Source organism: Ranitomeya imitator, chromosome 2, assembly GCF_032444005.1.
Source record: "Ranitomeya imitator isolate aRanImi1 chromosome 2, aRanImi1.pri, whole genome shotgun sequence".
Lineage (NCBI taxonomy): Eukaryota > Metazoa > Chordata > Amphibia > Anura > Dendrobatidae > Ranitomeya > Ranitomeya imitator.
In genome coordinates this window covers 278254260-278326348 of record NC_091283.1, presented here as the reverse complement: position 1 = coordinate 278326348, position 72089 = coordinate 278254260, and the positions used below count along the sequence as shown (strand labels likewise).

General features: G+C 44.5%; 1 protein-coding gene across 2 annotated transcripts; it reads right to left on the bottom strand.

Moving 5' to 3' along the window:
* Window positions 1-15434: 15434 nt before the first annotated feature.
* On the bottom strand, window positions 15435-71455 carry LOC138666917 (zinc finger protein 665-like). 2 transcript variants are annotated; one of them, XM_069755104.1, is made up of 7 exons: window positions 71166-71455; window positions 65069-65203; window positions 64765-64941; window positions 64557-64680; window positions 64376-64473; window positions 64091-64181; window positions 15435-19800 (listed from the first exon to the last, which is right to left on the bottom strand). In XM_069755104.1, the coding sequence occupies exons 2-7, from the start codon at window positions 65144-65146 to the stop codon at window positions 18005-18007; spliced, it is 2364 nt and encodes a 787-aa protein (XP_069611205.1). In that variant the 5' UTR covers window positions 65147-65203; window positions 71166-71455; the 3' UTR covers window positions 15435-18004. The 2 variants fall into 2 exon arrangements, with proteins under 2 accessions (XP_069611205.1, XP_069611204.1); XM_069755103.1 differs by lacking the exon at window positions 71166-71455 and having other exon boundaries at window positions 65069-67665.
* Between the last annotated feature and the right edge of the window lie 634 nt (window positions 71456-72089).

The window sequence follows — 72089 nt, the reverse complement described above, 5'->3', positions numbered from 1 at the left end:
TGGTCAAGGGTACCTCTTTTCAAATTGAACTTACGTTTGATTAAGTGCGCTTGTTTATTCGCGACATAAGCGATTTACGTGAATAACTTCAGAACTACACATAGAGTTGATATTTTTTTGGTAAATATTATTCAGGACATTGATATGTTCATTTTGAGTAGTAGTGGTCAAGGGTACCTGTTTTCAAATTGAACTTACGTACGATTAAGTGCGTTTGTTTATTCGCGACATAAGCGATTTACGTGAATAACTTCTGAACTACACAGAGTTGATATTTTTTTTGGTAAATATTGTTCAGGACATTGATCTGGTCATTTTGAGTATTAGTGGTCCATGGTACCTGTTTTCAAATTGAACTTACGTACGATTAAGTGCGTTTGTTTATTCGCGACATAAGCGATTTACGTGAATAACTTCTGAACTACACATAGAGTTAATATTTTTTTTGGTAAATATTATTCAGGACATTGATATGTTCATTTTGAGTACTAGTGGTCAAGGGTACCTGTTTTCTAATTGAATTTACGTACGATTGAGTGCGTTTGATTATGTGCGACATAAGCGATTTACTTGAATAACCCAGGACCACAAGTAGTCAAAATAAATGTCTCAAAGTCCTGATCAAAATTTTACCCAAACAATATCCACTCTATGTATAATTCACCATTCATGGAAAATCGAATAGCTAACTAATAACTAATAGCTAACTGCCATACATGAAAATCGAATAACTAACTAATATCTAATAGCTAACTGCAGACTAACTTGAATCCGGTCCTCCCCTTCTGTCTCTGTGTTACCTCTCTGCACCATCTTCTTCCTCTCTATGGAGGTGGCAGTGATGTTTTACCACTACAGTGATCGTGGGCACCAGGAGAGATGATGCTGCCCGTGTGCTGGCTGCAGATGACAGGGAACGCCCGCTGACAGTGTGAGGGGAGACAGATGGAGCGGCCCCTCCTAGAACAGCGCCGCTCTCATTAAGCGGAGCGGTTATAGGGGAAAGTGGAGCTCACATATACACTGTGGGCTCCAGAACAATGGCGCCGGTCTCCTCCCTCTGCTGTGATGTGGACGGCCCGGGGGGCATGCTCGGATCACAGCAGGGAGCAGCTCAATGCTAGGTATAGGGTCGGCGGGCGACCACTGTCTCCTGCGCCCAGGGCAGCCGTATTTGCAGAGTACAAGTGTCGCGCTGGGACTCATACGCGATCGGTCACGCTCACGGGGGGAGCACGGCCGATCGCGGCCGGGTGTCAGCTGCCTATCGCGGCTGACATCCGGCACTATGTGCCAGGAGCGGTCACGGACCGCTCCCGGCACATTAACCCCCGGCACACCGCGATCAAACATGATCGCGATGTGCCGGCGGTACAGGGAAGCATCGCGCAGGGAGAGGGCTCCCTGCGGGCTTCCCTGAGACCCCCGCAGCAACGCGATGTTGCTGCGAGGGTCTCTCTACCTCCCTCCCTGCTCCAGACCCGGATCCAAGATGGCCACGGCATCCAGGTCCTGCAGGGAGGGAGGTGGCTTCACAGAGCCTGCTCAGAGCAGGTACTGTGAAGCCTGCAGTGCTGTAAGTCAGATCGGTGATCTGACAGAGTGCTGTGCAAACTGTCAGATCACCGATCTGTGATGTCCCCCCATGGGACAAAGTAAAAAAAGTAAAAAAAAATTTTTCCAAATGTGTAAAAAAAAATTAAAAAAAATATTCCTAAATAATGAAAAAAAAAAATATTATTCCCATAAATACATTTCTTTATCTAAATAAAAAAAACAAAACAATAAAAGTACACATATTTAGTATCGCCACGTCCGTAATGGCCCGACCTATAAAACTGTCCCACTAGTTAACCCCTTCAGTAAACACAGTAAGAAAAAAAAAAAAAACAAGGCAAGAAACAACGCTTTATTATCATACCGCCGAACAAAAAGTGGAATAACACGCGATCAAAAAGACAGATATAAATAACCATGGTACCGCTGAAAGCGTCATCTTGTCCCGCAAAAAACGAGCCGCCAGACACCATCATCAGCAAAAAAATTAAAAAGTTATAGTCCTGAGAATAAAGCGATGCAAAAATAATTATTTTTTCTATAAAATAGTTTTTATCGTATAAAAACGCCAAAACATAAAAAAATTATATAAATGAGGTATCACTGTAATCGTAGTGCCCCGAAGAATAAAACTGCTTTATCAATTTTACCAAACGTGGAATGGTATAAACGCCTCCCCCAAAAGAAATTCATGAATAGCTGGTTTTTGGTCATTCTGCCTCACAAAAATCGGAATAAAAAGCGATCAAAAATGTCACGTGCCCGAAAATGTTACCAATAAAAACGTCAACTCGTTCCGCAAAAAACAAGACCTCACATGACTCTGTGGACCAAAATGTGGAAAAATTATAGCTCTCAAAATGTGGTAACGCAAAAAATATTTTTTGCAATAAAAAGCGTCTTTCAGTGTGTGACGGCTGCCAATCATAAAAATCCGCTAAAAAACCCGCTATAAAAGTAAATCAAACCCCCCTTCATCACCCCCTTAGTTAGGGAAAAATTAAAAAAATGTATTTATTTCCATTTTCCCATTAGGGCTAGGGTTAGGGTTAGGGCTAGGGTTAGGGCTAGGGTTAGGGCTAGGGTTAGGGTTAGGGCTAGGGTTAGGGTTAGGGCTAGGGTTAGGGTTAAAGCTAGGGTTAGGGCTACAGTTAGGGTTGGGGCTAAAGTTAGGGTTAGGGTTGGGGCTAAAGTTACGGTTAAGGGTTAGATTACATTTACAGTTGGGAATAGGGTTGGGATTAGGGTTAGGGGTGTGTAAGGGTTAGGGGTGTGGTTAGGGTTACTGTTGGGATTAGGGTTAGGGGTGTGTAAGGGTTAGGGGTGTGGTTAGGGTTACTGTTGGGATTAGGGTTAGGGGTGTGTTTGGATTAGGGTTTCAGTTATAATTGGGGGGTTTCCACTGTTTAGGCACATCAGGGGCTCTCCAAACGCGACATGGCGTCCAATCTCAATTCCAGCCAATTCTGCGTTGAAAAAGTAAAACAGTGCTTCTTCCCTTCCGAGCTCTACCGTGCACCCAAACAGGGGTTTACCCCAACATATGCAGTATCAGCGTACTCAGAACAAATAGGACAACAACTTTTGGGGTCGAATTTCTCCTCTTACCCCCGGGAAAATACAAAACTGGGGGCTAAAAAATAATTTTGGGGGGAAAGTTTTTTATTTTTTATTTTCACGGCTCTGCGTTACAAACTGTAGTGAAACACTTGAGGGTTCTCTCACAACACATCTAGATAAGTTCCTTAGGGGGTCTAGTTTCCAAAATGGTGTCACTTGTGGGGGTTTCTACTGTTTAGGTACATTAGGGGCTCTGCAAATGCAATGTGACACCTGCAGACCATTCCATCTAAGTCTGCATTCCAAATGGCGCTCCTTCCCTTCCGAGCCCTCCCATGCGCCCAAACAGTGGTTCCCCCCACATATGGTGTATCATCGCACTCAGGACAAATTGGGCAACAAACTTTGGGGTCCAATTTCTCCTGTGACCCTCGGGAAAATGCAAAACTGGGGGCTAAGAAAATAATTTTTGTGGGAAAAAATGTTTGTTTTATTTTTACGGCTCTGCATTATAAACTTCTGTGAAGCCCTTGGTGGGTCAAAGCGCTCACCACAGAGCTCTAGATAACTTCCTTAAGGGAAAAAGGAAGCAGCGGACAAAGAATACTAAATCAAATGGACAAAAAATTATTATAATAAAAAATGATGAATAATAATGTGTATTACTGTCCAAGTGAGAAAATATATAAATATATCCAATCTGTAGAAAAGCCCACTACTTAAAGAATGAATGGCATACCATTCGGTAATAAAAAACAAAAAAAGCCCTATGTATGGAAATAAACACGTAAATGAATAAGAAATAATAACCAAATTGTAGACCCAAAAATAATAATAAAAAAACAAGTGTGATATGGTAAAATGCCTTTATTATAAAAATATATACTGGGCAAAAGATGACAACAGCAGTACTGTTCCTGTAACTGGAGGAAAAGATATACAATAAACAAAATATACAGCAAAAATAGCAATAATAAAACCGGATGCAAAAAGGAGGTAAGGTACGTATAATATGAAATATATACATAAAACAGTGGTCATATGATGACTAGAAGGAAGCACTCCACATACATAGTACATAAAAATAATAACTCTCAATTATGCTGCAATACGAAAAAATATAATAATCATACATATAAACCTATAAGTGTAGAAAGTGAGAAATGCTAACAAAAGGGGGGGCACTGAATAATAAGTGATAAAAAATAAATATAAATGAGTAGTACCACTAAAGAAATGTGATGGCAATGTAAATATAATTTAGAACAATATAGTGTAAACATAAATTATAAAAAAATATATAAAAGTGTTACTACAAACAGCTCATAAATATAACATGGGCTGTACAAAAAGTGTATGCTTGTGTAAAAGAGTAAATGCAGTGCACAATAAAACATGCAGCGCCTTGAGCATAAGAAAACATAAACGTGAGCTGAACTCACAAGAAAAAAGTGCAGTGTGCGAGTATATGGATACTGCAGCATAAACTGGAGACCAATGCAGAGTATATTTGTGCAAAGGAATAAATGCAGTACACAATAGAACATGCAGCGCTTTGAGCATAAAAAGACATGAACGTGAGATAGAACTCACAGGCAAAAAGTGCAGAGTGCCAATATATGGATAATGCAGGCCAATGCAGAGTTACGCATAAACAGCAACAATATTACCTCCTCCTAAGAGCCGTCCGATCCTCCAGGTACAGAGCACCCCGACGCGCGTTTCGGACTGTGTCCTTCGTCAGGGGCTGATGTACAGGAGGAACGTGAGGTGTATATATATGCGGGGATATCCTAACAATGAAGGAGCAGAAGCATGGCAGCGCATGCGCCGCCAGGAGGACCCGGAAGTGCGCAGAATCCACGTCATGTGACCCGGCAACACTGCCATGGCAACAATGACGTGGGACGCGCAACTAGTGGGACGCAGGTGGCGCATGCGCACAGCGACGGCATCCATGCAGAGGATAGGTAAGATATCAGGGTGGTCGATGACGGGAGCAGGGGCGTAGCGGCGCATGCGGCACCAAGGACACCCAGAGGTGTGCGGAGCCCCAGCCAAGCTGCCCGGCAACAAAAGGCCGCCATGGCAACAAATGACATGGGACGCACAACAAAAGGGCCACAGGCGGCGCATGCGCACAGCGACCGCATCCCAACATGGGCACACATATATAGAACTATGGTGTCAAGGCAAGGAGGGTAGAAACCCCCAAAAGAGGGGGGGCAAAATATATTGATATAGAAAAGAACACATTATTAGGTGTACTTGAAACATATATATACATAAAATAAATCACTTATACATACAGTGGTGTTCAAAAGTCCTGCATAGGCGTAAAGAAAACTATATGTTTCATACTTCTGCATCTCTACAGTGAAACTGGTGGAACAGATATGTTTTTGTAATCCCTCATTGTATGCCATACTCATTCTTGAATGTCCCAAGTGTATAAATTGTTATGGTGTGTGCATTTTTGATAATTTTTTTTACAGCATAGCCATACCTACACTAGTAGTGTGTAGAATGGTGAACAGGTTTCTAAGTTCACTAACTTCCAATGCAAGTTCACACAGACTTAAGTTTTACTTTTTAAGATTTATTATTTTTTATTTAATTCAGAGTGTTGAGCAGAAGGCAGCATTTTCTTATTAAGGATGTCTATGTATTTTTTTGCATTAACCATACCCTCCACAATATGAAGCCTTCCATCACCATTGGCTGCCATACAGCCCCAGACCATTACTTTCATAGGATGTTTCACAGAGGAGCTCAAACACTCTGGCTCGTACTCTTCATGTGGGAACCTTCTCACATAAGACTTGCCATTATTTCCTAAAATGAAAAAAGTGCTTTCATCACTAAATAGCACTTTTTCCACTCCTCCTTCCTCCATTTTAAATATTTCAATGCCCACAGTTTTCGCCTTTGTCTTTGTCTTGCTGTCATCAATGGCTTCTTTCGGGCCTTGCACCCTCTCAATCCTGCTTCCAAACATCTCTTCCTAACAGTTGATGTTGCTTCCTCAATATTGCACTTTTCTTGCCATTCTCGCAGAAGCTGTGGAGAGTTGAGCTTTCGATTGGCAAGGGATGTTCTTATCAGTACTCTATCCTCCCTTTTAGTTGACTTTCTGGGCCGACCAGATCTGGGCCTGTCCTGGGTTATTCCAAGCTGCTTATGTTTCTGCAAAATTCTTACGCCTGTACTCTGATTACAGCCGACCTTCCTTGCGATCTGGGGGCCAGTAAAACCCTCTTCATGTAGCACCACAACTCCCACACGATCCTCCGCTGGCAAAAATCTGAAGGCTCCCATCATAAAACTCTACAGTATGATTCACTAGATAGACCAACAGATAAAACAAAGAAACAAAGCAGCAGATGTGATGCAATGTGATTGGCTGCCATATCCCGGTTATGATTGGTCACAAGAACCTCATCTGTGATTGGCTAATTTTGGATCTGAAGCTGTACAATATTTAGTTCTGCTTTCAATTCCCATATTGTTGCAATAATTTCAGGCAAAACTGCTCCAAAAGCTAAAAATATTACAGGGAAAGAATGCAAAATTGTATTCTGAACAAAACGATATATAATATGTCATATTAGCATCGAAAATATTCGACAAAAAACGTTTAAAACTTGAAAAATCAATCAATTTAACCTATGCAGGACTTTTGAACACCGAATAAATCACTTATACATAAGATAGGAAAATAATAATGATATAGTAAAAACGATGATCTGATAATGTAGAGGGGGCAGTCCTGCCATAGAAATCCTGGAAGAGTCGGATATGCCACATAAGGATCTTGTTCCATGTTAACATGTGATCGAGGGTGCACCAGGAAGTCCAGGATGAACAACATAATGTCAAGATGGATAAGATTAAAAACACCACAGACTAAGAGAGAAATAAAAGAAAAAGTATATATTATAATAATAACAATATATATATATATACGTGACAAAAATGGATCATATAAAAATACATAGTAACATAGTAACATAGTTAGTAAGGCCGAAAAAAGACATTTATCCATCCAGTTCAGCCTATATTCCATCATAATAAATCCCCAGATCTACGTCCTTCTACAGAACCTAATTGTATGATACAATATTGTTCTGCTCCAGGAAGACATCCAGGCCTCTCTTGAACCCCTCGACTGAGTTCGCCATCACCACCTCCTCAGGCAAGCAATTCCAGATTCTCACTGCCCTAACAGTGAAACATAACAAAATGAAACATAACAAAAACAATATATATATATATATATATATATATATATACATATATGAGGGGAATAAAAAAATTTTGTGTAAAGAAATGTATATACATACTAAAATACATACAGACTATTATATATGAAATAAAATAAAAAAATATGTAAATAAATAAATGTATAAAAATAAAAAAAGGGGGGAATAATAATGTTGTGCCGCACATATAATAAAGCTGCAAACCAGAAGGAGAAAATAATTATATACACACACACACACACGTGTATATGGATGCACATACCCACATATATGCGCATACACAAAACGTACCCTGGACCACCAAAAATGATAAAAAATGGAAAATAAAAAATAATAAATAAATATAATATATGTTATAGAAAAATATATACGGTACAAAAAAATAAAAAATAATAAATAAATAATAAATAGTAATATAAAAAAATTGTAAAGAAATATAATAATAATAGATAATACATAAATGATAAAAAATTGAAAATAAATAAAAATACTGTATAATATATACAAAAATACGTATATACAAAAATATATGAATATAAAAATCTGTGTGATTGGTATGAAACGTATACGTAAAAATACATATGTACACACATTAGGATAAAGAAAAAGACTGGTTCAATAAAATAGATAAAAAAGGTAAAAAAACAGAGGTTCACAAAAAGGCAGCAAAATTAAAATTCTCATTGAGGCCTAATGGAGAAACAGTTTTAAGGGTCCAGATCCATTTTGACTCTAATCTCGCCAATGGTATACTTACCTTCCCACCTCTAGCAGTGGGTTTAATGACATCAATGCCAATAACCCGTAGTAGAGAGGCATCGGATTCATGGTGTATCCTAAAATGTTTAGGAAGGGTCTTGAGTGTGGAAGGATCCTCAGTGTCCTTTGCGGCAATGATGCCAAGGACGTGTTCACGAACTCTAATTTTGAGTTGGCGGGTGGTTAAGCCAATATAAATTAGAGAACACGGGCAGGTGGCGTAGTAGATCACTGCCTTAGTAGTGCAGGTTATAGAGGACGTAATTTTGAAGGTTTTAAGGCCATCAGAACTGATAAAGTCATGAGCCCTCCCCACGTTCGGACATGCCACGCATTTTCCACATGGGCGACAGCCTACCGATGGTTTGAAATCAGATAGAAAGGAACAAGATTCATTGACATAGTGACTTTTGACCAATTTGTCACCAAGATTCGTGGCCCTTCTAAAGGTCATACTGGGTTTAGCCCCAATATATTGGGATAGCACGGGGTCTGCTTGAAGGATAGGCCATGATTTTTCTAAATATTTCCTCATCAACTCAGTCTGCCCATTATACTGCGTAATAAATCTAACAGTTTGGTTAGTAGATGTAACAGGTCTCGAGGAATAAAGTGCATGGTGTCGGGTGGTATTTTTGGCACGATTATAAGCTCTCTTAATTGAGCGATGGCTATAGCCTCTTTCCAAAAACCTCAACCTAAGATCTGCAGCTTGTCTCTCAAAATCTTCATTCGTTGAGCAAATCCTGCGAAGTCTTAAAAATTGACCTATAGGGATGGAGCGTATCAAGACGAAGCATGTAGGAAAGAATTCACAGATGTCGTTTTACGATACAGGTCTGTTTGAAGGCAATCCTCAGCACCCCTATAGATTCTGACGTCCAAAAAGTCAATATGGTCTTTGTTATACTGGTAGGTCAACTTTATATTATATGAGTTCTGATTCAAAAAAATCATAAACTCATTTAAAGACTCCTTGGACCCCTGCCAGATCAGGAAAATGTCGTCAATGTACCGTGCCCAAAAAAGGACACGGTCCATTGACGACGACTGATCTGGCAGGAGGAGGTCTCTCTCCCACAGCCCCAAGAAGAGATGAGCATATGCAGGTGCAAAAGAAGCACCCATTGCTGTCCCCTGGAGCTGCAGGTAGAGGGACCCCTTAAAAAGAACTAAATTGTGGGTCAGAGTGAAGGCCAATAATTTTTCAATCAGAGTGCTAGTATTTGTAGAGACTGTGGATGACTGTAAAAAGAAACTAGCTGCCCGTAAGCCGTCCACATGGCGGATGTTCGCATACAGGGACTCTATGTCACATGTGGCCAATAGAATATCTGTGCCAACCACTAGTCCATCGATTTTCTTAAGGAAATCATTTGTATCCTTAATAAAGGAGGGTAATGTTTCGACTAGTGGCTGTAACTCAGACTCGACGAACTTGTTCACGTTCTCCAGGTAGTTACCGCAGCCAGAAATGATCGGTCTACCAGGAGGGGTTGTCCGATTTTTATGGACTTTAGGCAGCAAATAAAGAGTGGGAATGGAAGGCTCACGTACTTGTAAGATATTAAATACTAAATACTAAATATTAAATACGGGTGGCACGGTGGCGCAGTGGTTAGCACTGCAGCCTTGCAGCGCTGGAGTCCTGGGTTCAAACCCCACCAAGGACAACATCTGCAAAGAGTTTGTATGTTCTCTCCGTGTTTGCGTGGGTTTCCTCCGGGCACTCCGGTTTCCTCCCACATTCCAAAGACATACTGATAGGGAATTTAGATTGTGAGCCCCATCGGGGACAGTGATGATAACGTGTGCAAAATGTAAAGCGCTGCGGAATATGTTAGCGCTATATAAAAATAAAGATTATTATTAAATACTTCATTGGCCTTCTTCAGGATTGCAAGTAGTTCAGTTTGGAATTTGACTAAAGGATTGTACGTCAGTCTTTTGTAGCAAGAAGCATCATGTAACTGGCAAAAGGCCTCGGCCTCATATTGAGACTTAGGCCAGATTACTACATTCCCATCCTTGTCTGCTGGTTTGTAAACCACATCCTGGAGTCCCTGTAATCTTTTTAGGGCAGCATTTTCTTCTCTGGTCAAGTTATTAACCTCCGGAAAACATGGAATGTGTTCAAAATCTTTACTAACTGTCCTAACAAATACTTCGACCGTGGAACAGGAAGATAAAGGCGGAAATTTACTGGACTTAGGTTTGATGGATGGGGGAATCTTACCTCCTGGGGGGTATTATGTTCACGTTTCAATTCCTCAAGGATAGCTAACGTCTCTTGTTCTGTTTCTGTTGGAAATAATTTGAGGAGAGTTTCATCATGGAAATGACGCTTGAATATGAGTTTCCGGGCAAAGAGGTGTAAATCCTTAATAGCCAAAAAATGGTCAAATTGTGCAGTTGGACAAAACATAAGACCCTTACATAAAAGATGAATTTCAACAGATGATATGGTATGCGGGCTCAGGTTAATTGTTGTGAATTCTGCTCTTGGGCTCCCTCCGGTGGTTATGAGTGGTAGTGCGGCTGCCTGTGGATCGCATTATCTATCAGGTGTGTTCACTTTTTGCAATTTGAAATCAGCTATTTAGTCCTGCTTGATCCTTTAGTCAGTGCCAGTTGTCCATTGTTTTTGGAGGATTCACTTCCCTTCTGGTCTCTCCTGTTTGCTGTGCTTTTCTTCAAAGATAAGTCCTGGCTTTGTTTTTGCTGTCCACCTGCTGTGGACCTTATAGTTCTGTGCATTTTCATGTTTTGTCTTGTCCAGCTTTGTCTGTGAAGGATTTTTTGCAGTCAAGCTGTGTCTCTGGAGATGCAGATATACCCTCCATGTCTTTAGTCAGATGTGGTGATTTGTATTTTCTGTGGTGGATATTTTCTAGCGTTTTTATACTGACCGCATAGTACTCTGTTCTATTCTTTCTTTTTAGCTAGTATGGCCTCCTATGCTAAATTCTGATTTCATGTCTGCGTATGTTATTTCCCTCTCCTCTCACAGTCAATATTTGTGGGGGGCTATCTATCCTTTGGGGATTTTCTCTGAGGCAAGATAGGTTTCCTGTTTCTGTCTTTAGGGGAAGTTAGTTCTTAGGCTGTGTCGAGGGGTCTAGGGAGTGTCAGGTACCCCGCACGGCTACTTCTAGTTGCGCTGCTAGGTTCAGGGTTTGCGGTCAGTACAGGGACCACCTTCTCCAGAGTCCATCTCATGCTGCTCCTAGGCCACCAGATCATAACAGTTAATTACCTTAAGGTTGTTCCTATAATTTTCAGGAGAGTATCTGAAGGTTCTTTGAGATGGTGGAAAGCGTAAATTACGTTTACGTTTTGGAGTGAAACCCATAGGATTCAGGTGTGAGGCAGTAGACAAGGTATCAGACATGTCACTCATCGAGGGATTTGATGATATTGAAGAAGTCCGAGTTCCATTGTGGTCTCGTGTATCATCTTTGGATTGTTGTTTACGCCATTTATATACTCTCCCTAGGTTGAAGTCCTTCTGATCTCTAGTAAATTTATTAGCTTGATTAGTTTGTATGTCTTTAACCCACTGAATAATGAGTTTGCCCAATTGTGTATCAATTGAATTCAAGTGTTCCATGGAAAGTTTAGTCTTGGCATCCCCATACGTAGCATCTAAGGATTTGTCGATCTCCAACATAGTATTCGAATGAAATTTGATCAGGAGTTCCATCAATTTTTTGAAACTGTCATTACAGATGTGTTCCCAGTCCTTGATAAAGTTGTCATCATTGACCAAAAATGCAGGTGTAACCTGCCACCCTGATATCTCACCTATCCTCTGAATCGATGCCGTCGCTGTGCGCATGCGCCACCTGCGTCCCATTAGTTGCGCGTCCCACGTCATTGTTGCCATGGCAGTGTTGCCGGGTCACATGACATGGATTCCGCGCACTTCCGGGTCCTCCTGGCGGCGCATGCTTCTGCTCCTTCATTGTTAGGATATCCCCGCATATATATACACCTCCGGTTCCTCCTGTACATCATCCCCTGACGAAGGACACAGTCCGAAACGCGCGTCGGGGTGCTCTGTACCTGGAGGATCGGACGGCTTTTAGGAGGAGGTAATATTGTTGCTGTTTATGCGTAACTCTGCATTGGCCTGCATTATCCATATATTGGCACTCTGCACTTTTTGCCTGTGAGTTCTATCTCACGTTCATGTCTTTTTATGCTCAAAGCGCTGCATGTTCTATTGTGTACTGCATTTATTCCTTTGCACAAATATACTCTGCATTGGTCTCCAGTTTATGCTGCAGTATCCATATACTCGCACACTGCACTTTTTTCTTGTGAGTTCAGCTCATGTTTGTTTTCTTATGCTCAAGGCGCTGCATGTTTTATTGTGCACTGCATTTACTCTTTTACACAAGCATACACTTTTTGTACAGCCCATGTTATATTTATGAGCTGTTTGTAGTAACACTTTTCTATTTTTTTATAATTTATGTTTACACTATATTGTTCTAAATTATATTTACATTGCCATCACATTTCTTTAGTGGTACTACCCATTTATATTTATTTTTTATCACTTATTATTCAGTGCCCCCCTTTTTTTTAACATTTCTCACTTTCTACACTTATAGGTTTATATATATGATTATTATATTTTTTCGTATTGCAGCATAATTGAGAGTTATTATTTTTATGTACTATGTATGTGGAGTGCTTCCTTCTAGTCATCATATGACCACTGTTTTATGTAGATGCAGAGCAGATAAGGAGTGGCTCAGACTGATATATACAGGTGCTCAGGAAAAATATGTTATAGTCTCGAAAAAAATCCGGCACATTGTTTTTCCAAACACGGTGAAATTTATTAGAAATGTAAATTTATTTCATTTCGTATTCAAGCAAAATGCGCACAAAAAGGACCAAAAAGGTACATAAAGTAGGTATCAAGATCCACATGAGGTAGGTATCATATTTCAACGTTTCGGCTATAGCATTAGCCTTTATCAAGAGATACCAAAAAGATGTGACTCGAGTGCTCAGGAAGGTCCGGAGTGCGCACTCCTTCCTAAACCCGACATGATGAGACATGGTTTACATACAGTAAACCATCTCATATCACCATTTTTTTGCATATTCCACACTACTAATGTTAGTAGTGTGTATATGCAAAATTTGGCCATTCTAGCTATTAAAATAAAGGGTTAAATGGCGGAAAAAATTGGCGTGGGCTCCCGCACAATTTTCTCAGCCAGAGTAGTAAAGCCAGTGACTGAGGGCAGATATTAATAGCCTGGAGAGGGTCCATGGTTATTGGCCCCCCCTGGCTAAAAACATCTGCCCCCAGCCACCCCAGAAAAGGCACATCTGGAAGATGCGCCTATTCTGGCACTTGGCCACTCTCTTCCCATTCCCGTGTAGCGGTGGGATATGGGGTAATGAAGGGTTAATGTCACCTTGCTATTGTAAGGTGACATTAAGCCAAATTAATAATGGAGAGGCGTCAATTATGACACCTATCCATTATTAATCCAATACTAGTAAAGGGTTAAAAAGAAACACACACACATTATTAAAAATTAATTTATTGAAAAAATCACAAAGGTTGTTGTATTAATTTATTCTACTCTCAATCCACTCACTGAAGACTCTCGATCTGTAAATTAAAAAAAAATAATAAACCAACAATATACTTACCTTCCGAGGATCTGTAAAGTCCAACGATGTAGATCCATCTGAAGGGGTTAAAATATTTTGCAGACACGAGCTTTGCTAATGCAGGCTGCTCATGTCTGCAAAACCCCAGCGAATGAAGGTAAAGTAGGTCAATGACCTATATTTAGCTGCATTTGCGGTGAGGCGCCCTCTGCTGGCTGTTCCTAGATCGTGGGAACTTTCCTAGAAAGCTCCCTTGCTCGAGTTCATATGAGGACAACCAGCAGAGGGCGCCCTCTTATGACAAATTGTACAACAACTTTTGGGGTTCATTTTCTCCTGTTACCCTTGGTAAAATAAAACAAATTGGAGCTGAAGTAAATTTTTTGTGAAAAAAAGTAAAATGTTCATTTTTATTTAAACATTCCAAAAATTCCTGTGAAGCACCAGAAGGGTTAATAAACTTCTTGAATATGGTTTTGAGCACCTTGAGGGGTGCAGTTTTTAGAATGGTGTCATACTTGGGTATTTTCTATCATATAGACCCCTCAAAATGACTTCAAATGAGATGTGGTCCCTAAAAAAAAATGGTGCTGTAAAAACGAGAACTTGCTGGTCAACTTTTAACCCTTATAACTTCCTAACAAAAAAAATGTTGGTTCCAAAATTGTGTTGATGTAAAGTAGACATGTGGGAAATGTTACTTATTAAGTATTTTGTGTGACATATCTCTGTGAATTAATTGCATAAAAATTTAAAGTTGGAAAATAGCGAAATTTTCATAATTTTCGCCAAATTTCCGTTTTTTTCACAAATAAACGCAGGTGCTATCAAAGAATTTTTACCACTATCATGAAGTACAATATGTCACGAGAAAACAATGTCAGAATCACTGGGATCCGTTGAAGCGCTCCAGAGTTATAACCTGATAAAGGGACAGTGGTCAGAATTGTAAAAATTGGCCCGGTCATTAACGTGCAAACCAACCTTGGGGGTAAAGGGGTTAAAGAGTAATGGGAGCAGGATGTTGGGGTAACTGACAATGATCAGTGGGATGACACATTATCCTCGATTCCCCGCTGTCCACTAGTGAGGCACAAAGGCTATCACAGATGTACCTGCTGCATTGGGTACACAGGACTCCCAAATTCCTGCATAAAATTGGGGGAAGAGAGGAGGACTTGTGTCCGAGATGCGGTTTGGGCGCTGACGATTTGCTACATTTGTTTTGGTCATGTGGTTCCATCTGGAATTTCTGGACCAAGTCATAGACGACATAATCACGGTGTTTAGGGTTGTGGTTCCTACACATCCTCTGGTTTGGGTTTTGTGGACGGCCTTGCTGAAGATGCAAACTTAAAAAGAACGTTCTATCAAGCCAGGAAAATTATAGCAGAACACTGGTTGGACAGTGCCACCTACGTATCAAAAGAGGAGAGTCGTGCATAAATCCTGTAAAATATGGGAGGACTGGAAAATTCACCAAGACATGGATACTATGTCCTTACTTGGCGATAGCTGTGTAATATTATTACTTGTATCGAGAGAGATATGTCTGATTAACGTCCTTGGAGTGAAGCATATAAAATCTGTTCCCATAATGTTCTTCCCGTTTCAGGTGAAAACTAAAGAACTTGGAGACTTGGGACTTATCTTTCATAATGTTTATTTTCACATGAGTGCACAGATTGCCGTAATCAGCTTAAATATATTGATTAATATAATAAGACTGTCTGTTATATCTTTTTGTACAATTTGTCAATAACATATAATATGATTTTGCAGCAATTCATTTTTCACACTCCAGGTATGGTAATGGATTCTCTCTGTGTGGCATTTTCCAGCAGTGTCGGCACATGCGTTCCCAGGATTCATTTGAGGCTGTTACATCATGTGAAACCTGCACCCAATCAGCACTGGCGTCACCATCCCCCACCTTCGGACAAATCAAACATCAGGAGGAAGTCAGAGAGCAGCCGCCGCCCTGGCTGCCAGTTGATATTCAATACATCCAAAGGACGGGACAGTACAGCCGGCAGTAATTGGGAGCAGGGCTCGTGTGATGTAACACCCTCAGTGAGCCTCGGGAATGTGGGTCCTGACACCGCTGGAACGGTGCCGGCACAGAAGAGATTAGTGTTTTTATTTTAATGAGGCCAAACATGAGGAATGAAAAGGGGTTGTTGTCGGTTAAATCACTTCCAACATTCTGAACATAAAAAAGCTTCTCCCTTGTATGACTGCTCTGATGTTTATTAAGAGTTGATTTTCAAGCAAAATATGTACATCATTGAGGGTATGTTTCCACGGTCAGTAAACGCTGCGGGTTTGACGATGCGTTCATCCGCAGCGTCCAGATGTTTCAGCATAGTGGGTGGGATTTCAAGAAATCCCATCTCCACTATGCGTTCAAAGACACCTGCAGCAGCCCTGCATAAGTGAACATGCGGAGGGTCTTTCCAGACCGCAGCATGTCCATTTATGTTGCGGAGACGCTCAGTCTCCGCAGCATAAATTTCCCATAGACTATCATTACATGCGGTAAAACTGCATTATCTTTATAGTCACATGCGTAGTAAGTGTGGAAACGCAGCTTACTACGCATGTGTACTAATATAAATAATGTCTTACCTTGCTTCAGCCGGAAGTTCGCATCCACTGCAGTTCTCGCAATGAGCTCAGCTGACCGCGAGAACTGCCTTGTACTTTACTGCCGTAGACCAAGTTATCTCCGGTGGTCATCTATAAGCTCCGCTGTGTCTGGATGTCAGGATGGATGGTGGCATAATGTCACCATTCAGCCAAAGGCACCCAGATGTAGCAGAGCTGGACTCATCGTGAGACACTCAGTAATGGACTGCGGTGGACAGGAAGTTTTTATGTTGGTTTATTATTTTATTTTCCTTGCAGGAGATTGAGGGATTCAGGGATTAGGCGATGCAGTAAATATGATTAATTAAGATTAATAAAGGATTTTATTCTGGCTGTGTCTTTATTTACCATGTAACTATAGGACTAGTAATGGATAGGTGTCTTATAGACGCTTCTCCATTACTAATCCATGGGCTTGATGTCACCTGACAATACAAAGGTGACATAAACCCCACAAATATTACCCCACTTGCCACCGCTACAGGGCAAGTGGGAAGAGCCGGGTAAAGTGCCACAATTAGCGCATCTTTGGATGTGCCATTTGTGGGGCGGCTGCTGGCTGCTATTTTTAAGCTGGTCAGGGCCTAAATCCATGGGCCTAACCAGCCTGAGAATACCAGGCCGCAGCTGTCTCCTTTTTCCTTGCCTGGTTAACAAAAATAGGGGGACCCCACGCCGGTTTTTTTTGGAGGGGATCCCACTATTTGTGCTAACCATCCAAGGTAAGCAGACTGCTGCGGCCTGGTAATTTCAGGCTGGTAAGATTCTTAGATATTGGATCCTTACCAAACTGAAATAACAGTCCCAGTAGTCTGCTTTACTCTCGCTGGTTAATTAATACAGGAGGACCCGAGGACATTTTTTTTTTTATTATTTATGTATTAAAAAGGGAAGGACCTCTGTGTACTTTGCTTCACTTCCTGTGTCATGTATATCATAAGATTCACCATTATATAAATTAGTACACATGCAAAGTAAGCTGCGTTCCCGCAATTAATACGCCTGTGACTAGGAAGATGTTGTGGCTTTACCACATCTGATGATAGTGAATGGGAAATTTACCCAGCAGAGACGAAGAGTCTCCACTACATAAAGAGACATGCTGAGGTCTGGAAAGACATGCTGCATGTCCGTCTCTACGGGTGAGCCGTGACAGTCGGTGCACGCCTAGTGGACATGGGATTTCTTGAAATCCCATCCACTATGCTGTTATAGCTGGATGCTGCAGGTTGGACATTGCAGTGTATACTGACTGTGGGAACATATCCCAATATATCTATAAACAGGAAATCACTATTTTTTTCTTTCCCAGAAGCCAGCTTTCAATTAGCTTTATTCCAAGTGAAACCAAAAAACATATGCAATGAAAAAACGCATCAAATACACATGGTCACTGGTTGGTCACCTGCATTTTTTACATGTGTATTTGATGCAGGTGGCCTGCAAGTGACCTCAGGTGCAAATTTTACCTGCATCAAATCCTGAGCAAATACTGAGCCATTCGTGACTGTGGAAATATAAAAAAGGATTCTCTCCTATGAGACTTTTATTGTGACTAAGGAGAGATGTTTTCTTCACAAAACATTTCCCACATTCTGAACAGAAAAAGTCTTCTCCCCTTTGTGGGTGCTTTGGTGACCAAGAAGAAATGATTTCTTCACAAAACATTTCCCACATTCTGAGCATGAAAAAGGCTTATCCCCTGTGTGAGTTCTCTGATGTTTGAGAAGAATGGATTTATCTGTAAAACATTTCCCACATTCTGAACATGAAAAAGGCTTCTCCCGTGTGTGAATTCTCTGATGTTTGAGAAGAACGGATTTATCTGTAAAACATTTCCCACATTCTGAACATGAAAAAGGCCTCTCCCCTGTGTGAGTTCTTTGGTGTCTTTCAAGAATCGATTTACGGTTAAAACATTTCCCACATTCTGAACATGAAAATGGCTTCTCCCCTGTGTGAAATTTCTGATGTCTGAGACGAGCTGATTTCACTGTAAAACATTTCCCACATTCTGAACATGAAAATGGCTTCTCCCCTGTGTGAATTCTATGATGTTTGAGAAGACTTGATTTCTCTGTAAAACATTTCCCACATTCTGAACATGAAAATGGCTTCTCCCCTGTGTGAATTCTATGATGTTTGAGAAGACTTGATTTCTCTGTAAAACATTTCCCACATTCTGAACATGAAAAAAGCTTCTCCCCTGTGTGAGTTCGCTGATGTGTGACTAGTTGTGATGTATTTGTAAAACAATTCCCACATTCTGAACATGAAAATGGCTTCTCCCCTGTGTGAATTCTCTGATGTTTGAGCAGACCTGATTTGTCCATAAAACATTTCCCACATTCTGAACATGAAAATGGCTTCTCCCCTGTGTGAAATTTCTGATGTTTGAGAAGATAAGATTTAGTTGTAAAATATTTCCCACATTCTGAACATGAAAATGGCTTCTCCCCTGTGTGACATTTCTGATGTTTGAGAAGAGCTGATTTCTCTGTAAAACATTTCCCACATGCTGAACATGAAAATGGCTTCTCCCCTGTGTGAATTCTCTGATGATTGAGAAGACTTGATTTAATTGTAAACCATTTCCCACATTCTGAACATGAAAATGGCTTTTCTCCTGTGTGAAATCTCTGATGTATGAGAAGACATGATTTAGTTGTAAAATATTTCCCACATAATGAACATGAAAATGGCTTCTCCCCTGTGTGAAATCTCTGATGTATGAGAAGATATGATTTAGTTGTAAAACATTTCCCACATTCTGAACATGAAAAAAGCTTCTCCCCTGTGTGAGTTTGCTGATGTGTGATACGTTGTGATGTATTTGTAAAACATTTCCCACATTCTGAACATGAAAATGGCTTCTCCCCTGTGTGAATTCTCTGATGTATGAGCAGACCTGATTTGTCCATAAAACATTTCCCACATTCTGAACATGAAAATGGCTTCTCCCCTGTGTGAGTTCTCTGGTGACGAACCAGATGTGATTTCTTATTAAAACATTTCCCACACTTGGAACAAGAATAGTTATTCTCTACTGTGTGAATTTTTTGATGTTTTACAAAAGATTTTTTTAAAGGAAAACGCTCTCCATATTCTAAACTTGAAAATGATTTTTTTGCTTTATGACCAGTTACTTTTTGAATGCTTATTTTGTGACTTTGATTTTCCTTAATAGTCTGTAATGATTCAGAAGACAGGACCTGTTTGAAAGGATCAGATGAGAGATCATCGCTGTGAAGGGATGATGGTATATCTGGAGTAATGGCATTTACTTTAATTGTATCCTGTGGAATCTCAAGATCATCTGATTTAAAAATTGAAGATGTCGGCTGTCCCTCTGGTCTCCTGGTACAGTCATCTGCCAAGAATAAAATCAAACAAATTTTGAATAAAATATCCTTGCTTACATTTTTGAACTTTTCTACTTAAACTGACTGTAAAAATAGCAAGTTAAGTAAAATATTGATTTACCAAGACATTGACAGCTCACAGGCCAATAGAAAACCTCATAAGATGCACGAGTAGATTGTGATGCTCCACTGTTTGTTCACTCTGCTTCCCAAATATCGAATTAAAAGCCTCCAAACTGTATTGCAAGCAAAAATAATACCAATAAAAACTTTAGTCATCTGATATTAAGTCCCCACTCAGGTCCATCATCGGTCATTGGAAAAACAGGTTTCCGCATTATTAATGGTTCAAAGTCTTTTGAAAAGCAACATGGCTTCAATAAACCAATCCAGCAATATCAGCTCTGCTGGAAGGTGCCAGATACAAGCTTGTTCTCCTCTGGTTCAGTCCTCTGTGCTCAGCTCCTGGCTTCTGTTTTAATTACCTGTTGCGACCCAGACCCATTTACTGACTACTCTTACATCTTCTGATTAGGTATTTTCTCTGCCTTCCTGGTTCTGACCCGGCAACCTGAATCTTCCTCTTCCCATCTCATGCAACAGAACAGAAGGTAAAAATGTGGCCCAAGCCTAGGGCTCTTTGTGCAGGTCCAAATCCATGTATATCTTTTAAAGGATGATGCGCAAGGAAATTCACTGGAATATGATGAGCAAGGCAATCACTGGGATATGGAAAACAAAGTAGATGGCTGTTACAAACAGAATTGGCGCTATCTATTGAGATGCCAGGTGACCATGAACAGCGCCCCCAATATATTTTGTCTTCAAGCTATTCCAGCAAGATTTAGATTCGAATAGCTAAATGGCGCTCCTTCTCTTTTTAACCCTGCCATGTGCCCAGACAGTGGAATACAACTGCATATAGTTATTGCTGGATTCAAGAGAAGTGAGAAAATTATGTGCAAGGTCCATTAGTTTCTTATAAGGCCATGTTCACACAGTGCGTTTTTTACCGCGGAACCGCGGCGGTTTTGCCACTGCGGTTCCGCAGCTGTTTTCCATGCAGGGTACAGTACACTGTACCCTATGGAAAACAGGACACACTGTGCACATGGTCCGGAAATTGTAAAAAAAAAGCCGCGCTGAATAGCTCCCGGAAAAAAGAAGGAGCATGTCAATTCTTCTTCCTGAACCGCAGCGGTTCTGCACCCATAGACCTCCATTGTGAGGTCAAAATCGCAGTAAAACATGCAGATCAAAAATATATCTGCGGGTTTTACTGCGATTTGATGTGCAGAACCGCTGCAGCAGGAAGTGCGGGGGAGCGGGCGGAAGTGCGTGGGCGGAGTGTGGCTGCCCCCCCGTGCTCCGATCCCGCCCCCCCGTGCTCCGATGCCCCCCCCCGTGCTCCGATGCCCCCCCCCGTGCCCTAATCTCCCCCCCTTATACTTACCCGGCGTCCCGGTGTCCGTCCGGCCGTCTTCTCCCTGGGCGCCTCCATCTTGCAAAATGGCGGGCGCATGCGCAGTGCGCCCGCCGAATCTGCCGGCCGGCAGATTCGCTCCAAAGTGCATTTTGATCACTGAGATATAACCTATCTCAGTGATCAAAATAAAAAAATAGTAAATGAGACCCCCCCCACTTTGTCACCCCCATTGGTAGGGACAATAAAAAAATTAAGAATTTTTTTTTTTTCACTAAGGTTAGAATATGGGTAGGGGTAGGGTTAGGGGTAGGGTTAGGGTTAGGGTTAGGGGTAGGGTTAGGGGTAGGGTTAGGGGTAGGGGTAGGGTTAGGGGTAGGGTATTTTCAGCCATTTTAGCCCTAAAAAGATTCCTAGGAAACACAGTCTCTGCATAGAAAACTGCATAAAAAAAGGATAAAAAAACGCATCAAAAAAGGACAAAAAAAGGACCAAAAAAAGGACCTGCGTTTTCTGCCAAGAGCTGCAGTTTTTTAAAAAAAACTGTCCTGAAAAAAAAAGGATGGAAATCCTGAACGTGTGAACATACCCTTACACTTTTTGTATAAATCATTTTATTGGTCACAGCAATAAAGATTAAAGGTAAACATTACAAACTGGTAAATCTGTGCAATGGTAGGCGGTAATTACAAGTCGAACAAGAGGAGCATTGTTGCATCAATTAAATCTTATACTTTAACTGTCTGGTTAATAATGCTATTGGCTGTCCCGAGAATATGAGATGATAATAATAGAAAACATCCGGGATAGTTGGTAACCATTGACATGTTCTTTTGTATTCATTTAAAATACTATATATATATATATATATATATATATATATATATATATATATATATATATATATATAATCAAACTGGATATGGGGAAGACAAACAGAAAGTCAGAAAAGGGGAAAGGAAGAAAGACAAGAAGAAGAAGGGAGGGATGGAAGAGGGTGGGGGAAATTCGGGGAAGGAGTGTGGCTGCCTCCGTACCCCAGCGGACAGAGCACACGTCAAGAAACGGCCCGGATGTACACGAGAGCAAGCTATACAATGTGTCGGGTTCTGGAAACCCAGATGTCTAGTTCAGGAGTTTCCCTAAAAGCGATCCAGGGGGCCCATATGTTGTAGGTTTTTTCTGCGTTACCTGGTGACTGGTTTATCATCTGCTCCATTCTATAGATGTTATTAAGTTCTGCCACAAATTCTGTACGGGAAGGAAATTTTTCTTGTTTCCAAAACCGAGGAATTAGATTTCTGACTGCAGTAAGAAAGTGTCTAAGGATACCCTTCTTGAACCTAGATATTGACAAGTCGCATAGAGACAACAATGCTATACTTGGTGAAGGTTGGATCTGTATGATAGACAGCTTGTTATGAAGTTCAAAGACAGCCAACCACAAATCCTTTATGGGGGGGCAGTCCCACCAGATATGCATGTAACAGCCTATCTCCTTTAGACATCTCCAGCAGGTGTCAGGGGTCGTGGGGAACACCGCATGCACCATGGAGGGGCATCTGTACCATCTTGCTAGAATCTTATAGCTCCTCTCCTGTGATACCGCGCATAATGACGATCTAGACGAGAAGAGAAGAATTTTTCCCCTGTCTTCAGATGACAAGGGCCTTCTTAGATCGCCCTCCCATTTCGAGAAAAACAATGGCCAACCCTGCAGTGGAGCCCTCCCCTCTTGGAAGATTTTATACAGTAGCGAGACAGTATGGTCCGGGGGATTTGCTGATATGCAAAGCATCTCAAAGGGAGTTAGCGGCCTGCTGATATTGGCTTGTTTAGAGATTGAGTGGATATAACCTTTTAGTTGTTCATAGAAGAACCAATCAACTGAGTGTGATTCCTCCTCTGGGAATAATTCCCGAAGGGACTTCATACCAGTTTCTTTTAAGTAGTCATGGATGATGGGATTGGAATCTTTTCTCTTATGTAGAAATGTCTCTCTATTCAGCCCCGCCGGAAAAGCAGAATTGTCATAAATTGGAATTAAGGGGCCCGGGAGAGTTGTGATCTGAAGGTCTTTGTTTCGGTTTTTAATAAGAAGCAGTATGTTTCGTGTGAGGAAGGGTGTGTCTTATTACACTTTTTGATGAATTCCAATATTATCACCACATAAAAGGACACATGTCACATTACAAATATGGGACCGGATGAGGAAGATAAAACTGGCTGCTGGAAGTGGTTAAATTTAGAGTATTTTGGGAAATAACTACTGTAGTCAAAAACTGAGTATAGACAATAATATCTACTGAAATTATCAAACTCAAATGTATTCATCAGTAAAACATGAGTAACTAATGGTGAAACTTCTCTGGAATAATTACAGTATGTGGGTGGTAATTCCCGCATGTTTTCCAGCAGTCTAACAGTCGCAAAACATGCGGCCGCAGGGACTCAAACATGTCATTCGAGAATAGAGAAATTATAGTTTACAGGGAAAAAATGTTAAACAATTTATTGTATAATAACTGGTATATAAGGCAAAATTTAAAAAGTATTTATTAAAAAATTCGAATTTCAAGTAAACCAAAATTTATTTTTTTATATAAAAAAACTTGACATCTGAAGGTCACAGAGGAATTATGGAGTATGCTGGTTTTATCAGCCAAGTGTTGCTTGACCATATTTAAAAACTTTTTCATCCTTGTCAAAAATACTCAGACATCAGGGCTTGGATGCTGAGAGGGTGTCATGAAATTAGGCCAGGCCTTTGACAGTGTACCCCTGCATCTGCTGTACCTGGTGTGTCTCCCTCGCCTTTCCTCCTTGCCCCCTGCTACTAACGTCTGATGGGAATTTTGTCAACATCTTTTCTTTCTGAACTTCTGGTATAGCACCATTTTAGTATACCTCTCCACCTCAGAAGGGAGTTCAGAAAAAAAAGTTCATCCAGTCTGTTCAGCGCTCCCAGGTAACAGGCACCAGGCAGGGGTATTACAAAACTTCAGTCATTTATTTAAAATAAAAAACAATATATGCTATATGCTTATTAAAAATAGCCTTCCTCAGGTATGATATTGTGTTATAGGTTGCTAGAGTTATATAGTCTACATAGGTCCACTTGAATAATCAAAATTAATCAAGACTTGGTGGTTCTTCATCTGCTTATTTGCCGCTTAGTGGTTTTCAGTATATAGCCTTAGCTTATCCGTGTATAAGTTTAAACAGTTAAAATACATAATAAAATATAAAAAAACACTTAAAACCATTAATTAGCATAAATACAATACATGTGGACAAAATTTGTACCTGTCATTATCCATAAATACAATATATATTCAGTGATTATATTAAAAAAAAGTTTCTAAAAAGTATAACAAATAAGTGTCATACATTTCATCTGTTTATACAAACAAATAAATCTGAAAAGACTATTCATTTATTTGATCATAGTATTAATTCTATATCTTTAATTTACGTAAGAACTCATTACATGCGTTCATTTTTGGTCGTTAAGGAGAAAAAAAACCCACACACACCAAAAACTGGAGATTTAGCCGTATCGCCCAATGAAGACCCTATGGTTTTCTTCATGGTCCTCATAACACTTGCTTCACTAGCAAAAAAGTTTATGAGCTAGCCTAAGGATATAACAATCTATGACATATCCTTAGACTAGTTCATAAACTTTGTAATAAAGAGATTAATATCCTCAGATATTTGAATTGGTCTGCTATCTTAAGTCTACCCCCTTCCGTAGAATCACCCAGCTCACCTCCCACATCATCCACCATGAATAAAATTAATTTATTCCAGTTTATTTTTAATCCTGATAGAGAGCCAAATCCCTCGATGAGTGGCATAGCATTGCTCAATGAGTCATGCGGGTCTCCCAGAAATAGCAGTATATCGTCAGCGTAAAGTGCGATCTTCGCTTCTATCGACCCATATTTAAACCCTAAAACCTCGGTGGACTGTCAAATTTTGGCGGCCAACGGTTCCACGGCCAGAGCAAACAAAAGAAGGGAGAGCGGACACCCCTGTCTCGTTCCTCTATGCAGCTGACAACCAGTACTTTTTTGTCGAAAATGAAAATAACATGAGGTTCATGGGAAAGGCAGCAGTACATAAAGTCTGCCATATGTGCCAAGTTTCCTACAGCCAACACTTCCCTGTCTCCACCATGATGACTACGCCCTTCTCCTCCAATCTCTTCCTACTCATTCCCCTCCTCAGCCCATCCACGCAGGAACCTTGTGTGTGTACTAGCCTCTCCTGTGTTCCTGTTCCTCCTCTGCATACTCATTGTTAGCCAATTGGAACTGAGCAGATTTAATGAGGCTGGGCTGGGTAGTATATTCCCTGTTCCCTGTCTCATTTCTTCCTCCATCTCCACCTGGTCTGCATGCAAAGTTTCATGTTTGTCAGCGACTGTTGAAGTAGGCACAAAAGCGGGATTGTTGTGCTGATGATGGCGCCATTACATGCTCACCATCTTTGGGGAGTTGTCAGAGTCTTGGAGTACTACTAACATGTCAGACATCCATGTCCACTCTTCAGTTGTTATGTGTGGAGTTTGACCACAATAACGACAAGCATGTTGGAGCTTGTATTTCACAACTGGTCTCTGTTCCTCACAAAGCCTTGCCAGCATGTGCAGTGTGGCATTCCAATGCACGGTCACGTCGCACACCAGTCGGTGAGCTGGCACTTGCATGTGCTGCTGCAACACTGACAGAGCAGCGGTAGCTGACTTGTGAAAATGGGCGCTCATGCCACGTACCTTGACCAGAAGCTCTGGCAACTCTGTGTAGGTTTTCAGCAACTGAGGGTTAGTGCCAAGTTAAGTGTCAAGTTCAGTTAGATAAAGTGTGGGGACAGCGTGAGCAAGTTACTCAAGGCAGTGCATTGTCAAACATCCTTCCATGTGAATCCATCAGTAGGCTTGGGAACCATGAGAAGGACATCTGTTGTGAATTCTGTTGTCGGGCTCCCTCCTGTGGTCATGAAAGGTACTTCGGCTGGTTCTGTCCATGGACTTCCTCTGGTGGGTGTTTCTGAGTTTCACAGGTGACGAGGTTAATTCGCTAGCTGCTGCTCTATTTAACTCCACTTAGATCTTTGCTCCATGCCACCTGTCAATGTTCCAGTATTGGTCTGTTCACTCCTGGATCGTTCTTGTGACCTGTCTTCCCATCAGAAGCTAAGTTCCAGCTTGTATTTCTTTGGTTTGCTATCTTTCTGTTCAACTTGCTATTTAATTTGTTGTCTTGCTTGCTGGAAGCTCTGGGACGCAGAGGGAGCGCCTCCGCACCGTGAGTCGGTGCGGAGGGTCTTTTTGCGCCCTCTGCGTAGTCTTTTTGTAGGTTTTTGTGCTGACCGCAAAGTAACCTTTCCTATCCTCGGTCTGTTCAGTAAGTCGGGCCTCACTTTGCTAAATCTATTTCATCTCTGTGTTTGTATTTTCATCTTTACTCACAGTCATATGTGGGGGGCTGCCTTTTCCTTTGGGGAATTTCTCTGAGGCAAGGTAGGCTTTATTTTTCTATCTTCAGGGCTAGCTAGTTTCTTAGGCTGTGCCGAGTTGCATAGGGAGCGTTAGGCACAATCCACGGCTATTTCTGGTGTGTTTGATAGGTTTAGGGATTGCGGTCAGCAGAGTTCCCACGTCCCGGAGCTCGTCCTTATTATCAGTAACTATCAGGTCATTCCGTGTGCTCTTAACCACCAGGTCCATTATTGTCCTGACCACCAGGTCATAACAGACATCGGGGCCTTTAGGTGCTCTAAGCCTACAGAACTACAGGGAAAGAAGGACTTAAACTCTCAGAGGCAGGAGGTGATGGAATTGGGGTGCATTGCTTGTGCTCTAATTGCTAGTGCTAGCAGAGTTTGCTAGAGAGATGCTCTGCCCATACTGAGAACTAGGGCTAAGGTCAAGTCTGATACCTGTGGTCAAGACCTTTGTCAGGAATAGTGACCCGACGGGCACTCACTGGCAGCTGAACAGGGGGTTGGTCTGGAAGGCTGGTGCTGGGGACAGCCTGTGACCTTGGCGAGCCATGAGAGCGGTACCAGTGGTGCTTGTAGGAGCTGGGCACTCAAGAGAAGGCAAACAGGACCTGCGGTCACATGAACGTAAGTTAGAGGGGTGGGAGCCCAGCCTAGCACCGCTGTTTGAGCCCAAAGCGCGGGGCTGCAGTGGCTTCGGGGGTAAAGTGCAAAAGGGAGAAGACACCCCAGGGGTGTAAAAAGGGGTGACAGGAAAACACGTAGTCACACAAGACAAAGTCAAGCACAGAGAGCTCGGCGCAGTATACAGGGGCAGTCAGAAGAATAGTCAGGACGTAGCAAGAGATCAGTAAACCAGAATGGGCAATAGACGGTACAGAAACGGCAGCCAAGAATCACAGCAGGGATGGAACCAGATCAGAAACCAAACAAATAGAAAGTAGTACATGCACAAAACAAAGACACACCAGGGTCAGACGCACTCAGCCAAGGTTCAGAGTATAAATGACAAAGATTGACCTCATAGTGAGGCTATAAAAAGCCTCCCAGACCCAGAAAGAGGCCATCCGAGTTAACTCTGCAACTACCTGACCCGAGAACCCAGTTAACCATGACAACTTTAACCCGTTGGGCCCTATCCTGTATGCCTGATTGTAATGACCAAAAGCTGTCAAGTAAAAGTTTGACTGATTTAACAAATTCAGTGTCCCCTGGATTGTTTGCAGCAAAAGTTCTGGAAGATGGGAGCATAGAGCCAGTGGAGGCCTCTGGGCCACAAGAAAGTGTGATGCACCCCACACGCACCAGCACTCCGGGACTGGGACACATTTTGTCTGTAAGGTGCCAGAGTGTAGGAAAAAACAAAATCCAGCTCACCATACCGACATTCCCAAGAGCTCGGAGCACGTAACCGCTGTGTCAGGGCGTAGACGAACAGGAAAGAGAAGGAGATCCAGCTCAACGAAATAGTGAAAAATCCATAGTTTATTTCACTTAAAATATAGTGAAAGGACAAAACATCAGCATACAAAAAAATATTTTAAAACCAAGGTCAACGCGTTTCTGGTGATTTAGCACCCTTAATCATGATGTAAGGTGCCAGAGTGTGCATAGGCAGCAACTTGCCCACAACTACCTCATTCAGTCACCTTACACAAGCATGGTACATGTGTGAGCTTGCCAACCTTCAGAATCTCCACCAGGTTACACCCATTATCACACACCACCATAGCAGGTTGTAGGGTTTGCGGATAGAGCCACAGATCTGTGTGGTCTGTTTTTCTTTTCAATAACTCTGCAGCGGTGTGCGGTTTGTCTCCTAGCCAAACTAGCTTCAGCTGAGTCTGTTTCCGCTTTGCTAAGACAGTGCTGCAGAGCTTCCGGCTGATGTGGACAACGTGCTCGGAGATAGCAAATCAAAGATGATAGATGAGCAGTAGGAGCTGCAGGAACTGAAGTAGGGAGTGGAGGAAATCCTTATAGAAGTAGGGCCAGCAATCCTCTGTATCGGTAGCACATGTACCATGCCAGTGTGGGACTCGGCCTCAGCCTCATATATTCACTCAGAGCCGTCAAGCAAATGTAGCATCCCTGAGCACAATCGATTGTCCACGTGTTGGTCATTAAGTGGACAATCACAGTAACCATGTGTAATGTGAATATAAAAATGGCTATTTTGAGTCCATATTGAAATATACTGAATGCATACAGACCATTACAGAGCAGCAGTTCTTGTCATACATTTACAGACAGACAATGCTCATTGTGACACAATCTTGAGAGCGGTTTATTTATTGTCTAAAGAACTTTCAGTTCACAAACAGTTTTACATTTCAGTTTGTTATTGTAAAACAAGGTTTATTTAACCCTTGTGGGCTTTTTATGTATCCAGGCGTTTATGGCCCACTGTCTGATGTATGACTGATATCTTGGTCTCATCTTACCTTGAAAGCTGGCCACTTGAAGGGCAGAGTGAAACCAAAGTTATACATAGTGCAAATCACTATATAAGGCCAGAGAAACATGACTAAGATGGAAGCATAAACTGGTGAACCTGTACTTACACATGTACAATGTTGTGATACCTTCATAAGTGGGGACACCCGTGCAGTGTTGTGAATTTTCCAGGGTTTCTCTGTCTTGGTGTTGCTGCTCTAATTTTTCAGACGGATGATGTTTAAAACCCCTTGGTGATGGATGATGTGAGTATATATAACGGGCAGCACGGTGGCGCAGTGGATAGTACTGTAGCCTTGCAGCGCCGGGGTCCTGGGTTCTAATCCCACCCAGGACAACATCTGCAAAGAGTTTGTATGTTCTCTCCGTGTTTGCGTGGGTTTCCTCCGGGCACTCCGGTTTCCTTCCACATTCCAAAGACATACTGATAGGAATTCTAGATTGTGAGCCCCATCGGGGACAGTGATGATAATGTGTGCAAAAACTGTAAAGCGCTGCGGAATATGTTAGCTCTATATAAAAAATAAAGATCAGATCATATGTACTTAATTATTACATGAATTTAATCCTTATATGTACTTTGTATCTTAAAATATACAAATGTGTATCCAATCATATTATTCCTTTAATTTTGTATTTTTAAATAAAATTGCGTTATTATCGCAAGTAGTAGACTTCTTTAAAGCCGTATCCGAACCTTAGTGTTAAAAACTTGGCAATACACCATGTTAATAATGTCACGGGTGAGAACAGTGGACACTTGCTGGTATAACACGGGGACTCCAAATAAGGGTACAAATAGTGACGGCTGTGGACTGAGCAGTAAAGGACCAAATGTGTACACCTATGGCAGGCCATTTTGAAAAAAAAAAATATTTCTAACTAAGGAAATTTCATACAAACCTAATTCTACAGTATATATATATCACAATCAGGGCCGCCATCAGAGCATTACAGCCGTGACAGGCGTATGGGGCCCGGTGAGCAGAGGGGGGCCCGCATCGGCAGCTGCAGGCTGAACCGGGCCCTTAGCGGCGGCCGGCGCTACAGCTGTATAACGCTATTGACGTGCGGGCCCGCGCCCGCATGTCAATAGTTAACAGCCGCCAGCCGCAGCGTGCAGGTCGCCGGCGTCTGACGTCATTGTCAGTCGCCGGCGAGTGCACGCTTCAGCTGCGTGGAGAGAGCAGGAGCGCGGCAGGTAAGCAGAACTTGTTTTTTTTGTTTGTTTTTTTTTATACTGAGAGCGACGATCCGGGGGGGGGGGGGGGGGGGATTGGTAGGGGGGCCCAGGGCAGTAAAGCTGGACAAAGGATGGGGGGGCGGGGGGGCAGAACGATGGACACAGGGAGGACAGTAAAGCTGGACACGGGGAGCAGAAAACTGGACACGGGGGGGGGGGGGGTCAGAAAACTGGACACGGGAGGGGGGGCAGAAAGCTGGACACGGGGGCAGAAAGCTGGACACGGGGGCAGAAAGCTGGACACGGGGGCAGAAAGCTGGACACGGGGGCAGAAAGCTGGACACGGGGGCAGAAAGCTGGACACGGGGGCAGAAAGCTGGACACAGGGGCAGAAAGGAGAAATGGGGCATGATTGGAGAAACAGGGGGCAGGATGACAGACATGGCGGCATGACTGGAAGCACTGGGGCATGACTGGAGACAGATGGGGCAGAATTGAGACACAGGGGGCATGATTGGAGACGGGGGAGAATGGTGATACGGGCATGATTGGAGACACTGGAGGCAGGATTGGAGACAGATGGGGCAGGATCATGGGGCAGGATGAATACGATGGAGACAGATGGGGCAGGATGGGGAGATCATATGGGGCAGGATGGGAGAACATATGGCTGATGCCAGGAATGAGACATACGGGGGCTAGGATGGCGAATATTACCATAGGGGCTAATTAAGGGATATTATTACTGCAGTGATGTATTTATTTTATTTTTTTGAGTATACTGTTCTAAATGGGGGGGCGGTCCTATTACTGTGTAGAGTGATACTATGTCGCCTTATTCATGTGGTGTAATGTAGAAGTTGGAAAAATTAAGTAATGTGTTCTGCAAGTGGAACTCGAGATAACGGTGTTATTTCCTGCAGAGACTAGTCCTGGCTGGATGAAGTGATGGCAGTCTGTGCTGGATGAAAGATGAAGGACTTCACCTAGAGACGTCACTGGTGAGTCAGTGTGTTACCTATACACTGACACTATACACTGTATACTATATACAGAGGTCCTGTGTATAATGTCACCAGTGATCACTGGATTACCTATACACTATATACAGAGCTCCTGTGTATAATGTCACTGGTGATCACTGTATTACCTGTACACAGACACTGCATACCAAGTACAGATCTCCTGTGTATAATGGCACTGATGGTGATAGTATTGTGTTTTTTTTTTTTATTATTGATCAGTATTGTAGTATTCAGTCACTATGTGGTGGTAATATGTGGTCTGGTCATGATGTTGTGGTATTTGTTCCTTGTATTTGATATTATTCGATCACTGTGGTGGTAATATGTCATCTGGTCATGGTGTGGCGGTATTTGTGCCTTGTAGATAGTATTATAGGTCACTGTGGCGATATGGTGTCTGGTCATGGTGCTGTGGTATTTGTTGCTTGTATGTGGTATTATAGGTCATTTTAAAAAATTGAAAAATAAATAAAAATATACCTAAATTGTATTGCATATTTTAACAAATATTTAATAGGTTACAGTAGAGTAGGGCCCGGCCAAAAGTGTCTACCTTGTCATTTTGGTGGCTTAAAAAATCTTTTGGCCAAAACAAAAGCTGCCGGCTATATGTGTGATCTGGTGATGGGAACTGTTAATGTGTGATAGGTGAGAAGTGGAGTTTTTCCAAGAGAGAGCGGTGGGACTGTGGACAGTTTGAGGGGTGGAGCGTGGAGGCGTGGCTGGGGTGGAGCCTGGGCGGAGTCTCAAGGGGGCCCCGGAAATTTTGCCAGTATGGGGCCCCGAAATTTCTAGTGGCAGCCCTGATCACAATAGTCAGTTTTGGAACAACCAAATTTGTAAACCTGTTTTGGAGCAAACATATTTGGGGAATTGCACCAGTCCAAGTTTTTTTTTTTCTTTATTTTTATTTTAAAACATCATAATATTACACAAAGCATGTTAAACTGTATGGAGGACTAATTGAATCCTCAATTTTTTTTTATTAGAGCGTTACATACCAACATAATGCTACTAGACCCTCATTTTACACTTTATAAATGAATCATTAAATCCATAAAAAGTTTTGGAACTTTCTTTGCAGTCTTATATACCATAGAAATGTAACAGAAAGCACCTAATGCTTTATGGATGACTAATTGAATCCAGACAAATTATGAAGAGCGTTTTTAGAGTTGTATATATCACCAAATACTATATGGATGACTAATTAAATCCAGAAATATTTTTCAACGCTTTCTGTAGTTATATATCACCGTAATGTAATAAAAGCCGCGTTCAAATGTATTTGAATAATTGAATCCAGAATTTATTTTTTATTTTTTTAAGTAAGTATTTTGATAGTGTAGTTGATGTACTTCTACAGTTATAAAGGCTTTGCAGAAAGTGCAAAGCAAGGAAACGTATGGAAGGGAATCCATAGACCACTGAAAGACAACAAGTGGCAAGCCTCATTCAAATATTTTTAAACTGTATTGCTGTACTCTTACACTCAAAAAAGGCTTAGCAAGATCGGGATTTCAGCCCAATCAATTGCCGTACAGACCCCCGTGGATCCCGGTATTCCCAGAGATAAGCATCTGTTACAGAGAGGGTCTCTCATCTGGTGGGACCCGGCGCCGGCTGACGTGGAAACGCTCCAGAGGCAGGACGCCATTACTGCTCTCTGGCCAGGGACCGGAGGAGGACCATCAGCAGCATATAGAGGACGGAGTGACGGCGGGACTACAGGCCCAGGAGAGGGCGCCGGAGGAAGCCCCGGAAGCTAAGACACACCGCGAGGAGGGCCCGGTGAGTGAGGGAGAGATGGAGGAGCGGGAGGAAGCTGCTTGGGGAAGACGCGGCGGCCATCTTGATCCAGGAGCGTGGTGAGGTAGACGGCCTGCGGACCCGATCACCTGTAACGCTGCCCCGCTCCCCTCCTCCTGAGACTCCTCACCTCTCAGCCGCCCGTGACATTTTACTGTCTTGAGGTGGGGTGGATGAGCCAGACGTCGGCGGGACTTTAGAGATCCCTGGGATACCCTCCTTCTCCCTGGTCCCCCCTTTTGGCGCCAAACGCCACCATCTTGCCAGGAACCTCACCTATCTCCTACAGTTATATTGCAGCGAAGGAGCTGCTCGGCACCTGAAAGGCCTAAGGCCATCTCCACTCATAGGGAGAAAGCCTCACGATGGGGGTCTACGCTGCATAATGTAGCCGTTCCTGCTCCGCGTGCCCCCCCTGTGACCATATATATCATAATAAAAATCGCCTACATTTATGGGTAAACCCAAAAAGCGTATTGGACAGCCCCTAGATCCAAAAACCCAGCCCGACGAAATGGATCGCTTTATAACTACAAAAAGCCAGCAAAGAAACACCAGATCCCAGTCTTCCTCCAAGATTCCGGGGGAATGTTCCGCTTCACAGGATTCTCTGGCTTCCCATAGCTCCCCTGACAGAGCAACATTTGAAGGGGACGATAATTCTGAACTTCCGGATGACCTGACTATTCAAGACCTTAGTAAATTTATCAGATCCCTCCCCACTAAAAATGATCTAGAATCAGTCGCCTGCAGAATTAAAAACTCTTATAAGAAAGAACTGCAGGTCCTGAAATCAGAGTTTACCTCCAGAGTAGAAGATGTTGAGAAAGCTCAGGAACTTATCTTGCAGGAATTACAAACCCACAGAGAAGTCATAACAAACCACAATATGAGATTGGAGGATATAGCAACAGGGCTAGAGGACTTAGAGAACCGTAACAGACGTAACAACATTAGAATACGGGGTCTCCCCGAGTCTGTAAGCCCGTCTGAGCTGGATATTACAGTACAAAAACTACTCCTAGAGATCCTAAATGACAAAGATGCGGGCTCCATAGAATTTGATCGGATCCACAGATCCCTTGGACCTAAGCCGCAATCAGACTCGAGATCCAGAGACGTTATTTGTAGAATACATTATAATAAAGTCAAAGAAGCTATTATACTAACCGCCAGACAGAAAGGCTCCATCACCTTTGACGGAACTCAGATCTTGATCCTCTCGGATTTGTCCAGGCGGACTTTACAGCTAAGAAGAGCCCTGCGACCAATCTTGTCCCTCCTTAAAGAAAAAAAACATTCTTTATAAGTGGGGTTTTCCGTTCCAGCTGATAGCGTTCAAAGGCGGGAAATCGGCAATCTTCCGAAACCTGGGTGACTTAGCCACTTTTCTGGGAACTTTCGAACTACCACTGACAAACACCCGATTGGCCGAGATCCCCACAGCTCCCTGCCATCCCACCGAGATGGCTGAAAGCTCCCAGCAAACATCACAGGAAGAATGGTTTGGCCCCCAGTCAAACTTGAAGGGTCTCTCTTGTTCTCCCTCCAGTTTCCAAAGCTGCTATCCGACACACATGGGCGCCGATGGGTTGTTTAAACCACTGATCTGGTGTGTGTCTGGTTTGCCCGCGCTTGGTAGTGCGGTTAGTTCTCAACTAAGTAGACGATTTAATATACTTCTTGTTAAAGTTTAGAAGGTCTAATCTTCCTCCTAATAGTTTGTAATGTGAAGTCAGAGTTTAAAAATTAATATGGGAGGGGTTGGACATTGGTTAATTTTGTAGACTTAAATATTGCTTATTACTTGTTATTGTTTTACCTGGTCATGGGGGTGGCGGGTGAAAGTTGGACCCCACCCTCAGCTTTTCCTCACTTAAATAGATGTACCTGGTGGATCCTAGATATACCACCGCATCGCGACTTCTTCCTTTAGGAGTACACTCACCACACACTGAACTCTTAATATTATTTTTTTCTTTCAATCTGCTTACTTTCTTTTTTCTTTTCCCCTCCCTGTTGTGTCATCCTACACCCTCTGGCCTGTTCCCTACCCTGGAATCACACATGAACTTCCAGGGGGTCCGGTTTCCGATCTCACACAGCCACTTCCTCAAACGACACCTTGACTATGGCTGAAGTAAAATTTTGCTCCTTTAATGTTAAGGGGTTAAATATACCAGAAAAAAGAAAACAGATCTTGTACTCCGGCCATAAGCAACGTGTCTCAATCCTGCTACTTCAGGAGACTCACTTTAAGACTGGTGTGACCCCTTTTACTACCCGAAATGGTATCATAGTACAAATGCTCACTCTAAGTCCAAGGGTGTATCCATAGGTTTCCATAAGTCCTTTCTTCCAGAGGTTCTTGGCTCGATGATTGATACGGAGGGGAGGTTTATTTTCTTGAAGTTGGCCTGGAGATCCCGTGAGCTCATCTTGGCAAATGTTTATTTTCCTAACCAGGACCAGCAGAAATTCGGTTTTTCATGCAAAAAGCTCCTGGAGAAATTTGCAGGCACCTCGCCAATTATCCTTGGGGGCGACCTTAACCTTCCAATGAATCCTCTAATTGACGTGTCAACGGGTAAGTCCTCTTATTCCTGGTCTACCATTAAAAAGGTGAAAAAGCAGATGAGTGATCTGCGACTGGTTGATGTGTGGAGGGCTCTCCATCCAAGCACAAGAGATTATAGCTTCTACTCACAGGTGCATTCAACTTATAGTAGAATTGATTATTTTTTCGTATCCCACTCCCTGCTGGATTTGGGGGTGGGGGCGGAGGTGGGGTCGATATTGAGGTCCGATCATGCACCCATTTAGTTCTCAATAAAGTTGGACCCCACGGCGAAACCAAAATTTTCCTGGCGATTGAATGAGAACTTACTGAGAGATCCGATGTGCGTCTCAGAGGTGAAACGTACTATACAAGGTTTTGTGGTAGACCATGCTTCGGACCCCACGTCCCCTGCAATAAGATGGGAGGCCCTGAAGAGTGTACTGAGGGGCGTTCTTATCTCGCATGGAGCTCGCCTCAAGAAGATCCGCATAGCAGAAATAGCTGATCTTTCCACTCAGATCTCTAAACTTGAGGCACAGCACAAAAAGGATCTTTCCCCACTCACCCTGGCGGATTTATCCACAGCTAGACAAAAATTATTAACTATCCTAGATCAGAAATCCCGATGTTGTAGGGAGAGAGTTAAGAGCCGTTTCTATCACTTGGGTAACAAGAGTGGCAAACTTCTGGCGAGGGCTCTGCACCCGCGAGGCCCACAAACATTTATACCGTTTATAAGAAATGCTAAGGGTAAAGTAGCACATAGTACACGTGACATATTATCCAGTTTTTATGACTACTATAATTCCCTGTATAATATAAAGGGCCACTTTAAAGATCTTCCGACTCACTTGTTCCACGACAAGATCAAATCCTATATACAATCAAACAGGTTGCCCGCGGTCTCAGAGGAGTGTCTGGCAGGCCTAGAAGAAGACTTCTCGTTAGAGGAGGTCACCTCAGTGATTGAGGACCTGAAGTCGGGCAAAAGTCCTGGTCCTGATGGTTACTCAGCAGGATTTTATAAACAATTCTTGGATCTGCTGAGCCCTCCATTCCTAGCCGCATGCAATTTTGTTGCCTCGGGGGGATCCTTTCCTCCACAGGCTCTAGCTGCACATATAACAGTCATCCCGAAACCAGAGAAGGATCCCTCGTTATGTAGTAGCTATCGTCCCATCTCACTTATCAACATAATGTAAAAATTTACGCCAAGATGATGGCTAAAAGATTAAGTTGTCTCATACCTCACCTGGTCAACCAAGACCAGGCGGGATTCGTTCCGGGAAGAGAGGCTAGAGATAATACAATAAGAACTATTTATTTGATAGATAGAGCAAATAGGACAGGAGACCCTATGTGCATACTCTCAATCGACGCCGAGAAGGCGTTCGACAGGGTGGGCTGGGATTTTATGTACCAAACGCTAGAGGGTATTGGATTAAAAACGAAAATGCTGAGGAGTATTATGGCCCTTTATGATTCCCCCTCCGCTCAGATCAAAGTTAATGGCTCTTTATCGGATCCCCTACGTATACGAAATGGTACGAGGCAGGGATGTCCGCTGTCACCCCTGCTGTATATATTAACTATGGAACATTTGGCCAATGCGATTCGTAACAACGGATCTATAAATGGGGTGGAGATCCTCTCAGAGGAACACAAATTGGCACTTTTTGATGTTGATGTGCTCATGTTTACTTCCTCCCCTATAACCACTATACCCAATATTTTATCGGAATTGCATTGCTTTGGCCAACTGAGCAATTTTAAAATAAAATTCACACAAATCTGAAATACTAAACGTTTGTTTGCCACCCGCTTTGGTTCTCCAATTACATTCCTTCCCGTTTAGATGGCGCTCTGGCTCCCTTAGATACCTGGGTATAGATCTGACTGCCAAGATGTCACAATTATACGAAACTAATCATAAAATGGCCCTTCGCAGAGCAGAGCTTGATCTGGAGAAATGGAACAGACTACACTTGTCATGGCTTGGGAGGATCAATACAATAAAAATGGATTTATTACCAGGTCTTCTATATTTTTTCCAGACTATACCTATGGTCCTCCCTGCCTCTTTTTTCTCCAGACTCAAGACGGCAATTACAAGGTATGTTTGGTCGGGTAGGCGCCCTCGCCTGTCGTACCAACTGTTAGGCAGATTTAAACAGGATGGGGGATTGAGTCTCCGTAACTTTCAGCTTTAGAGTCATGCCTCTCTCGGAACCTGCCTTTTAGATCTCTACCATCACAAACATAAAAAAAGTGGGTGGAGCTAGAGTCAAAGATCTCAATGACTAATCCCAAAACAAACATCTGGTAAAGTGGAGGTACTGGGGCTCAGGGCGGAAACATCCCCTTCCTAACGAGAAACCTGACCCTTTTTGTGAAACGCAACAATTTAAAGCTCAATATATCATCTACACCAGGCCCCTTGACCCCGATCTCTGACAACCCAGACTTCCCCGCGAGTCTAGATAGAGCCGTATTTCTTCACAAACATAGGGATGATCACCCAATAGTCTTTGATTACATCACCCAATCCTCCATGAAACCTTTGCAGTCTCTCTACAAAGGGGCGAAGATCCCCCCTGGGGTGTGGTTCTTTTACGAGCAAATCAGGAGCTTCAGACAGGTTGATTTATTTCAACCACTTACTCCCTTTGAGTCAGCTTGCTTGGATGGGGACCCTCCATCACACACGGTTTCATTCTTATATAAAATGTTCCAGGAGCATCGGCTGTCTACAGTTGACCCTCCAGTTTTCTTTTCCAAATGGGAAAATGACCTGAACAAACCATTAACACCTGAAGACAGGAATAAGAGTCTTATCCACACGTTCAGATCCTCATTATGTGCAAATTATCAGGAGAGCAGTTACAGAATTCTGTCTCGTTGGTACAGATGCCCAGACAGCATCCATGTAATGTTCCCCGATACTCCAGATACATGCTGGAGATGTTGGAAGGAGAAGGGAACATATCCACATATCTGGTGGTCTTGTCCACACATTAGAGGCTGTTGGGAAGACGTCTTTGATCTCAATAATAAATCTCTTCATAAGGTCCGACCTACAATGGAGGTGGCTTTACTTTCTATTTGTGATCTGTCCATAGCCAGGTTTAAGAAAGGCCTTCTCAGACATTCATTGACAGCTGCACGCAATTTGATACCCCGTTATTGGAAGCAATCAAATATCCCCGGGCAGCACGGTGGCGCAGTGGTTAGCACTCTAGCCTTGCAGCGCTGGAGTCCTGGGTACAGTTGACCCTCCAGTTTTCTTTTCCAAATGGGAAAATGACCTGAACAAACCATTAACACCTGAAGACAGGAATAAGAGTCTTATCCACACGTTCAGATCCTCATTATGTGCAAATTATCAGGAGAGCAGTTACAGAATTCTGTCTCGTTGGTACAGATGCCCAGACAGCATCCATGTAATGTTCCCCGATACTCCAGATACATGCTGGAGATGTTGGAAGGAGAAGGGAACATATCCACATATCTGGTGGTCTTGTCCACACATTAGAGGCTGTTGGGAAGACGTCTTTGATCTCAATAATAAATCTCTTCATAAGGTCCGACCTACAATGGAGGTGGCTTTACTTTCTATTTGTGATCTGTCCATAGCCAGGTTTAAGAAAGGCCTTCTCAGACATTCATTGACAGCTGCACGCAATTTGATACCCCGTTATTGGAAGCAATCAAATATCCCCGGGCAGCACGGTGGCGCAGTGGTTAGCACTCTAGCCTTGCAGCGCTGGAGTCCTGGGTTCTAATCCCACTCAGGACAACATCTGCAAAGAGTTTGTATGTTCTCTCCGTGTTTGCGTGGGTTTCCTCCGGGTACTCCGATTTCCTCCCACATTCCAAAGACATACTGATAGGGAATTTAGATTGTGAGCCCCATCGGGGACAGTAATGATAATGTGTGCAAAAAACTGTAAAGCGCTGCGGAATATGTTAGCGCTATATAAAAATAAAGATTATTATTATTATTATTATTATAAGATCTGAACTTGTGGCGGAACTAAACCACATCTTCAGAATGGAGCAGCTGATCGGTCAGGACACGGGAACTCTGGACAAGGTGCTGAACATATGGACCCCTTGGATAATGTTTAGAGAAACCACAGAGCTAACTACTTGGCTTAACTAATTTATGGAAAATATTGTTGAAGCCTTCGAACATGTGATTCTTGGGTGGTGAGCAGACGTACATTAACACTAACTACAGGTTGGGTTAAACAGGATAACGAAGCCGTGCCCTTCCCCCTCTTGTCTAGTCTTTTTCTGTACCCCTCCACTTTTCACCTTTCTTTTCTTAACCCCTCTGTGACCTTAGACGTACTATCCCGTCGAGGTGCCCTGGGCTTATCTGACCCTGGACGGGATAGTACGTCATAGCCGATCGGCCGCGCTCACGGGGGGAGCGCGGCCGGGTGTCAGCTGCTTATCGCAGCTGACATCCGGCACTATGTGCCAGGAGCGGTCACGGACCGCCCCCGGCACATTAACCCCTGGCACACCGCGATCAAAGATGATCGCGATGTGCCGGCGGTGCAGGGAAGCACCGCGCAGGGAGGGGGCTCCCTGCGGGCTTCCCCGAGACCCCCGGAGCAACGCGATGTGATCGCGTTGCTGCGAGGGTCTCACCTCCCTCCCTGCTCCCTCCAGCCCCGGATCCAAGATGGCCGCGGATCCGGGTCCTGCAGGGAGGGAGGTGGCTTCACAGAGCCTGCTCAGAGCAGGCACTGTGAAGCCTCCAGCACTGCATGTCAGATCAGTGATCTGACAGAGTGCTGTGCAAACTGTCAGATCACTGATCTGTGATGTCCCCCCCTGGGACAAAGTAAAAAAAAAATTTTCCAAATGTGTAAAAAAAATAAAAAAAAAAAAAAAACAAAATAATGAAAAAAAAAAAAAAAAAAATATTATTCCCATAAATACATTTCTTCATCTAAATAAAAAAAAAAAAAAAAAAAACCAATAAAAGTACACATATTTAGTATCGCCGCGTCCGTAACGACCCGACCTATAAAACTGTCCCACTAGTTAACCCCTTCAGTAAACACCGTAAGAAAAAAAAAAAAAACGAGGCAAAAAACAACGCTTTATTATCATACCGCCGAACAAAAAGTGGAATAACACGCGATCAAAAGGACAGATATAAATAACCATGGTACCGCTGAAAGCGTCATATTGTCCCGCAAAAAAAGAGCCGCCATACAGCATCATCAGCAAAAAAATAAAAAAGTTATAGTCCTGAGAATAAAGCGATGCAAAAATAATTATTTTTTCTGTAAAATAGTTTTTATCGTATAAAAGCGCCAAACCATAAAAAAATGATATAAATGAGGTATCGCTGTAATCGTACTGACCCGAAGAATAAAACTGATTTATCAATTTTACCAAACGCGGAACGGTATAAACGCCTCCCCCAATAGAAATTCATGAATAGCTGGCTTTTGGTCATTCTTCCTCACAAAAATCGGAATAAAAAGCGATCAAAAAATGTCACGTGCCCAAAAATGTTTTCAATAAAAACGTCAACTCGTCCCGCAAAAAACAAGACCTCACATGACTCTGTGGACCAAAATATGGAAAAATTATAGCTCTCAAAATGTGGTATTGCAAAAAAATATTTTTTGCAATAAAAAGGGTCTTTCAGTGTGTGACGGCTGCCAATCATAAAAATCCGCTAAAAAACTCGCTATAAAAGTAAATCAAACCCCCCTTCATCACCCCCTTAGTTAGGGAAAAATAAAAAAAAAAATGTATTTATTTCCATTTTCCCATTAGGGCTAGGGTTAGGGCTAGGGTTAGGGCTAGGGCTAGGGCTAGGGCTAGGGCTAGGGTTAGGGCTAGGGTTAGGGTTAGGGTTGGGGCTACAGTTAGGGTTGGGGCTAAAGTTAGGGTTAGGGTTTAGATTACATTTACAGTTGGGAATAGGGTTGGGATTAGGGTTAGGGGTGTGTCAGGGTTAGAGGTGTGGTTAGGGTTACCGTTGGAATTAGGGTTAGGGGTGTGTTTAGATTAGGGTTTCAGTTATAATTGGGGGGTTTCCACTGTTTCGGCACATCAGGGGCTCTCCAAACACGACATGGCGTCCGATCTCAATTCCAGCCAATTCTGCGTTGAAAAAGTAAAACAGTGCTCCTTCCCTTCCGAGCTCTCCTGTGTGCCCAAACAGGGGTTTACCCCAACATATGGGGTATCAGCGTACTCAGGACAAATTGGACAACAACTTTTGTGGACCAATTTCTCCTGTTACCCTTGGGAAAATACAAAACTGGGGGCTAAAAAATAATTTTTGTGGGAAAACAAAAAGATTTTTTATTTTCGCGGCTCTGCGTTATAAACTGTAGTGAAATACTTGGGGGTTCAAAGCTCTCACAACACATCAAGATGAGTTCCTTAGGGGGTCTACTTTCCAAAATGGTGTCACTTGTGGGGGGTTTCTACTGTTTAGGTACATTAGGGGCTCTGCAAACGCAATGTGACGCCTGCAGACCATTCCATCTAAGTCTGCATTCCAAATGGCGCGCCTTCCCTTCCGAGCCCTCCCATGCGCCCAAACGGTGGTTCCCCCCCACATATGGGGTATCAGCGTACTCAGGACAAATTGGACAACAACTTTTGAGGTCCAATTTCTTCTCTTACCCTTGGAAAAATAAAAAATTGGGGGCAAAAATATAATTTTTGTGAAAAAATATGATTTTTTATTTTTACGGTTCTGCATTATAAACTTCTGTGAAGCACTTGGTGGGTCAAAGTGCTCACCACACATCCAGATAAGTTCCTTAGGGGGTCTACTTTCCAAAATGGTGTCACTTGTGGGGTGGTTTCAATGTTTAGGCACATCAGTGGCTCTCCAAACGCAACATGGCGTCCCATCTCAATTCCTGTCAATTTTGCATTGAAAAGTCAAATAGCGCTCCTTCCCTTCCGAGCTCTCCCATGCGCCCAAACAGTGGTTTACTGCCACATATGGGGTATCAGCGTACTCAGGACAAATTGGACAACTTTTTGGGTCCAATTTCTCCTGTTACCCTTGGTAAAATAAAACAAATTGGAGCTGAAGTAAATTTTTTGTGTAAAAAAGTTAAATGTTCATTTTTATTTAAACATTCCAAAAATTCCTATTAAACACCTGAAGGGTTAATAAACTTCTTGAATGTGGTTTTGAGCACCTTGAGGGGTGCAGTTTTTAGAATGGTGTCACACTTGGGCATTTTCTATCATATAGACCCCTCAAAATGACTTCAAATGAGACGTGGTCCCTAAAAAAAAAATGGTGCTGTAAAAATGAGAAATTGCTGGTCAACTTTTAACCCTTATAACTCCCTAACAAAAAAAAAATTGGTTCCAAAATTATGCTGATGTAAAGGAGACATGTGGGAAATGTTACTTATTAAGTATTTTGTGTGACATATCTCTGTGATTTAATTGCATAAAAATTCAAAGTTTGAAAATTGCGAAATTTTCAAAATTTTCGCCAAATTTCCGTTTTTTTTCACAAATAAACGCAGGTACTATCAAAGAAATTTTACCACTATCATGAAGTACAATATGTCACGAGAAAACAATGTCAGAATCACCAGGATCCGTTGAAGCGTTTCGGAGTTATAACCTCATAAAGGGACAGTGGTCAGAATTGTAAAAATTGGCCTGGTCATTGACGTGCAAACCACCCTTGGGGGTAAAGGGGTTAATCATTAAAATGGTTAATGTTACAGTATACTCATAAGTAGGATACTAATTGGTTACCCTATTTTAACGATACTTTCAAACTAGATAATAGTTTGGGGTAATTGCACTCTTAATGACCATGCATTCTGCCAGCAATGGTAATACGCTATAATAAGGTCAGCAGACGGAGCGCTCCTGAATGACGCTCGGGAACCTATTTGTGATCCCTGACTCTCTTTGAACAGTTACCAGATTAGCTTCATTACGTTAAAAAAGATGAAGGAGACACTACATGGAATTGTATGGAAGAGTTTTTTGTATTGTTCTTTGTTTTTCTGTCCACGGTTATAATATTGAGAATATTACATGTTATTTCAAGCTGATTCCATTTGCTACTATTTCAACTTGCAATGTATCATTATATGTGAATTTGCCTAATAAACTTGATTTACACAAAAAAAGGCTTAGCAAAATGTGCAAAGCCAGGAAAAAATTTGTAAGGAGGGTAATGCAGTAATCCTCTTCAGGTGTGAGCTTCTTCTCCTTCCTCAGGAGGCTTGAGGAACTGCCTCCACTAATTTCCTTGAGCCCTATTCCCAGGGGCCTTGGCTATAAGTGACCTGGTTATGGGCAGTGGCGGAGCTCCTGACATATAGAAATGGGCAACAGAACTGTGTCACCTGCACCAGCGCCTGCTCCCGCATAAGAGGTGGAGAACCCCAAGGACAGTACGATCTCTTGGGAGTGATCTCGAGCGGCATCAAGGAGCTTCTCCCAGGCCCGTTCATTCCTCAAGAAGGGTTCATCATGCTCCCTTCCTTCTGGGATCACACCCACTGCATACCAGCGATGTTGCCCCTCCATTTTGAGAAACAAGACAACTAATTGCAGCCTTTAAGGCAAGTGTTCTTCATCTACTGCCCACTGGTTGAATTGGATGTGATAATGGTTCCTAAACCCTTCTATGGACTCCCATCTCCACTGCCAGTTGTACGCAGCGACCTCACCCGAGATGCCAACTGTAGGCACCTTGTGGCTAGTGGGCCCGATAGCATTTCTCCAGCCCTGGTCCTGGCTCACCTCCTTGTCTCTTCTGACCACCCTATGTCCCACAGTCTGCTCACCACTTCCTGGATCCTGACTCTCCCAACCGCAGTCCACAAGAACCTCACCAGTAAAGGGTGCAGCCTGGGTTAGTCCTTGGTGATTTCAGGAAAGAATTCGGCTCCTGCCACTACTGCTGTTGTGCAAGTTTCTCTGGCTCCAACATTCCTCCGGTCACTCCCTCATGACTAATTGAATCTGGAATATTTTTGAACGCCTTTTTGGAGTGTTATTGTTGTGAAAGGCAATTCCGTATCACAATGGACATGGAGGTCAGAGCACATACAGTGATCTGACAATAACCCAAAATAATAGAACGAGCTCTGAGACGTGGGAACTCTGCAGACCGCAATCCCTGATCCTCTCCAAACACAACTAGAGGCAGCCGTGGATTGCGCCTAACGCTACCTATGCAACTCGGCACAGCCTGAGAAACTAACTAGCCTGAAGATAGAAAATAAGCCTACCTTGCCTCAGAGAAATACCCCAAAGGAAAAGGCAGCCCCCCACATATAATGCCTCTGAGTAAGATGAAAAGACAAACGTAGGGATGAAATAGATTCAGCAAAGTGAGGCCCGATATTCTAGACAGAACGAGGATAGGAAAGATAACTTTGCGGTCTACACAAAACCCTAAAGAAAACCACGCAAAGGGGCAAAAAGACCCTCCGTACCGAACTAACGGCACGGAGGTACACCCTTTGCGTCCCAGAGCTTCCAGCAAAACAAATAGACAAGCTGGACAGAAAAAATAGCAACAAATAGCAAAGAAGCACTTAGCTATGCAGAGCAGCAGGCCACAGGAATGATCCCGAGAAACACAAGTCCAACACTGGAACATTGACAGGAAGCATGAATCAAAGCATTAGGTGGGGTTAAGTAGAAAAGCACCTAACGACCTCACCAGATCACCTGCGGGAGGAAACTCAGAAGCAGCAGTACCAGTTTCCTCCACAAACGGAAGCTCCCAGAGAGAATCAGCCGAAGTACCACTTGTGACCACAGGAGGGAGCTCTGCCACAGAATTCACAACAGTACCCCCCCCCTTGAGTAGGGGTCACCGAACCCTCACCAGAGCCCCCAGGCCGACCAGGATGAGCCACATGAAAGGCACGAACAAGATCGGGAGCATGGACATCAGAGGCAAAAACCCAGGAATTATCCTCCTGAGCATAACCCTTCCATTTAACCAGATACTGGAGTTTCCTTCTTGAAACACGAGAATCCAAAATCTTCTCCACAATATACTCCAATTCCCCCTCCACCAAAACCGGGGCAGGAGGGTCAACAGATGGAACCATAGGTGCCACGTATCTCCGCAACAATGACCTATGGAAGACGTTATGTATGAAAAAAGAATCTGGGAGGATCAGACGAAAAGACACAGGATTAATAACCTCAGAAATCCTATAAGGACCAATGAAACGAGGTTTAAACTTCGGAGAGGAAACCTTCATAGGAATATGACGAGAAGATAACCAAACGAGATCCCCAACACGAAGTCGGGGACCCACACGGCGTCTGCGATTAGCGAAACGTTGAGCCTTCTCCTGGGACAAGGTCAAATTGTCCACTACATGAGTCCAAATCTGCTGCAACCTGTCCACCACAGTATCCACACCAGGACAGTCCGAAGACTCAACCTGTCCTGAAGAGAAACGAGGATGGAACCCAGAATTGCAGAAAAATGGCGAAACCAAGGTAGCCGAGCTGGCCTGATTATTAAGGGCGAACTCAGCCAAAGGCAAAAAGGACACCCAGTCATCCTGATCGGCAGAAACAAAGCATCTCAGATAGGTTTCCAAGGTCTGATTGGTTCGTTCGGTCTGGCCATTAGTCTGAGGATGAAAAGCCGAGGAAAAAGACAAGTCAATGCCCATCCTACCACAAAAGGCTCGCCAAAACCTCGAAACAAACTGGGAACCTCTGTCAGAAACGATATTCTCTGGAATGCCATGCAAACGAACCACATGCTGGAAGAACAATGGCACCAAATCAGAGGAGGAAGGCAACTTGGATAAGGGTACCAGTTGGACCATCTTAGAAAAGCGATCACAGACCACCCAAATGACTGACATCTTTTGAGAGACGGGAAGATCTGAAATAAAATCCATAGAGATATGTGTCCAAGGTCTCTTCGGGACCGGCAAGGGCAAAAGCAACCCACTGGCATGAGAACAGCAGGGCTTAGCCCGAGCACAAATCCCACAGGACTGCACAAAAGAACGCACATCCCGCGACAGAGACGGCCACCAAAAGGATTTAGCCACTAACTCTCTGGTACCAAAGATTCCAGGATGACCAGCCAACACCGAACAATGAACCTCAGAGATCACTTTATTTGTCCACCTATCCGGGACAAACAGTTTCTCCGCTGGACAACGATCAGGTTTATTAGCCTGAAATTTTTGCAGCACCCGCCGCAAATCAGGGGAGATGGCAGACACAATTACTCCTTCCTTGAGGATACCCGCCGGCTCAGATAAACCCGGAGAGTCGGGCACAAAACTCCTAGACAGAGCATACGCCTTCACATTTTTAGAGCCCGGAAGGTACGAAATCACAAAGTCAAAACGGGCGAAAAACAGCGACCAACGAGCCTGTCTAGGATTCAAACGCTTAGCAGACTCGAGATAAGTCAGGTTCTTATGATCAGTCAATACCACCACGCGATGCTTAGCTCCTTCAAGCCAATGACGCCACTCCTCGAATGCCCACTTCATGGCCAGCAACTCTCGGTTGCCCACATCATAATTCCACTCAGCAGGCGAAAACTTCCTGGAAAAAAAAGCGCATGGTTTCATCACTGAACAATCAGAACCTCTCTGCGACAAAACAGCCCCTGCTCCAATCTCAGAAGCATCAACCTCGACCTGGAACGGAAGAGAAACATCAGGTTGACACAACACAGGGGCAGAAGAAAAACGACGCTTCAACTCTTGAAAAGCTTCCACAGCAGCAGACGACCAATTGACCAAATCAGCACCCTTCTTGGTCAAATCGGTCAATGGTTTGGCAATACTAGAAAAATTGCAGATGAAGCGACGATAAAAATTAGCAAAGCCCAGGAACTTTTGCAGACTTTTCAGAGATGTCGGCTGAGTCCAATCATGGATGGCTTGGACCTTAACAGGATCCATGTCGATAGTAGAAGGGGAAAAGATGAACCCCAAAAATGAAACCTTCTGCACACCAAAGAGACACTTTGATCCCTTCACAAACAAAGAGTTAGCACGCAGGACCTGAAAAACCGTTCTGACCTGTTTCACATGAGACTCCCAATCATCCGAGAAGATCAAAATGTCATCCAAGTACACAATCAGGAATTTATCCAGGTACTCTCGGAAGATGTCATGCATAAAGGACTGTAACACTGATGGAGCATTGGCAAGTCCGAATGGCATCACTAGATACTCAAAAATGACCCTCGGGCGTATTAAATGCAGTTTTCCATTCATCGCCTCGCCTGATTCGCACCAGATTATACGCACCACGAAGATCAATCTTGGTGAACCAACTAGCCCCCTTAATCCGAGCAAACAAATCAGATAACAAAGGCAAGGGGTACTGAAATTTAACAGTGATCTTATTAAGAAGGCGATAATCTATACAAGGTCTCAGCGAACCATCCTTTTTGGCTACAAAAAAGAACCCTGCTCCTAATGGCGACGATGACGGGCGAATATGCCCCTTCTCCAGGGATTCCTTCACATAACTGCGCATAGCGGTGTGCTCAGGCACGGATAAATTAAACAGTCAACCTTTTGGGAATTTACCACCAGGAATCAAATTGATAGCACAATCACAATCCCTATGCGGAGGTAGGGTATCGGACTTGGGCTCATCAAATACATCCCGGTAATCAGACAAGAACTCTGGAACCTCAGAAGGGGTGGATGACGAAATTGACAAAAATGGAACATCACCATGTACCCCCTGACAACCCCAGCTGGACACAGACATGGATTTCCAATCCAATACTGGATTATGGGCTTGTAGCCATGGCAACCCCAACACGACCACATCATGCAGATTATGCAACACCAGAAAGCGAATATCCTCCTGATGTGCAGGAGCCATGCACATGGTCAGCTGGGTCCAGTATTGAGGCTTATTCTTGGCCAAAGGCGTAGCATCAATACCTCTCAATGGAATAGGACACTGCAAGGGCTCCAAGAAAAATCCACAACGCTTAGCATATTCCAAGTCCATCAAATTCAGAGCAGCGCCTGAATCCACAAACGCCATGACAGAATATGATGACAAAGAGCAGATCAAGGTAACGGACAGAAGAAATTTTGACTGTACCGTACCAATGGTGGCAGACCTAGCGAACCACTTAGTGCGCTTAGGACAATCAGAGAATCAGAGATAGCATGAGTGGAATCACCACAGTAGAAACACAGCCCATTCAGACGTCTGTGTTCTTGCCGTTCAACTCTGGTCAAAGTCCTATCGCAATGCATAGGCTCAGGTTTAAGCTCAGGTAATACCGCCAAATGGTGCACAGATTTACGCTCACGCAAGCGTCGACCGATCTGAATAGCCAAAGACAGACTCATTCAAACAAGCAGGCATAGGAAATCCCACCATGACATCCTTAAGGGCTTCAGAGAGACCCTTTCTGAACATAGCTGCCAGCGCAGATTCATTCCATTGAGTGAGCACTGACCATTTTCTAAATTTCTGGCAATATACCTCTATCTCATCCTGACCCTGACAAAGAGCCAGCAAATTCTTTTCTGCCTGATCCACTGAATTAGGCTCATCGTACAGCAATCCGAGCGCCAGGAAAAACGCATTGATATTACTTAATGCAGGATCTCCTGGCGCAAGAGAAAATGCCCAGTCCTGAGGGTCGCCGCGCAAAAAAGAAATAATAATCAAAACCTGTTGAACTGGATCACCAGAGGAACGAGGTTTCAAGGCCAGAAATAACTTACAATTATTTTTGAAACTCAGAAACTTAGTTCTATCTCCAAAAAACAAATCAGGAATAGGAATTCTTGGTTCTAACATAGATTTCTGATGAATAGTGTCTTGAATCTTTTGTACTCTTGCCGAGAGCTGATCCACAAATGTAGACAGACTTCTAATGTCCATCGCTACACCTGTATACTGAACCACCCAAATGTCTAGGGGAAAAAAAAAGACAAAACACAAAGCCAAGAAAAAAAAATGGTCTCAGAACTTCTTTTTTCCCTCTATTGAGAATCATTAGTACTTTTGGCTTCCTGTACTGTTGTGAAAGGCAATTCCATATCACAATGGACATGGAGGTCAGAGCACATACAGTGATCTGACAATAACCCAAAATAATAGAACGAGCTCTGAGACGTGGGAACTCTGCAGACCGCAATCCCTGATCCTCTCCAAACACAACTAGAGGCAGCCGTGGATTGCGCCTAACGCTACCTATGCAACTCGGCACAGCCTGAGAAACTAACTAGCCTGAAGATAGAAAATAAGCCTACCTTGCCTCAGAGAAATACCCCAAAGGAAAAGGCAGCCCCCCACATGTAATGACTGTGAGTAAGATGAAAAGACAAACGTAGGGATGAAATAGATTCAGCAAAGTGAGGCCCGATATTCTAGACAGAACGAGGATAGGAAAGGTAACTTTGCGGTCTACACAAAACCCTAAAGAAAACCACGCAAAGGGGCAAAAAGACCCTCCGTACCGAACTAACGACACGGAGGTACACCCTTTGCGTCCCAGAGCTTCCAGCAAAACAAATAGACAAGCTGGACAGAAAAAATAGCAACAAATAGCAAAGAAGCACTTAGCTATGCAGAGCAGCAGGCCACAGGAATGATCCCGAGAAACACAAGTCCAACACTGGAACATTGACAGGAAGCATGAATCAAAGCATTAGGTGGGGTTAAGTAGAGAAGCACCCAACGACCTCACCAGATCACCTGAGGGAGGAAACTCAGAAGCAGCAGTACCAGTTTCCTCCACAAACGGAAGCTCCCAGAGAGAAATCAGCCGAAGTACCACTTGTGACCACAGGAGGGAGCTCTGCCACAGAATTCACAACAGTTATACAGCACAGCAACATGCCCAAGAGCACGGAATTGTCCATGGATGAGTTAGTGAATACAAAAAAATATTCAACACTTTTTTGGAATGTTATATAACAACAAAATAGGGATTTTTGTGTACTCACTGTAAAATCCTTTTCTCCGGGCCATTCATTGGGGGACACAGACCGTGGGTGTATGCTGCTGCCACTAGGAGGCCGACACTAAGTGATACAAAGAAAGTTAGCTCCTCTTCTGTAGTATACACCCTCCTACTGGCTCTTAGCTAACCAGTTCAGTGCAAAAGCAGTAGGAGATCAATAACAATACATGAGTGTATAGCATGTCACATTATATATGAGAATATATGAGAGCATAGCATGACAAATTATAAAAAACAAGCACAAGCTAATAGGATGAGAGCTGTGTCCCCCAATGAATGGCTCGGATAAAAGGATTTTACAGTAAGTACACAAAAATCCCAATTTCTCCTTCACTTCATTGGGGGACATAGACCGTAAGACGTCCCAAAGCAGTCCCTGGGTGGGAACAACATCAGATCAGGCCTTGTGAAACTGCTACTTACAAGTGTGCCACCGCGGCCTGCAGAGTCCGCCTGCCCAGACTCGCATATGTGGAGGGTTGGAAATTATAGTGCTTAAGGAATGCGTGCAGACTGGACGAACCGGCAAGGTTGCAGGCGTGCACTGCTGATGCCTGGTGCCTAGAAACCAAGAAACCTACATAGAGCACGCACCATGTCCAGATATGGGGAACCCATTCCGTTTTGTGGACTACAGTGGAAAGAGATGAGGAAAAAACGATACCCTTATAACTGTGGGAATACCATACCACCTTGGTAACAAGGGATGGGGATGGCCTGAGGGCAACCTTGCCTTGATGGTAATAAGGGAAAAAAAGTCTGAAAGAACAGAGAGGCTAGCTCAGAATACTCATCAGGATGAGGAGATCAGAGAAAAAAAAGGGGGCGACCTTCCTGATAGTAAAGTCTGTTCGGATCAAAAAAGGAGTCTACTGTAAGACTCCTAGGAACATTAAGGTCCTAAAGGTCTAGTAGTATGCGACAGGGGAGAACCACAGGTGAAGACTCCCTGCAAGGAAGTCCATATTTGCAGCTTGTTGCAATAAGATGGAAAAATGCTAGTTCCACAATCGAGAAAACCTGACATGGTCAGTGAGGATCTCCCAGGATCACTGGGGCCCTTCCTGCTTCCGAGAAGATCTCAGAAGTAGTGGAACAGGGGTTATGGAAAATGGAACCATGGAAGAACAAGAGCATGTACTGCGATGGCTTTTAGATCTGGAGGCCCAACCATGAACGTAGAGTACATTGGCGTTCAGTCTGGACACCATCCGACCTACATCTAGAGTGCTCTAGAGAAGACAGATCTGATGGAAGACTTCCGAGTGAAGTTCCTATTCACATGAGGCGGGACCCTGACGGTGTCTGGCGCCCAGAGTTCTACTCTTGAGATGTGTAGTGCCGAGATCACCGAATGATAGATCGTGTCCCAACAGAGAATGTGAGGTACCTCGGCCATGATGCCCGACCATGGGCATGTGCTAGATGATTGACGTATGGCACAGACGTGGGATTGTCGGGTTGAATCGGATGGGGTGACCCGCCAAAAGGCAGTGGACCTGCTGTAGAATTAGCCATATCGTTCGGATCCCTAGAGCAATGAGCAGTCACTAATAACCGCTGAACCCGGGAGAAAGGATCTCCCCTGGATGAGAAAGGAGCTCTGAGGCTACCCCTTGAAAGCCTGATTGACCTGTAGCAAATGAGAAGAGCGAAGGAAACCGCTTTCATTGTCGTTACCAATTTCCCTCAGAACCCACCTAGCAAGGCGAATGGAATGAGGGGAGAGAGGACAAATGCGCGAGCTCCCTATTGAAGGGCAACGGCCTTGTCTCAAGGGAGAATCACCGACCTTCTGGAAGATTCCAGGATCATCCTCGAAAAGGATATTTGCTAGTTTGGAAAATAGGGAAAAACTTGTCTATGTTTAGCTGCCAGCCCAGGAGAGAGAGGGTATTGCAAGGGATATAGACGACCATGCCTCTAGGGTGCAAGAGGAACATAACGGCCGCCAAAACCCTTGCGAACACTCTGGGTGCGGTAGCAAGGCCGAAGGACAAGAACGTGATTCGAAAATGCTGTTCACGAAAGGGAAAGTGAAGGAATTTTTGAAGAGGGGAAAACATAGGAATGTGAATGTAACCATCCCAAATGTCTGTGGATGTGAGAAACTCCACATTTTTCCGTTGAAGTAATGGCTGAGCGGGGAACTCCATCCGAAGAAGGAGGACCTTGTCAAGCTTGGTAGAAGTTTGAGGTTCAGGGTCGGTTTTACTTATTGGTCCCCTTTTTGGAACCAAGATCCCTTAGATCTAGACCGTCCTGGACAACTGAGTACGTTTCCATTCTCTATAATATTAATAATAATTTTTATTTATATAGCGCCAACATATTCCGCAGCGCTTTACAAATTATAGAGGGGACTTGTACAGACAATAGACATTACAGCATAACAGAAATACAGTTCAAAACAGATACCAGGAGGAACGAGGGCCCTGCTCGCAAGCTTACAAACTATGGGGAAAAGGGGAGACACGAGAGGTGGATGGTAACAATTGCTTTAGTTATTCGGACCAGCTATAGTGTAAGGCTCAGGTGTTCATGTAAAGCTGCATGAACCAGTTAACTGCCTAAGTATGTAGCAGTACAGACACAGAGGGCTAATACTGCATAAAGTGTATGAGAACATGATGCGAGGAACCTTTTTTTTTTTTTTTTTTTTTTTTTATTATAAATAGGCCACACAGGGATCGTTAGGTTAATGCATTGAGGCGGTAGGCCAGTCTGAACAAATGAGTTTTTAGGGCACGCTTAAAACTGTGGGGATTGGGGATTAATCGTATTAACCTAGGTAGTGCATTCCAAAGAATCGGCGCAGCACGTGTAAAGTCTTGGAGACGGGAGTGGGAGGTTCTGATTATTGAGGATGCTAACCTGAGGTCATTAGCGGAGCGGAGGGCACGGGTAGGGTGGTAGACTGAGACCAGGGAGGAGATGTAGGGTGGTGCTGAGCCATGGAGTGCTTTGTGGATGAGGGTAGTAGTTTTGTACTGGATTCTGGAGTGGATGGGTAGCCAGTGTAATGACTGGCACAGGGTAGAGGCATCGGTGTAACGGTTGGTGAGGAATATGATCCTGGCTGCAGCATTCAGGACAGATTGGAGCGGGGAGAGTTTTGCAAGAGGGAGGCCGATTAGTAGAGAGTTACAATAGTCCAGACGAGAATGAATAAGTGAAACAGTCAGTTTTTGCAGAGTCGAAAGTAAGAAAAGGGCGAATTCTAGAAATGTTTTTGAGATGCAGGTAAGAAGAGCGAGCCAGTGATCGGATGTAGGGGGTGAATGAAAGGTCAGAATCAAGTAGGACCCCAAGGCAGCGGGCATGTTGCTTTGGAGTAATGGTGGAACCGCACACGGAGATGGCAATGTCAGGCAAAGGTAGGTTAGTAGAGGGAGAGAACACGAGGAGTTCAGTTTTTGACAGGTTTAGTTTCAGATAGAGGGAGGACATGATGTTAGAGACAGCGGTAAGACAATCACTGGTGTTTTCTAAAAAGGTCGGTGTGATATCGGGAGCAGAAGTGTATAATTGGGTGTCGTCAGCATAAAGATGGTACTGGAAACCAAATCTACTGATTGTTTGTCCAATAGGGGCAGTATACAACGAGAAGAGTAGGGGGCCTAGGACTGATCCTTGAGGAACCCCAACAGTAAGGGGAAGGTGAGAGGAGGAGGAACCAGCAAAACATACAGTGAAGGATCGGTCAGAGAGATAGGAGGAGAACCAGGAGAGAACGGTGTCCTTGAGGCCGATGGAGCGGAGCATAGTGAGGAGGAGCTGATGATCCACAGTGTCGAATGCTGCAGAGAGATCCAAGAGAATTAGCATGGAGTAGTGACCATTAGATTTAGCTGTTAGTAGGTCATTAGAGACTTTAGTGAGGGCAGTTTCAGTAGAGTGTAAAGAGCGGAAGCCAGATTGAAGAGGGTCGAGAAGAGAGTTATCTGAGAGATAGCGGGTAAGACGGGAGTGGACCAGGCGTTCGAGGAGTTTAGAGATGAAGGGAAGATTAGAGACAGGTCTATAATTAGCGGCACAGTTTTGATCGAGGGATGGTTTTTTAAGTAATGGATGTATGATGGCATGCTTAAATGAGGAGGGAAAAATACCGGAAGTGAGGGAAATTGAGCAGCTGTACCGTTTTCGGGAAAAGGTAACTGTTGAAAAAGAAAATATTGAAGGCCTCTGATCAGGAAACCATTGCCCTGGCAATATACGCGGCGGCTAAGGAAGAGGAGAGCACTGAACCGGAGGCCGCAAAGTGGAAACGAACTAGATTGCTATCTGCCAGTCCGTTGTCTTTTTAATGGATGACTCATCGAGCAGGGATACCGGTAGGTATACCACAGGAGATTCTACCCAGGTTAATCTGCCAAGTGGCAGAATGCGCAGCTGCATCCAGCAGGTCAGGAATAAAGCAGTGTCTTGCTAGCGCCGCTTTCTTTAACGGTCACTTATCCGGACACCCCTGTGCGAATGACTGACAAGTCATGCAGAGTTGAAATGATGAACCCTTGATCCACCATCCTCTTAACAGGGGAGTGGAAAGGGATCGTCCGCCTTCTGCTATAAATAGTGGTGATGCAGAAGGGGGTGCTCGGATGCCAAAAAGGGTGCCTCTGTACATCCACAGAGTTCAGGTCTCTGGGTGGACAGGGCTCGTTGTCCAGTGTTAGGATTGGCTGCAGAAGAGAATACATGGAGGTGACACTCCATGTGCTCGTCTGTTGCCAGTGTGGGGCGATCAGTGCCCTTTAAAGGGACCTGTCGCCTTTAAAAAATAGTCCAGGAATTGCATCCTCCATGATCTTGAATATTGGTGGGGAGGCGAGATCGGTGCCCTTTAAGGGACCAGTCACCTCAAAAAAATCAGCCCAGGCATTCCTATGTAGAGCATCCTTTGAAGAAAAGTGTGAGCAGAACCAGAGTCCTCGTCAACCTACGGAGTGCAGGAGACCGGTTCAATAAGTAAATCCTGTTCGCTAGAGCGAGGAGCGGTGGTCGCGGATGCCAAGATACATGATAGCTTAGTAGACGTACTACATGTCCTTTTTCCAGATGCATGCAGGTATCTGAAATGCATGCGGCCTCTGCTAGCCGATGGCCCCCTGGTATGAGAGGATCCATCCACCTCAGTCATGGGATCAGCGATCCATGGAGGGATCCAATGGCTTTGGAAAGTCCAACAGTGATGATACCTGCTTAACGGGACTAAGTACCCTGGACTCTGTGACAGTGGGGGGCTCCTGAGCGTATTAGAGAGATCACCGGCTTGCAGAGTGTCGAGTTCTGCGCTTTGGGATAAAAGCAGGCTGGCAGGATTTACATGCGGTGAAATAGAAGAGACTGAAAAAGTCATATTAGAGTTGTTGTAAGGCTTTGCTGAGATTTGAACTTAAAGCTCTCCGTTTATAAGCCTGCATACTATAAGTCCTAAAGTACGCTTTCTTGAGCCCTTTTACAAGGCTACTTACAGAAAATGATAGAAAGGGAAACCCCTGAGGGAAGGGGGGGTTGCGTCCCTTACCCTGAGCAGATATGTCCCAGATCCTGCTCCTGTGTCCAACGCTAAATTGGTTCCTGTTGCAGAGTAGCACTGATCTCAGTGCCCAAATACAGGATCCATTTCCGGAGGAAATGAGAGGGGGGGGAGGGGGTAGGAAGATGGCCCCGGAGAACACAACAGGCGCCTCTCGTTTTGCATGAGAAGCGCCAGAATCGTGGGAGGGGCCGCCATAGCGGCGCCTCCGGATTGAAGCCTAAACAGCCGCAAGCCGAGGGCTAAATTTTTCGGTGCCTGCTAGAACAGTTACCGGCTTGGGGCCTAGCGCAGGCCAAAAGCCTGGGGCTAAAGTTTTTTGCCGCCGGAATACAGGCAGAGATACCGGCTTGCGGCCTAACGCAGGCTGGGGACTAAATTTTTGGGGTTATCGACTAGCGGACTAGCGCGGGCCAAAGCCGGGGACTAAATTAGAAGCACGACAGCGGGGAAGGGATGCTGGCCATTAAGTCCAGAGGATCGCGCTGTAGGAGCCCCCCGGATCCCAAACTTACCGCCGGAGCTGGAGAGAAGGCAGAGCCGGCACTCTGCTTGCAGGTGAGGGTTGTAGACGGTGCAGGAACACTCCATCCACCATCCCCTTTTAGAAGGGAGGAGCAGAGGGACCGTCCAGCTCCTTGCAGCACCGCTGTTTAATCAGTGGTGGTGCAGCGGGAGCAGCATGGATGCCATAGGGGCCTCTGTGTATCCTAAGGGTTCGCTCCCTTAGGATTTCACAGGGCTGTGTCTGGCTGTAGCCTGCCTCAGAAGGGGGTACATGGAGGCGACACTCCGTGTTTTCATCTCTTGCTGGTGTGGGGAGATCGGCGCCTTGAAGGGAACCGTCGCCCCTAAGATAACTCAGGCATGGCTTCCCACGTTGCAGGTGAGGGTACGGGGAGGTATACTCGCCATGCTCACCTGTTGATGATTCGGGGGAGATCGGAACCTTGAAAGGATCCGTCGCCCCCTTCACTCCGTTAATTAAAACATAAAAATTTACAGAAAAGTAAAAAATAAAATAAAAACGTTGGGGTCTGAAACAGACCCATGTGCCTCCTACAGACACTTAGGCTGGTTTCACATTTGCGTTTTTTTTTTGCGTTTTTGCGGTAAAAAACGCAAAAAAACGCATGCGTTTTTTCCCCTATATTTAACATTAAAAACGCATGCGTTTTTTTGCATGCGTTTTGACGCGTTTTTGCAATGCATGCGTTTTTTCTCTGCATGCGTTGTGTTGCAGAAATGCAACATGTAGTAATTTTTGCGGCTTTTTTTTGCCGCAAAAAAAACGCATGCGTTTTTTCGCGGCAAAAAAACCTATTGATGTCTATGTAAACGCATGCGTTTTTAAGCACATGCGTTTGTTTGCGTTAAAAACGCATGCATTTTTATTTAAAAAAAACAGAACACACACTGATATGCCATCCCCCACCATAAAGGTGATAAAGGGATCCTAACCATAACGGGATCCTAACCCTAACCCTAAAGGGATCCTAACCCTATCCCTAACCCTAAAGGGATTCTACCCCTAACCCCTTTAGGGTTAGGGGTAGGATCCCTTTAGGGTTAAGGTTAGGATCCCTTTAGAGTTAGGGTTAGGGTTATGATCCCTACCCCTAACTATTTCTGTTTATAGTGGGTTTTTTACTTTATTTTGATGACTGGCAGCTGTCACACATTTCTCAGCATGCGTTTAAAAAACACAAACGCATGAAAAAACACATGTAAACGCGTCAAAACGCCGCGTTTTTTTCACCACATGCATTTACATGCGTTTTTGCACCATGCGTTTTTTTAAAAACGCATGCGTTTTGAAACGCAAGTGTGAAACCAGCCTAAGCAAGAACTGGTTAGCTGAGAGCCAGTAGGAGGGTGAATACTGCAGAGAAGGAGCTAACTTTCTTTGTATCACTTAGTGTCAGCCTCCTAGTGGCAGCGGCATACACCCACGGTCTGTGTCCTCAAATGAGGCAAAGGAGAAATGTACCACAAAGCACGTAATACACTATGGATCACCATATACAACAATTTTTCTAACAAAAAAAAAAAAAAAAAAAAAAAAAAAAAAATCGCCTACCACAGCTATATACAGAGCAACTGACTACAAAGCCCTAAACACTGCATTCAGCCACTCTCCCTGCTCCTGCAACTCTCTCTTCAGCCCCAACCTAAATGCAATTTGTACAGCTCTGCTAAAATTAAGAAACCACTGCATAGTTTTCTAAAAATTACCATCTCTACATTTCAGACAGCCATTCCATTCCAGTGTCAGCTGAATTCCAACCAAAGTACACCTCATTCTACTTAATATGCATCTGATTAGGTGATCACCTGAACCAAATCTTATTTAATGAGGGAAAGTATAAAAAACCCTGCTGTGGTCTTCACAATCCTCTTGCAATAGGACAAGTTGAATGGCAAAACAAGTGCTAGGAATGGCCTAAAGTAATTTCGTAACACGCTTCTAAAGGCAGGCTTCAAGTCATGTAAATCTAGAAAAAAGCCTTTCATCAATGAGAAGCAAAGGAGAGCCAGGCTGAAGTTTGCCAAAGACCATAAGTATTGGACCATAGAGGACTGGAGTAAAGTAATCTTCTCTGATGATTCTAATTTTTAGCTTTGCCCAACACCTGGTCGTCTAATGGTTAGACGGAGACCTGGAGAGGCATACAAGCCGCGGAGTCTTGCACCCTCTGTGACATTTGGTGGAGGATCGGTGATGATCTGGGGATGCTTCTGCAAGGCTGGAATTAGGCAGGTTAATCTTTGCGAAGGACATATGATTCAAGCTGGATACAAGGTTATCCTTGAAAAACACTTGCTTCCTTCATCTCAGGCAATGTTTCCCAATTCTGAGGACAGGTTATTCCAGCAAGACAATGCCCCTTGCCACACAGCAAGGTCAATTAATGTGTGGATGAAGGAGCACCACATCAAGACCCTGTCATGGCCAGCCCAAACTCCAGACCTTAACCCCATTGAAAACCTCTGGAATGTAATCAAGAGGAAGATGGATAGTCACAAGCCATCAAACCAATTAGAACTGCTTAAATTTTTGTGCCAGGAGTGGCATTAGGTCATCCAAAAGCAGTGTGAAAGACTGGTGGAAAGCATGCCAAGATGCATGAAAGCTGTGAGTAAAAATCATGGTTATTCCACCAAATATTGATTTCTGAACTCTTCCCGAGGTAAAACATTAGTAATGTTGTTTCTAAATGAATAAAAACTTGTTTTCTTTGTATCATTTGAGGTCTGAAATCACTGTTTCTTTTTTATTATTTTGACAATTTCTCATTTGCTGCAAATAAACACAAAACTTTTAGCTTTGAATTTTAGAGACATGTTGTCAGTAGTTTATAGAATAAAACAACAAATGTCCCGCAAGGTTCAGTCCTAGGGCTCCTGCTCTTCTCCATTTACACCTTTGGCCTGGGACAGCTCACAGAATATCACGGCTTTCAGTATCACATCTATGCCGACAAAACACAGATCTACATCTCTGGACCAGATATCACCACCCTACTAACCAGAATCCCTCAATGTCCATCTGCTATTTCATCCTTCTACGCTAGATTAATGAAACTAACATGGACAAAACCCCCCGCCCAACGAACCTATCCATTACAGTAGACCGGCTGCCCCACTCTCCCCAGTCTCACAAGCTCGCTGCCTCGGGGTAATCCTTGACACCGATCTCTCCTTCAAGCCACATATACAAGCCCTTTCCACTTCCTGCCGCCTTCAACTCAAAAATATTTCACGGATCTGTACATTCCTAAACCAAGAATCTGGAAAAACCCTAGTCCATGCCCTCATCATCTCTTGCCATGACTACTGCAACCTCCTGCTCTGTGGCCTCCCATAGAAAACTCTCGCACCCCTCCAATCTATTCGAAACTCTGCTGCCCGACTAATCCACCTGTCCTCCCGCTATTCCCCGGCCTCTCCCCTCTGTCAATCCCTTCACTGGCTCCCCATTGCCCAGAGACTCCAGAACAAAACCCTAACCATGACATACAAAGCCATCCACAACCTGTCTCCTCCCTTAAATTTGTGACCTCGTCTCCCGGTACTTACCTGCATGCAACCTCCAATCCTCACAAGATCTCCTTCTCTACTCCCCTCTTCCCATAATCGTATACAAGATTTCTCTCGCACATCACCCCTACTCTGGAACCCTCTACCAAAAAATATCAGACTCTCGCCTGCCATTGAAACCCTCAAAAAGAGCCTGAAGACCCACCTCTTCTGACAAGCCTACAACCTGCAGTAACCACCGATCGACCAAACTGCTGCACGATCAGCTCTACCCTCGCCTACTGTATTCTCACCCATCCCTTGTAGATTGTGAGCCTTCTGCATGCAGGGTCCTCTCTCCTCCTGTATCAGTTGTGACTTGTATTGTATAAGATTATTGTACTTGTTTTTATTATGTATACCCCTCCTCACATGTAAAGCGCCATGGAATAAATGGCGCTATAATAATAATAATAATAATTTTAACTCAAAAATATACCTGTAAAGAGAAAAATCAGACAAACTGAAAATTTTGAAGTGGTCTCTTAATTTTTGCCAGAGCTGTATCCGATACAAACTTCAAAGCACAAGATTAGAAGGGCTGTTAGTATGATGGTTCAGCTTCAGAACCAGTATCTACACTACAGAACTCAGACATTGTACTGCGCACACACGCCTGGACAAGCACTCCCTCCAATAACAACTGTCACAGAGCTCTGCAATGGCATCACTGTGCCGAGCCTGACGCCGCCTACCATTTTAACAAGCCCCTGATGATGTCACACAGCAAGGAATGAGAGTAATGCCACTACCAAGATGGCTACAGCAATACAGTGACCTGCAGGCAATCCTCGCATGCTTTTTGGCTGTGTAACAGTCACCACAGAAGCGGAGCGGGGATTCGAAATCGAGTACCGGCTAATGTTTGCCGAGTAACGAGCACATCCGAGCACCCAGATAATCAAGTGATATCCGAGTATCACTGAGCACATTCGCTCATTCCTAATCGGGATTCTAGGAAACCAACAGCATCATTACCCTCCGCTTTCTCTTAGAGGACCATCATAACATTTTTCTTCAAGTGATTTTCTAACTTGTCAGCATGTTCTATGTACACTGTTATTTGGCTTTGTAGTTTACAGATCTGGGCAGGTAACGGTCAAAGTCTCCTAATCCCAGGAAGTAGGTGGATCCTCCAGGTTGTAAGTTCAATAGGAAAGGGCTTTCACAAATCCACAAAATCATTTCAATATTTTCAGATGGAAGAGAATGTTCTACTCTAGACAGTAAAATGGTGATCACGCGATCGTGATACGACCGAACTACACGACTAATTTTTCAAAATTTAAATAGGCCGCAATCCACAAGTCATGGGAGAGTCCCAATAGTTTGGGACAAGTTGTGGGACTGCTGGACGGGGTTAACAGACTGTTCCGGATCAAGTGCGCTCTCCTCCGTGTTAGGAGAGGATGGAAGGATGGGATGGGGATTTGTTGGGGGTGTTTTTCTGTTGTGTGGGGGGAGGGGAGTGGGTTGGGGGAAATATTTGCATAATGTACATCGCCATGGTTACTGTGGTTGTGATTTCAGCTGCAACTCGATGAAAGAATGCGGGATAAAATGTTCTGTGGAGGGAAAATGTTTGGAAGAATGAGAGTTGTGAATTGGAACGTTAGGGGTTTGGCGTCTGGAGTGATGAGGCAAGATTTGTTTAAATTTCTGAATGATGCTGAGACGTCAGTGATCTGTCTGTAGAAGACGCATAAGGTGAAGGAGAAAACGCATTTTCTGACTAAAAGATGGGTACAGGTGGGATATCATGTCACATATTCAGCATACTCTAGAGGGGGTCAGCATCCTCATCTGTGCTGGGGTTCATTTTTAGTATCACAAAGTGGTTATAGATCAGTCGGGTAGATTCATATGTTTACTTTGTAATTTGCACGGATGTCTGATGTGGTTGGTTTCAATTTATGTTCCACCACCATATTGTGGAAAGGTGATCGACAGTTCTGGAGATAATGGAGGAGACACCGGGGATACCGTTTTTGATAATAGGGGACTTTAACAATATTCTGGACACACATTGGGATAGGGGGAGACGATAGACAATGAAGTTGGGTGGTAACTGTACACCATTTGGTGCCGTCTTGAGGGAGACTGCTCTGCATGATTTATGGAGGATTTCTCATCCTGGGGTGTACAAATATTCCTGTTTTTCGTCCTCTGCTTTTTTTTGTCAAGAATAGATCTGGCCTTGGGCAATACACCGATGTTGGGCCTTGTTGGGGAGGTAATATATATGGCTACTCTAGAACAATATCCGATAATTACCCCATGAGTATAGTACTTGAGGGAGTGGGATCCTTGCCTGCTAGGGGTTGCATGTGGAGGCTGAACCCGTTTTGGCTACACCTCATTGACTTAGATGGACACATAGGGGGGACATTAAGGAATATTTTAAAATTAATGCTGGGTCGCCTTCGGTATTGACGGAATGGGAAACTATGAAGGCTTATTTCAGAGGGCTCTGCATTTAAGAGATATTCCGAGTCAAGGTAGAAACGGGCAGGAAGGATCAGATGTTGATAGAGAGTTGGAGGAGGCATTAATCAACGATCAGTCCCCAGAAGCACAGGGAAGGTTGAAGGTAGCGCAGAATAGAGTATGTCAGATGGCAATGAAAAAGGCGGAAGGTAGGAGAATGTTTCAAACTGCTAAATATTTTGAGGAGGGGGACAAGGCGGGCCATCTTCTTTCTAGAATAGTGGTGGCTCACAGAGACTCCACACATATAGTCACTTTGAAGAGAAAGGATGGGAAGGACCATACTGGTTGCAAAGCAATTTTGGAGATGATGGAGTATTACTCGGATCTTTATAAATCACGGGTTCAGCCAACGATGGAGGAGGTGGATGGTTTCTTGGCAGAGGTACAGCTCCCCAGATTCTCAGAGGCAGATCAAGGTCTTCTTGAGGAGCTTGACGCTGCACTGGCCTCTATGCCCAATGATAAAGCCCCAGGGGTGGATGGGATTCAGGGGGAGATGTATAAAAAAAAAAATATAAAGAGGTATTGCTTCCCGCTTTGTTGGAGGTGTATGGTGCTGGTCTGGTGGAGGGTGAGTTGCCGCGGTCCATGCGTGAGGCAATAATTGTAGTGTTGCAAGAACAGGGTAAGGATCCGACTTCTTATCGCCCAATTTCATTATTTACGACAGATATTAAATGGTGGCCAAGATATTGGCTAATCGTCTTAAGAAGGTGATAACGACTAATACACCAGGACCAATCCGGATTTATGCCCAATAGTTCTACAGCATGTAATCTTAGACGATTATTTCTTAATATGCAGGTAAAGGCGAACAATATGGGTCGGAGGGTTGTGGTGTCTTTATATGCCGCTAAAGCATTTGATAGTGTGGAGTGGCGGTATTTGTGGGCGGTCATGAAGGCTATGGGTTTTGGCGAGAGATTTATAAGATGGGTGCAATTGTTATATGCGTCTACAAGAGCCAGGATACGGGTAAATGGGCTCTTGTCAGGGAATTTCCGTTTATATAGGGGAACCCGGCAGGGGTAAGTGAGTTGTTTTCATTAAATGAAAAATGTATTAATTAGTTTTGTATTCATTGTACCTGTCTGGAAATTGTGTCAGACTGTTACTGGCGTGTCATATGCTTTAATTAAAACTATGTGATTTAAAAGAACTACACAACTGATAAAGCAGCCACAGCCGGTGACTGAGAAGAATCTGTGACTTCTCTGTATTTAGTGGTCACTACTCACCTGGGTAGTCATATGTAGGAATCTCCTCTTTACACCGCTCATCACCCCTCACATATGTCTCTGTAGTATTAATATGGGTCAGATCTTCACCCTAAAACAAATATTGTAAAAGTCACCGACAGATGGAGAAGTCACATCTATGATCAGCTCTAATCCTGCCATCTCCACCGTTCTCATTACACAAGTATAAAAGAAAGAATATGGTGGATAAAACAAGACTGAGCACAAGACCTTCACAACTGTCTAGATATCATAGGGGAGATCTCATGACCCCTCTCCATCTACCTGATGATCCTGAGGAACAATGGGATCTTCTTGTTTACAGTCCTCTGGAAGAAGACGACGGGGACATCTCTCTGGTGTTGTCCTCTTACTGGATAGATCTGGAGGAAACACATACAGGCACTGAATTCATTCTTTACATACAGATAATTATAGGTCGTGTGTATTTAGTCCTGTCTATTACCTGGAGATGTGACGGGCTGGGGAACCTCTATCATGACGTCCTTGTACAGATCTTTGTGTCCTTCTAAATACTCCCACTCCTCCATGGAGAAATAGACGGAGACATCCTGAAGCCTTATAGGAACCTGACATATACAATGATACTGTCATCCCCCCCGATTCCTTCATAGCGTTACTGTATAATGTCCCAGCATTCCCAGCAGGGTCACCTCTCCAGTCAGCAGCTCAATCATCTTGTAACTGAGTTCTAGGATCTTCTGCTCATTGAAGTTCTCATGTATCAGGTGAGGTAGAGGCCTCGTGATTGGGCTCAGTGGTCTTCCCCATCCATCAGACACCAGGTCCTGACAGAGCTCACTAGAGGTCTTCTTCACTACCGTGTAATCCTGGTTATGGAGAGACAAATTGATAAATCTCACTACAGACATTTCCAGAGTCCTCACCTCTCCAGTTCTGTCCATCTTATTCCCATATATAAGAATGATGTAATGTGACATCATCAGAATCTCTCACCTCTCCAGTCAGACGGAAGAGGATCTCTAGGGTGAGGTGTAATATTCTCTCTGCCATCTGGTCCCTGTCCATATCCATCCTTGATGATTAAGTCAGAAAATTTCTCTCAATATACAAGATGTCCACTGAGAGGATCTGATATTGCAGGTAAATGAATACGAAGAAAGTGAGCCAATGTAACATCATAAAGCATGACAACAATGTGAAACATATCAGGAGATAGAACGTGTAGATGTTGTATTCTCTAGTCTTATACGGACTGGAACACAAGTTGTAATACTGACTAAGACATGTCCTCCATGCTCCCAATCACTGGCTAAGTTGGCCATTGCATCAGCAACTTATTGGCTGTAGGAATCACAAGTTTGCTGGGACTGACCAGGATGTGCTGCAAAAGAGCGGAGAAGATGGAGGTCTGCTGAGACCAGCTGTGACTGTGAAAAGTCATCATGTCATCTAGACAAGATGGAGATCGAAAGAAAGAAGACCTCCAGAGAAGATGTAATGCATAAGATACCTGGATGCAAATCATCATTGTATAGTCCGCAGTATGATGATGGCTGCTAATAACTCCATGTACTCCCGCCTCTATTACTGCAACACCCTCCTCTGTGGCCTCCCCGCTAACTCCCTTGCACCACTACAGTCTGTCCTCAACTCTGCTGCTCGGCTAATCCACCTCTCTCCTCGCTACTCCCCTGCTTCTCCCCTCTGCAAATCCCTCCACTGGCTCCCAATTCCCCAACAAATCCAGTTCAAACTACTAACACTGATCTACAAAGCCATCCACAACCTGCCCCCTCCCTATATCTCTGAACTAAACTCCCACTTTCTTCCCTCACGTAATCTTTGATCCTACCAAGACCTCCACCACACTTATTCGTTCCTCACACAACCGCCTCCAAGATTTCTCCCGAATGTCTCCCATCCTCTTGAATTCCGCGCCTCAACACGTCCGATTATCCACCACCCTCGAATCCCTCAGACGGAACCTGAAAACCCATCTCTTCAGGAAAGCCTACAGCCTGCAATAACCATTCTGCCGCCTCACCAACCACCCGAGCTGCCGCATCACCAACCACCCGAGCTGCCGCATCACCAACAACCAGAGCTGCTGCCTCACCAACACCAGTGCTGCAGCACCCCGACATCCTGTCTCTTCCCCATTATCCCGAAGAATGTAAGTCCGCAAGGACAGGGTCATCTCCTCTCCGTACCAGTCTGTCATTGTAAATTTGTTTATTGTTAATGATATCTATAACCCTGTATGTAACCCCTTTTCTCATGTTCAGCACCATGGAATTAATGGTGCTATATAAATAAATAATAATAACGTATCTTCTTACCATTTTTAAGGACATAATGGAAGTTGTAGGGTTGTAAATTCATGCAGCACAATGGTTTATGGGGCTGAATTGACATTACAATTATTGTACTAAGCTTCGTTCTTGTATTCAAGAACTCTTAGTTCTGGTCATGTATTCATATACTTGTGGTGGTTCTGGTGACGTAGTCAAGTACTGATAGAGGTTCTGGTGATGTATCAATTTAATGATGATGGTTCTCGTGGTATAGTCAAGTACTGATGGTGGGTCCGTTCATGTATTCATGTACTGATGGTGGTTCAGATAAATACCTGGTATTTTGTTCACTGGTGTATGTTTGCCTTGTTTCACTGTGCTTTGTTCTACTGCTGCATGACCTAGGACCGTGCTCTGTGATCCACTATCTTACTGGTATTTTGATCCCTGGACATTTAACTGATGATTTTCTTTTATCACCTATGACGTACTCTCCTGACCTTGGAACTTTTGATTACCCAGCCTTGCAGGTTGTCCATGAGGAGTGACTAGCATCACACATATACAGTGTATGGGGGATGGTGGTATTGTTGGAACATTATATTGTGTGGGGGAATGGCTGTACTGTGAGAACCATAGTGACCTATGATGCTTTGATCTCAGAACAAGGCTCCATAGGTTGTACTATGATGGTGAACGAAAGATTGTCTCTTGTCTAAATTCATTTATTTCTCTCTTTTCAGGTTTTTCAGCTTGCCATTTTTGGACAAGGTTGGATTTCGTGGACTCCTGAAAACCAGCATGGATTTTTTTTTTTTTTTATTATTTCAATAATTTGGTGAACAAGGGGTAGGGGAGTTGTTATTTAAAAAAGGAAATATGTTTCTGAGTGTTTTTGTCTTTCAGCTTACTGGATTAGTAATGGGGTGTCTGACAGATGTCTCTCCAACACTAACCCCTAGGATTGATGCCAGCTGACAAATTCCCCCAAAGAATTACTCCGATTGCCAACGCACCAATGCAATAGAGAAGAGCCAGGCAAAGTGGCCGAATTGGCGCATCTAATGTAATGCACCACTTCTGGGATGGCTGAAAGCTGATATTTTTAGGCTGGGAAGGGGCCAATATCCAGGGAACTTGCCAGCCTGATATCAGCCCCAGCTGTCGGATTTAACTTGGCAGGTTATTAAACAAGGAGAAAAATAATGGCATTCTGTGAGAACTTGTTTGGGCTTCTGTCCTCTCATCCTGCAGTTGTCTGAATGGATCTAATGTAAACTTGGGAACATCCACAGCTGCTACATCACTGTTCACACCACACAGAGACCCCAAAAGAGTCTGCTGAAAAGGTTAATGTCCCCCACACCCAGTAATGGAGAATCACCACATACTTCCACCCGCAGAGCCGCACTCTACATAGAGAATAATGGAGCCTCCAGCACCGACCTCCACCCGCAGAGCCGCACTCCATACAGAGAATAATGGAGTCTCCAGCACCGACCTCCACCCGCAGAGCCACACTCCACATAGAGAATAATGGAGCCTCCAGCACCGACCTCCACCCACAGAGCCGCACTCCACATAGAGAATAATGGAGCCTCCAGCACCGACCTCCACCTGCAGAGCCGCACTCCACATAGAGAATAATGGAGCCTCCAGCATCGACCTCCACCCGCAGAGCAGCATTCTACATAGAGAATAATGGAGCCTCCAGCACCGACCCCCACCCACAGAGCCGCACTCCACATAGAGAATAATGGAGCCTCCAGCACCGACCTCCACCCGCAGAGCCACACTCCACATAGAGAATAATGGAGCCTCCAGCACTGACCTCCACCCGCAGAGCCGCACTCCACATAGAGAATAATGGAGCCTCCAGCACCGTCCTCCACCCGCAGAGCCTCACTCCACATAGAGAATAATGGAGCCTCCAACACCGACCTCCACCCGCAGAGCCGCACTCCACATAGAGAATAATGGAGCCTCCAGCACCAACCTCCACCCGCAGAGCCGCACTCCACATAGAGAATAATGGAGCCTCCAGCACCAACCTCCACCCGCAGAGCCGCACTCCACAGAGAGCATAATGGAGCCTCCAGCACCGACCTCCACCCGCAGAGCCGCACTCCACATAGAGAATAATGGAGCCTCCAGCATCGACCTCCACCCGCAGAGCAGCATTCTACATAGAGAATAATGGAGCCTCCAGCACCGACCTCCACCCGCAGAGCCACACTCCACATAGAGAATAATGGAGCCTCCAGCACTGACCTCCACCCGCAGAGCCGCACTCCACATAGACAATAATGGGGCCCCCGGCACAGACCTTCACCCGCAGAGCCGCACTCCACATAGAGAATAATGGAGCCTCCAGCACCGACCTCCACCCGCAGAGCCGCACTCCACATAGAGAATAATGGAGCCTCCAGCACCGACCTCCACCCGCAGAGCCGCACTCCACATAGAGAATAATGGAGCCTCCAGCACCGACCTCCACCCGCAGATCCGCACTCCACATAGAGAATAATGGAGCCTCCAGCACCAACCTCCACCCGCAGAGCCGCACTCCACAGAGAGAATAATGGAGCCTCCAGCACCGACCTCCACCCGCAGAGCCGCACTCCACATAGAGAATAATGGAGCCTCCAGCACCTACCTCCACCCGTAGAGCCGCACTCCACAGAGAGAATAATGGAGCCTCCAGCACCGACCTCCACCCGCAGAGCCGCACTCCACATAGAGGATAATGGAGCCTCCAGCACCTACCTCCACCCGCAGAGCCGCACTCCACATAGAGAATAATGGAACCTCCAGCATCGACATCCACCCGCAGAGCAGCACTCCACATAGAGAATAATGGAGCCTCCAGCACCGACCTCCACCCGCAGAGCCGCACTCCACATAGAGAATAATGGAGCCTCCAGCACCGACCTCCACCCGCAGAGCAGCACTCCACATAGAGAATAATGGAGCCTCCAGCACCTGCCTCCACCTGCAGAGCCGCACTCCACATAGAGAATAATGGAGCCTCCAGCACCGACCTCCACCCGCAGAGCCGCACTCCACAGAGAGAATAATGGAGCCTCCAGCACCGACCTCCACCCGCAGAGCCGCACTCCACATAGAGAATAATGGAGCCTCCAGCACAGACCTCCACCCGCAGAGCAACACTCCACATAAAGAATAATGGAGCCTCCAGCACCGACCTCCACCCGCACTCCACATAGAGAATAATGGAGCCTCCAGCACCGACCTCCACCCGCAGAGCAGCACTCCACATAGAGAATAATGGAGCCTCCAGCATCGACCTCCACCCGCAGAGCAGCACTCCACATAGAGAATAATGGAGCCTCCAGCACCGACCTCCACCCGCACTCCACATAGAGAATAATGGAGCCTCCAGCACCAACCTCCACCCGCAGAGCAGCACTCCACATAGAGAATAATGGAGCCTCCAGCACCTACCTCCACCCGCAGAGCCGCACTCCACATAGAGAATAATGGAGCCTCCAACACCGTCCTCCACCCGCAGAGCCGCACTCCACATAGAGAATAATGGAGCCTCCAGCACCGACCTCCACCCGCAGAGCCTCACTCCACATAGAGAATAATGGAGCCTCCAGCACTGACCTCCACCCGCAGAGCCGCACTCCACACAGAGAATAATGGAGCCTCCAGCACCGTCCTCCACCCGCAGAGCCGCACTCCACATAGAGAATAATGGAGCCTCCAGCACCGTCCTCCACCTGCAGAGCCGCACTCCACATAGAGAATAATGGAGCCTCCAGCACAGACCTCCACCCGCAGAGCAACACTCCACATAAAGAATAATGGAGCCTCCAGCACCGACCTCCACCCACAGAACCACACTCCACGTAGAGAATAATGGAGCCTCCAGTACCGACCTCCACCCGCAGAGCCACACTCCACATAGAGAATAATGGAGCCTCCAGCATCGACCTCCACCCGCAATCCACATAGAGAATAATGGAGCCTCCAGCACCGACCTCCACCCGCAGAGCCGCACTCCACATAGAGAATAATGGAGCCTCCACCTGCAGAGCCGCACTCCACATAGAGAATAATGGAGCCTCCAGCACCGACCTCCACCCGCAGAGCCGCACTCCACAGAGAGAATAATGGAGCCTCCAGCACCGACCTCCACCCGCAGAGCAGCACTCCACATAGAGAATAATGGAGCCTCCAGCACCGACCTCCACCCGCACTCCACATAGAGAATAATGGAGCCTCCAGCACCGACCTCCACCCGCAGAGCCGCACTCCACATAGAGAATAATGGAGCCCCCCGGCACAAACCTCCACCCGCAGAGCTGCACCCCACATTGAGAATACTGGAGCCTCCAGCATCGACCTCCACCCGAAGAGCAGCACTCCACATAGAGAATAATGGAGCCTCCAGCACCGACCTCCACCCGCACTCCACATAGAGAATAATGGAGCCTCCAGCACCGACCTCCACCCGCAGAGCTGCACTCCACATAGAGAATAATGGGGCCTCCAGCACCGACCTCCACCCGCAGAGCCGCACTCCACATAGAGAATAATGGAGCCTCCAGCACCAACCTCCACCCGCAGAGCCGCATTCCACATAGAGAATAATGGAGCCTCCAGCACCAACCTCCACCCGCACTCCACATAGAGAATAATGGAGCCTCCAGCACCGACCTCCACCCGCAGAGCCGCACTCCACATAGAGAATAATGGAGCCTCCAGCACCTACCTCCACCCGCAGAGCCGCACTCCACATAGAGAATAATGGAGCCTCCAGCACCTACCTCCACCCGCAGAGCCGCACTCCACAGAGAGAATAATGGAGCCTCCAGCACCGACCTCCACCCGCACTCCACATAGAGAATAATGGAGCCTCCAGCACCGACCTCCACCCGCAGAGCCGCACTCCACATAGAGAATAATGGGGCCTCCAGCACCGACCTCCACCCGCAGAGCCGCACTCCACATAGAGAATAATGGAGCCTCCAGCACCGACCTCCACCCGCAGAGCCGCACTCCACATAGAGAATAATGGAGCCTCCAGCACCGACCTCCACCCGCAGAGCCGCACTCCACTATGGCTGTTTTGTGTGCACAGGACCTGTGATGAGGTCACAGGAGAGGAGGAGTCAGGGGTCACATGATCAGGGGCCTCAGTGTATGCAGGACTCTGCTGTGCTGGTTGTCATGGTGCTGGATGAGGGGAAGATTATGTGTGGGGTCAGGAGGGGTTTACAGTGTGTATGTAGCAGAGCCGTGTGTGTACGAGGTGTACAGAGCGAAGCCGTATGTGTACGAGGGGTTCGGAGCGGAGCCGTATGTGTACGGAGCGGAGCCATGTGTGTACGGGGTGTACGGAGTGGAGCCATGTGTGTACGGGGTGTACGGAGTGGAGCCGTATATGTACAAGGTGTACGGAGCGGAGCCGTATGTGTACGGAGCGGAGCCATGTGTGTACGGGGTGTACGGAGTGGAGCCATGTGTGTACGGGGTGTACGGAGTGGAGCCATGTGTACGAGGTGTATGGAGCGGAGCCGTGTGTGTGTATGAGGTGTATATGGCACCCCAGGAGTTGGGGTACCACAGTAGTGCTGCCTTCCTCTCGGGGAGGGTAGTCCTATGCCTGGAAACAAGAGGAATTCCTTTGACAGGTAAACCACATGCTCACCACTAGGGTTGAGCGAAACGGGTCGTTCATTTTCAAAAGT

Coding starts and splice junctions, on each gene's coding strand:
- LOC138666917 (XM_069755104.1), bottom strand. CDS start 65,146: ATGGATATGGACAGGGACCAGATGGCAGAGAGAATATTACACCTCACC. Junction 64,681..64,764: donor TTGAGCTGCTGACTGGAGAG/GTGACCCTGCTG, acceptor TGTATATGTCAG/GTTCCTATAAGGCTTCAGGA. Junction 19,801..64,090: donor TCCTACATATGACTACCCAG/GTGAGTAGTGAC, acceptor TATTCTTGGCAG/ATGACTGTACCAGGAGACCA.